Raw genomic sequence first — 72089 nt, forward strand, 5'->3', positions numbered from 1 at the left:
CCCACCACCACCAGCACACCCCTATCCCCACCACCACCAGCACACCCCTATCCCCACCACCACCAGCACACCCCTATCCCCACCACCACCAGCACACCCCTATCCCCACCACCACCAGCACACCCCTATCCCCACCACCACCAGCACACCCCTATCCCCACCACCACCAGCACACCCCTATCCCCACCACCACCAGCACACCCCTATCCCCACCACCACCAGCACACCCCTATCCCCACCACCACCAGCACACCCCTATCCCCACCACCACCAGCACACCCCTATCCCCACCACCACCAGCACACCCCTATCCCCACCACCACCAGCACACCCCTATCCCCACCACCACCAGCACACCCCTATCCCCACCACCACCAGCACACCCCTATCCCCACCACCACCAGCACACCCCTATCCCCACCACCACCAGCACACCCCTATCCCCACCACCACCAGCACACCCCTATCCCCACCACCACCAGCACACCCCTATCCCCACCACCACCAGCACACCCCTATCCCCACCACCACCAGCACACCCCTATCACCCCCACCACCAGCACACCCCTATCCCCACCACCACCAGCACACCCCTATCCCCACCACCACCAGCACACCCCTATCCCCACCACCACCAGCACACCCCTATCCCCACCACCACCAACACACCCCTATCCCCACCACCACCAGCACACCCCTATCCCCACCACCACCAGCACATCCCTATCCCCACCACCACCAGCACACCCCTATCCCCACCACCAACCGCACACCCCTATCCCCACCACCACCAGCACACCCCTATCCCCACCACCACCAGCACACCCCTATCCCCACCACCAACAGCACACTCCTATCCCCACCACCAACAGCACACGCCTATCCCCACCACCATCAGCACACTCCTATCCCCACCACCATCAGCACACTCCTATCCCCACCACCATCAGCACACTCCTATCCCCACCACCAACAGCACACTCCTATCCCCACCACCAACAGCACACTCCTATCCCCACCACCAACAGCACACTCCTATCCCCACCACCAACACACCCTATCCCCACCACCAACACACTCCTATCCCCACCACCACCAGCACACTCCTATCCCCACCACCACCAACACACCCTATCCCCACCACCACCAGCACACCCCTATCCCCACCACCACCAGCACACCCTTATCCCCACCACCACCAGCACACCCTTATCCCCACCACCACCAACATACCTCTATCCTCACCACAAGCACACCCCTATCCCCATCACCACCAACATACCCCTATCCCCATCACCACCAACATATCACTATCCACCACCAGTACAACCCTATCCCCACCACAACCAACACCCCCATCCCCACCACCACCAACATAACACTATCACCACCAGTACAACCCTATCCCCACCACCAGCACACCCCTATTCCAAACACACCTCCATCTCCACCACCACCAGCACACCCCTATCCCCACTACCAACTAACCTTTATCTCCACCCTTATCCTCACCCCAACCCACCCCTATCCCCACTCCATTCTTAATGACACCTCCAACCCCGCCCTATTCCTACCCCACACACCTTCCTATCTTTCCAGCTATCCATCAAACAACCTACCTACGTACCCATCGTCACACCCACCTACCAATATTTTTCTAGCCACCCACCGACCTATCTATTTAACCACCTACCCACTCTCCCACACCCAACCACCACCTACCTACTCAACCACTCATCCAACCAGTGACCTACCTACCTACCTATTCAGTCACCTTTCCAACTGCACACCTACGCACACCCATGCAGCCACCCACTCACACCCTTTTAGCCACCCAACCATGCCCATCCCCACCCACATTCACTTGCCCAGGGACGAGCCAAGTCATCCAACCACCCATCCACACTACTTACACCCTTCGTACAGTATAACCACCCACTCACACCCATCCAACTGTCAAACCACCTAGTCACATCCTTCCTACCATCTAACCACCCACCCAGACCCTTCCAACGATGTAACCACCCACCCAGGCCCTTATACCCCTATCCACTCACCCACAGTTACATACCCACTGATACCCATTCACTTACCCAGCCAGTGATCTACATACAGTGACCCAACCACCTACAGTACACCCACATTAAAACCAACTCCCACTGCCCGCCTATCCCTACCCCACTCAGTCACACTCCAACACTGACCGTATCCAGTCACCATTGTCCCACCAACCTTAATCTCTCGAAACCCACCCACCCACCCACAACCAGCTGTCCACACCCACCCTAAACTAGTTACCAATTCCCATCCATCCACCCTCAAACAACTACTCACACCCATCAACCCACCCACCCTCAGACTACTCACACCCGTCAACCCACCCACCCTCAGACAACTGCCCACACCCATCAACCCACCCACCATCAGACAACTGCCCACACCCATCAACCCACCCACCCTCAACTGCCCACACCCATCAACCCACCCACCCTCACAACTACCCACACCCATCAACCCACCCAACATCAGACAACTGCCCACACCCATCAACCCACCCATCCTCAGACAAATACCCACACCCACCCTCAGACAAGTACCCACACCTATCAACCTATCCACCTCAGAAGTACCTTCACCCATCAACCCACCCACCCTCAGACAAGTACCCACAGCCATCAACCCACCCACCCTCAGACAACTACCCACACCCATCAACCCACCCACCCTCAGACAAATACCCACACCCATCAACCCACCCACCCTCAGACAAGTACCCACACCCATCAACTCACCCACCCTCAAACAACAGCCCACACCCACCCACCCTCAGACAAGTACCCACACCCATCAACCCACCCACCCTCAAACAACAGCCCACCCACCCTCAGACAAGTACCCACACCCATCAACCCACCCACCCTCAGACAAGTACCCACACCCATCAACCCACCCACCCTCAGACAACAGCCCACCCACCCTCAGACAAGTACCCACACCCATCAACCCACCCACCCTCTGACAACTGGCCACACCCATTAACCCACCCACCCTCAGACAACTGCCCACACCCATCAACCCACCCACACCCATCAACCCACCCACCCTCAAACAACAGCCCACCCACCCACCCACCCTCAAACAACAGCCCACCCACCCTCAGACAAGTACCCACACCCATCAACCCACCCACCCTCAAACAACAGCCCACCCACCCTCAGACAAGTACCCACACCTATCAACCTATCCACCTCAGAAGTACCTTCACCCATCAACCCACCCACCCTCAGACAACTGCCCACACCCATCAGGCCACCCACTCTCAAGGAAGTACCTACACCCATCAATCCACCCACCCAGAGACATCTTAGGTAGACACGCACGCGCGCGCGCACACCCTGTCACGTACTGACCATACACCTCTTCATACGTAAGAGCAACCTCAGTGTCACACTTACCATACACCTCTTCATACATATGGGACATTCTTAGTGTCACATACTGACCATACACCTCTTCTTACATTGAAAAATTCTCAGTTACATTGACCATACACGTCTTCATACATAGACATCTTCATATACATGCATGTGTATATAAATATACACCCACCAACAATTCATGTGATGAACCATGTACCAGACTCATTGGAATAAATATTATTGTATGAAGGAAAAAGTGATAAAAGAAAAATTGTTCCAATGCAGTCATAACATGTGAAACATGAGTGAACATGTAGTTTTACTGTACATCCATAGACTTTTATCACATGGTGCCATTGATAGTTTGCAGAACCTATCTTTAAAAATTCATTTAGACTTGTGTTTTGGGTCAACTTGTCATGAGCTGGCAGCGCCTGTGGTGCCTTCTTATGCCTGTGGCGGCGAAGCCACAGGGTAAGAAAACCACTTACATTAAAAAAAAAAGGAAAAAAGACAAAATTGGACGAGAAACCTTTCATTTCAATAAAAACAAAAACACACACACACACACACACACCATAAAAATCCAAACAAAACCAAAGACAAAATTTACTGACGCAATAAAACACCCCTATCAACCATGCATCATTTACAAACCCAATGATTAAAATAAAACAAGTACCACCGGGAGGGACGGTGATGGAAACCCCTCACCAAACCCATTAACAAATCACGTTTGAAACACACGTATATATAATCATACAAACAGTGAACACACAAACTAAAAAAAAAAAAAGGGGGGGGGGCCTCACCAACCCCAACCCCACCTAAACATAACATTTCAAACACATTACAACCACACTTAAAATGAACACGCACAAAAAAAAAAAAAAAAAAATTCTTAAGCATCTCAACATCAATAAACCCGACTTACACCACACACCTTGGCAAAAAAAAAAAAAAAGGAATGCCAAATAAAACAAAACTATTTTTTACACCGAATAAACATTAACCCTTTAACCGCGGGTATTGTTTTGGTCTGACTGTCCTCTCCCGCGGGGGTTTCAGCCAAATGTAAACAAACCTTTAAACCTTAATAACTCTGCACAGAATAAAGCTAGAGAAAAAAATAAGGTACCATTAGAAAGTACTAACCTTCAGCTTTCCATTGATGTAGGTTTCATGACTTTGTTGACTTTCACAGGACGGGCAGTGCCGTTAGAAGTGAGGGGTGTAAAATCACTATTTTTCGCTCACACATCATTACCTTCGCTCATACACCATTACCAAATGCCAACCTCATTCTGATAATAATACTATAAACATATATGAACACTGCACATACGATAAACACCCACTCTGTGTTCACTGAGGCAGGTAAAAGGCACTGTAATTACCTGCACTTCACTGCCACATCAGCGGTGTTGTAATCACTATTTTTCGCTCACACACCATTACCAAATGCCAACCTCATTCTGATAATAATACTATAAACATATATGAACACTGCACATACGATAAACACCCACTCTGTGTTCACTGAGGCAGGTAAAAGGCACTGTAATTGCCTGCACTTCACTGCCACATCAGCGGTGTTGTAATCACTATTTTTCGCTCACACACCATTACCAAATGCCAATCACATTCTGATAATAATACTATAAACCTATATGAACACTGCACATACGATAAACACCCACTCTGTGTTCACTGAGACAGGTAAAAGGCACTGTAATTGCCTGCACTTCACTGCCACATCAACATGTGTTGTCACTCACACAGCTGGACAGATGCTGATGCGCGCTTGGTCAGGGGTGGGGTGGGGGGCCCAGGGGGGGGAAGAGGGAGGTGGGGGTCGGCTGGAGTGAAAGAACTTAATAGCTACTCTCCCTTGAAACAATTGGCGCACGGAAAAAACGCAGGGTATTCAAAATATTCACAAACATTCGAGAATGACACCCGCGGTTTGGTCCAGTTTTTGCAACGTCATTCTGGAATGACACCCGCGGTTAAAGGGTTAAAGAACCAACATTAACAAATAAATTAAACAGCTTCTATACACTGAAAAAAGAACAACGCCTAATAATAATAATACAAAAAAAACCCGGCGTCTACAGATTGCACGGGACACAGAGCCAAACAATATACTATCAAACTAGTTAAACAATGCGTATACATTAAAGATTATTTTACAACGGGGAACAAAGCTTAAAAAAGAGAAACAATACCAAATAATAACCCAAACTAATTTAACAGCGTATGAAAACTAAACGGAAAACACAGCCAAATAACAAATTAAATAATTAAACAGCGTGTAAACAGACAAATGAAACCCAATCCAAATAATAACAAACGAAACATTACTACACTGTGTACAGATCGAACGGTAGACTGTCCTAAAATATATATATATATATATATATATATATATATATATTGCCAAATAATAAACAACGCAACTATTTAAACAGCATTCAGTCACAGAGGAACAATGCCAAATAATAACTAAACAGCATCTAAAGACTGCAGGAGAAACAATGCCAAATACTAAACGACCAAACTCATTAACCACAGCATAAACACGGAAGGGAGAACAATGCCAAATACTAAACAACCAAACTCTTCATCCACCGCATAAACACGGAAGAGGGACCAATGCCAAATAATGAAAAACCACTGATTACGCAAAAAAAAAAAAAAAAATGCCGACTAATAAAAAAATCCACACAATTTCACGTGTCAAAACTGAGGTACGAACAAAGCCAAATATAAAAAAAAAAAAAAAATTATTTTAAACACAGGCTGAACAATGCCAAATAATTACACAGATTATAAAAAATGAAGCCAAATCAGTGCCAAATATTTAAATAAAAAAATAATTGTCAGAACTTAAGGGGGAATAATGCCAAATAATAACAAACCAAAGTAAACAGCACGTAAACACACAATGGACACCAATACCAAAACACTTCTCAACATTCAAGGGGAACAGCGCCAAATAAGAAACAACATATTTCTACTGCCACTCGAACAGGGAACCAAACAAAATAATTCAACTGGCTCTCAAGGTTCAACGGGGAACGAAACCAAATAATACACAAAATAATTCAACTGCCGCTCAAGGTTCCAAGAGAAACGAAACCAATTAATATACAACATATTTCTACTACCGCTCAAACTTCAAGGGGGGACAATAACAAATAATAAAAAAATTCAACTGCCGCTCAAGGTTGAAGGGGGATCTAAACCAATTACACAAAATATTTCAACTGCCCCTCAAGACTGAACGGGGAACAAAGCAAATAATAAACAGACACAATGCAACTACCTCAGGGTTGAAAGGGCAAAAACCCAAATAATAAACAAACAGCGTATAAAGACTGAAGGGGAAAATAAAAATTTAAAGGGGAAAAAACCAAACATTAAACAGTGTCTAAAAACTGAATGGGCAACAAACCAAATAAACAAACCAAACAATCACCATCTAAAGATTCAACGAGAAACGAGGCCAAACAACAACCAAGCCACAACATTAAAACCAATTCCTTAAAAATTACACGTTTTATCATCACTTACAAAAACGATAACAAACCAATGACTACCTTCAAACACACCCACACCAAAAGCAATAAACAACCAACTACTACTACTACACACACATTCCATCATTATACCATACAACCATTCAGTCCTACCAACTAGAAAATTATTATTATTATTTTTTTTTTTTCATATACAGGACGAGACGGGGAGGGGGGAAAAGAACAAGGGAGTAGAGCTGGAAGGTTGTTCGAGTGAGAGATAGTGGGAACCTGTACAAAAAATTAGTGATAAGAGGTGATGGCAGACTATATATAAGTTGGGGTGATGGATTATGCAAGGGTTATGAGACTATCAGGGGGTTGGGATAAGGAATGGTGAAGGGCTATGAAGACGTGAAAGATTGTAGAGGGAGGGGGTGGAGTGCGCAATCTGAAAACAAGTGAAATATAAAGGAGAAATTGCAGTACTTTGGGGGACGGGACGGGGCGGGGAAATAAGCGATCTGAGAACAAGTCAAATGTACTGGGTGAACTGCGATACTTATGCGGGGGGAGGGGGTGGGGACGAACTGAAAACAAGTCAAAAGGGTGAACTGCAGTACTTCGGGGGGGGTGGGGGGGAGCGAACTGATGACGAGTCAAATGTACTGGGGAAACTGCGATAAAACGGGGATGAAAGGCTGTGAAAGAGTAAGATGTTCTGGGGGGATGACTGTAATAGGTTATGAGGGGTTGTGGGGATGGGAGGTTGTGGGAAATTATAAGGGGTTGTGGAGGATGGGAGGTTGGCAGTAAATTACTATAAGGGGTGGTGAGGGGTTGTGGGGGAGGGGAGGTTGTCGGTAAATTACTATAAGGGGTGGTGGGGGGTGGTGGGGGGTGGTGGGGGGTTGTGGGGGATGGGAGGATGTGGGGAATTACTATAAGGGGTGGTGGGGGTTTGTGGGAGATGGGTACAAGATAGTAGGAGGTTGGTGAGGGGTGGAGGGTAAACGGTGACAGAGGGTTAGGGTTGTTGGGTGACTGTGAATGGTGTGGGGGGTTGGGGAGGGGGGGAGGTTGTTGGGTGGCTGTGTGTGAATGGTGCGGGGGGTTGGGGGAAGTGAAGGAGGGAGAACTACCCGCTTATCCAAACACCCATCTTTTTCACACTAGTACCTTCACACACCTTATACAAACACCCATCACTCGCAACAAGCATGGCAAACATTACTGAGAGCCAAACCCAACACCCAAATGACCACACAAAACATCCACCCATCACTATACCGAACCTCCAAACATTCCTACCACCAACCACTACGACCCAACCCTCTCCCTAACAACCACACATTCCTACCACCAACCACAACAACCAAACCCTCTACCGAACAACCACACATTCCTACCACCAACCACAACAACCACACCCTCTACCGAACAACCACACATTCCTACCACCAACCACCCAACTCCCTACCAAACAACCACACCCTCTACCTAACAACCATACATTCCTACCAACATCCACATAATTTCCATACCAATTACCTTCCAAAACTGCAAACAATTACCACCCCCTAACAATCATAAAACTTTACACCTTCATTCAATCACTTTCAATCACACAGCCAAAACACCTCAGGCTTAAAAAAATAAATACAAATACCATTACAACATATAAACTATTGTCCACATAAACCATCAACACCAAGAAACCAATAAGCACATCAATATTACCCACGCAGCTGGTTGAGAAATGGTCTATTACCTCAAAAAAAGAAAGAAAAAAAAAAATAAATGAAAATAAAATATAAAAAAAAAGGAACCAAAGAATTCAAATTTCATTTGGTTTCTTACCAACCAACATGTCAAAAACAGTGAGAGAGAGAGAGAGAGAGAGTACTACTAGACCAGTCCATTTTTTCACCCCCCTACCATGTACTCCATAGGAAGTAAGTGACAAAGTCATGACATGCGAGGGTAAATGTTATGTAGGATGACTGGTGTGTAGTGTATGAAAAAAAAAAAAAAAAAAAGTCCAATCATACAAGCCTCAACCCTATCACCTGACTCGTGACATACCTACACTATTCCACCTTAAGTGACCTAATCCCTGCCTGCCTGTAGTTTGTCCGACCTAGGCCAGAACACATCATCATCATCCGGACCTCCTTTCCCACCCAAGGCCAGAGTGGGAAACCGAACCCTCGTAAAATCCAAACACTAATCCTGCTACTCCTGTTCACACAATGCAGGGGACCTATTGCCTATACCCTTATTGTTACACTTGAAAATACAACCTAATGCACTAAACAAAAGAAACTATAAACAAATTACCAAACATTTCAAAGAGGTTACCCACTAACGAAGTGCCAAAATCATATATAAACTCTCAATACAGTAGAAGTCCTGTAATCCGAATCATAGGAGACTGAGGCTCTTTTGATTTTTTTTTTTTTTTTTTTTTTTTTTCCCCCCCCCCGACTCTGGGCATAGGCTTCACAGCCTGCTATCAAGGCCCAGCAGTCGTCCTACATACCATACACCTATACATGTCACCACTTCGGCGCTAACATCCACCGTCCATATTGAATACATGCTAGGGCTGTCTCATACAGGACTGGTGTATTGGTATTAGCGGGGGTATTTTTACGACATGTCGGCGGGTCTTATGGTAGATCAGTAAAGTGTGATTTAATGAAATTCAAATCCTTAAATTGTTCCCTGCCCCAGCCGGGATTTGAACCTGGGCCCGTTAGGACCGCACGCCACCTCTCTACCGATTGAGCCACCGCCTCCCTATTGGGAAAGCCCTTTAAAAACATGATAAATATGTATCAGATCATTAAATAAAGCTTAAAATGATAGGGGTTATTGTCTTAGCCACCAAAAAAATGCATTGAGCTATAGATGAATAGTTGCAGGCAGGTACACCCATGTCCAAAACAGGTAAACCCTTATAGCTCAGGAAAAAAAAAAAAAAAAAAAAAAAATATAAATATATATATATATATATATATATATATATATATATATATATATAATAATAAAACAATGATAAAAAATAAAACAAAGAAAATATAAGGGAAATTTCACCCTGACAATTTCGGAGTATTTGGATTCTCGGATTATTAGTGGCCAGCTTACGAGGACTTTCACAGTATTTATCCCCGAAACATTTATGAAGCAAGAGTATTACAACTGATTCCCAAGCAAAAGGAGGATTTGAGAGGCCTAAAACATTTTAATATTCAGCCTGTAAAAGCCAAAGAAATAGAAGACCTGATGGAATACATATAGAAGACACACCAGTGAACAACCATTTCAGACAAATAACCAGACAAATGATACACCAGGATCAGAAGGCAAGCTCAAATTATCTCTGAAAACCACATAAATAAAAGAAAAACCAACCAAAACTCCTATACAACTATATAAAATGCAAAAAGTCATGTTAAAGATACAGGGACTGTACTTGCCAACAACAATAGCTATGTTAAGGAAGCAGACAGGTGCAAACTTCTAAATAGTACCTGCCAAACAGTATTCCTAATGATTAACCACATGGATACAAGACTACATGCAAAACCACAGAAACTGGTAAGCATTTAACTTGAAAGAAACTGAAAACATGGATAATTTACCTCAACCACAAGCAAAGGGACAATGAAATATCCAACCGAGTGTAATGACAATGTACAGATGAATTACGAGCCCATATCCTATTATTATCTGTCATTAAACCAAAAAAATATACCAGAAATATGGAACAATTTAACATACTCTCAATAAAAAAGCCAATAGACATGACCATCAACTTACAGACCAGTTCCACTTCCTAGTATTGTAAGCAATATGATAGAATGAGTTAATAATAGATGGATAGAACACTTAGAAAAGGATGAAAGCTATCACAGAAGCAATATGGGTTTAGCAAAGGACAGTCATATGTAACAAACCTCGTAACTTGCTATAAAACCAACGAACACTGTAAGAAAGGGATGGATGTGTAGAAAGTATTATTAAACTTCAAAAAACCTCTGGACAAGTCATGAAAGGTTAACGTGGAAACAACTACATACAACATATGCAAACCTTCTACAATGGACCCAGGATTTCCCAAGAGATGAACAAGAAAACATTTAGAGGAAGGTAATCATGCTGGAGAAAGGTGACAAGTGATGTCCCACAGAGTTCAACCATTGTATATACCCAACTATTATTTGGGTATATACAACATCGACACAGAATTGCATGAAAGTTTGCTTAAAAACACTGACAAGGATGCCAGGTTCAAGTCACCTAAGGGACAGCCCTCCATGTATTCAATATGGACACAGTGCCAAAGTCATGACCAGGGCTGGGATCAATTATGATTTGAATTTAAATTGCATTGGAAGTGATTTTATAGGAATGTGAACTGGAAATGATTTGGGATTAAGAAAAATAAAACAATAAATAATGTGAACTGGAAATGAGTCGGGATTCAGGAGGAAAAAAAAAAAAAAAAAAAAAAAAAAAAAAATGGATTGGTCTGCAGTTGGTATCAATGAACTGATAGGAATTGACTGATTTGATTAAAAAAAATATATATATACTGTAATATGTGATTTCAGTATTGTACTACAATTAACTTACAGTATACTCAAACAGTAAAATATACAATCTGCTATCACAAGTTAATATATCAAGTGAAGTAACATGTTAATTTTCAGTATACAGTAAAATATAGTTTGCTATCAAGTTAAAAATAAAGTGAAGTAATCTTTTACATTTATATTGATTTTCATTTATTTCAGCAACTATTTCCTGCATACTTCATGTGTTTTAAATGTATTACAGATTTACAAGTTCAGCTCCTGATTTGATTTTGATTTGAAAACATCTTAACTGAATGAAATAACCATAATGAACTGAACTGATTTCCTTTTTCTTTTAATGATTTGTAATTAATTCAAATTTTACTCACCTGATTTTAATTGACAAATGAATTGACCCCAGCCCTGGCTGTGACACATAAAAGTCAATGGAACCATGTGAAGCTGATGCAAATTGAAAAAAAAAAAAAAAAAAAGCCAAACCCCCTCCTCCACACACACACACACAAAAAAGAAACACACAAGCACAACCTCACAATATCAACCACACAACCGTCCAAGCATACAAACCTACCACCTAGGTCATTGGAGGGACCTAGCTAATCGTCCCTAAGTGACCTACTGCTCCCTGCCTATGGTTTGGCCGACCTAGGCCGGAACACGTCCAATGGGAATTAGCTCCGGTGACCAAACCTTCGTACTATCCAAAGCACTAATCCTGAAGCTCGTGTTAGGGCAGTGGGAGGAACCTATCGCCTATCCCTAACTGTAGGAGCAGGAAGCTACGCCGCCCACTCCTACACCCTGCCTGACACCCTAGTCCTTACTTCCAGCCCGACCTGTGCCAGTGCTGGGTGGCCCTACCAACGCCAGTCGATTATTGAAGGCTCGACTTTTAAGCTATTTCCTGCGACCCCCTAACTGAGGGTGCTCCCGCACGCTCACGGGATCCCCCAGCGGCTCGGCAGTTGCCCCAGTCCAGAGTCGGGCCTGAATCCACACTCCTGAGTGCGCAACAGGACCTCCGGGAGGTTTCAGATTCCGGCCAGAAACCAATCCAGCCGGATGTCGTCCACCAGGGCAAGTGGGTGAAAGGCTTTAGTAGGAGAGGTAAAGAAGAACCCGAAGCCCTGACCAACAGGCCTAAATCCCGCTTCTCCCAGCAGCTACAGGGCGTCGCTCCAATCTGCATGCCGTGGGGGAGAGGCTCGAATTTAGACACTGCCAGACTTTCGTCAGGTTAAGTGGGTAGAGGGTGTAAGAGAGCGAAAAAGAAATCTTCATGGAAACAAGATAGCGCCAATCCTGGGACATCAGGTCTTCATCACCACTGACTGCAATCGCTCCATCAGCAACCTGGAAAGAAAGAAAAAAATTATTAAGACAAAATTCAACTTATGCTGTACTTGATAACATGTAATTCAAAACATCTCTGCTATATAACAGAGAAGATATGGTAGTAGAGTAGCAGTAGCATGGGGTAGCATCAGTTGTATGGGGTATCAGCAGCAGCAGAGTATATCAGCAGTAGCGTAGTCTTATGGCTGCAAAAAAACAGTGTTAATTTTAAAAAGTTTTCGAAGTACAAGAAATATTAGAAGTGCCAGCATTCCAAACATTTCGGCAGCTTTGGGTAGGAACAGCTGTGACACCGGCTGAAAACAAAGTCCACATATGGTCCTTAAAGCTATAAATCAAACTTATAGCAGCTTAAAAATTACACAAAGTATGTCTCAATATATTAAAGGTAAAGTTTACGTAGTTAAATAAATCCTAACTAACCCAAAATGGGTTGAAATTGGGAGGAATGCAGGACCGGCCAGCCCCGCAGCCGACTCATTCCACCATCTTGCTTGTCATTGCTTGCTGGACTGGCCGCCAGGGGGACGGCAGGCAGTGGAGGGAAATTCAAATCAGATAATTCCATCTTTTTAATATATAAATAATTTCTATTTTCGTTACTAGTATCCAAAGCATTATCTTTTTATTTTACTGCTGATACAAGATAAAAAATAAACTTGCTTTACTTAAATTCAACCCTTCCCCATACGATCCTAGCATGACAAAGTCTTAAGGATGCAATACAAATCTGAATAAACAGGGCTGTCATATTAAAATGTAGTAGAAATAGGCGCCTTAATATTAATAAATGAACAGAAATAGGCGCTTTCATTATATTACCAGCCGGTAATTCATCAAATCGTAGGAACAGCTGTGAAGTGTTGACCCTCTCTTGTCATGGACTTCTAAGCTTATTAAAGGCTTATTAGAACTTGAATCATAAATCAAATACCCTCATACTCTGAAGGTGTTAGTTATATAGTCAAATAAATCTTAAATGACCAGCATTTTTTTCACTGACTACCGTGATGGCCGCCAGGGGGCTCAGCCTACGTGGCGCGAAATTCAAACCATCCTTCAAACCATTTATTCATATTATTATTATTACCGTCATTTCAAGCTGACATTTTTGTATAACTAAAGATGAGCCTATTAATAACTTACCCGATACACTCATTATACAAAAGGAAATTACATAGGGCCATAAAACGTTTGGAATGAATGAATGTTCTGAATCGTGTACAGTTCAACTATTAGAAAACCTGGATGTGAATAAACTTTCTTGTCTCTTGATTGGTTTTTCATCAACATTTGCTGAATTATTAACTCTGTTAATCATTTAACGTCCTTACACTTGAATCATAATAGGTCTGACATCATTAATTATACTCTTTCTTCCAGTATTCACAGTATTCCAAATTTTATGGTAGTTATACCAAAAATACATCCTCTGTCATCCTGGTTACTAAACGAGAACGTGTGGAATAATGACGTCACAGTGTGGTGAAATCTGCATTTTGTTTTTGTTCATTTGAAGAAGGCTTTTATCCTTTGGAAAGTGGTTAAGTGGACAATGAAAAAGCTTGGGATGGAGGAGTGGCTGGTTAGGGTGGTTATGGCTATTATGTGGGTGCTCATTCCCAGGTAAGAGTGAATGGAGAGTTGAGTGATGAGTTTTCCATGAATGTTGGTGAGCACCAGGGGTCAGTTTTGAGTCCCTTGTTTATCATGGTACTTGAAGCCCTCTCATGTGACTTCAGAAATGGACTCATGGGAGATGTTCTATGCTGATGATTTAGTGTTGATTGCAGTTAATGAAGGGAGGTGGAGGAAAGATTTAGGAAATGATAGATGGTATGGGGCACAAGGGCTTGACAGTCTATCTATCTATCTATTGCCAGACGCCATAATCCCGTAAGGGGTGGCCACTGACTTCGAGTTATTTGTTTTACGGGGAGGGGCACTAACCCTCCACCAACCCACTTGTTGACACGTAGGGAGCACATATGGTTTGGTTATATGGTTACCACCCAGCGTTGCAAATGGTTTCTTGGCTTACAGGAAACCATTTGGCTTGTCAATGCAGATAAATCAAAAGTGATGGTATCAAGGGCTGGTGGTGGTAATGTCAAACAAGAGGAAGAGTGGCCATGTGTGCTTTGCCCCAAGGGCGTGGTAAGTAATTCCATCTTGTGCACTAACTGTGATGGCCAGGTGCATAAGAGATGTGATTTTATATGTAAACTGAGATAAAGCTGATTTCATGTGTGCAGTGTTTCGAGGAGAGCAGGTGGAGAGTGTCAGGTGTGAAAGGATTGATCTGGCTGGTAAGTTTCTTTACTGTGTTAGTGTGTGAAAGAGTTTTGTTGTTTGGGGGACATGTTATGTGCTGGAGTTGGGGCTGGGGCTAGCTCTGTGGCTAGAGCAAGAAGTGGTTGGAAGATGTTTAGGGAGCTATTGCCTCTCCCAACACAGAGGGCTTGCCCTCTGTGCTAAGGTATTTTTGTATACAGTATAGCATGTGTCATGAATATAATGCTGTATGGTAGTAAAACCTGGGCAGATAAGGAAGAACATATTCATAGGCTCAAACGTGCAAAAATGACAATGTTTACGTGGATGTGCAGTGCGTCCTTGAATGCAAAGCCTGCGTGAGCTGTTTTTATGATGTATGAGTTAAGAGGATGGATGGGACTTGAATGTATTGCTGCTGTGATGAAGAGTGTTGGATTGAGATGGTTAGGGCATGTGGAGAGGATGGGGGATGATAATCGGGTGCAGAAAGCGAGAGGTGTGAACGTTGGTCAGTTGGTGCGTAGGGCTGTGAGATACAAACTGAAAAACCCATGGGACGAGGCCACCGAGTGTGACATCAGGGATAAGGGACTGAATAAGGAGGCTGCCAAAGATCAAGCAGCATGGAGAGCCGCCATTGGGTGACCAAGAGCAATGCATGCAAGCAAGTAGGAGCCTTTATAAACGATATGGCACATCAGACAACTCTTCTGCTGAACGTTAATGACAGCCAAAAATATTAGTAAGGATTAAACACAAAAATGGAATTCCTTTGGTCTCACTGTATTATTGGGGTATGTAGTGGTGACCATCATCATCCACTCACTTGTTGTAATGCTCCCTAACTTTTCTTTTTTTTTCCTTTAACCCAGGAAATCATTTACAATGCTGGGTGGTAACCATATAACCTAATACCAAGGGAACTGCAGCCTACTATGGTGCTCATGTTAACTGGTTGCATACAAATATCATGTCCATCCAGGAACCTTACCTACAAAAAGCCCATTAGTCTTCCTATGTACCCTATACCTCCATGCCACCATATTTTGGCACTAACAGTCACCATCCATATTGAATAAATGCAAGGCTGTCTCACAGTATTGGTGTACTGGTGTTAGTGGGGGTATTTTTGCATGTCACCAGGTTTTATGGCAGGTCAGTAAAATCTGCTTTATGAAATTCAAATCCTTAATTATTTCCTGCACCAGCTGGGATTCAAAACTGGGCCCATCAGGACTGCAGGCCACCTCGTTACTGATTTTGTCACTGCCTCATCCATGTGCCTGCCTATGGTTCATGGATCTGCTTGGCCACCCAAACTGGGGTATGTCTACTACTAATTTTCATTCATTCATCATCAATAGTATATTAATGCTACTAAATAGTCACATCTTGATAACTCACCACATGCAGTGTTGATCGTACAGCATCTTTGGTGGTGAAGTAAGTGCTTGAGGTTTGGCAGGTGCTTGTGGTTAGGTAGGTGCTTGTGGTTAGGCAGGCAGTTCTCTGGGTAGGCAGGAAACAGCTTTCAAATCCTCCAAAGCCATACAAGGGAGTGTTTGATCTTCTTGGGAGGGTGCTGGATCCTGTAGGGAGTAGAGAGGAATTTAGTAAGATATAATAAAGTATTTTTTGTAGTATTATAATCATTTCATTAACATGTCCCAAATATTTTAGTAGAAAGGAGTTTAGCAAGATATAATATAATAAAAGTTTTTTGTAGTATTGTAGTATAATAATCATTTCATTAATTTGTCCCACATTCTTCATTTTGTTGCTGATTTCTGGTTCATCACTGGAAAAAATATATATATATCTATCTATAGCCAGACGCCATCATCCCGTAAGGGGTGGCCATCTGTCTTTGAGTTAGTTTTTTTACGGGGAGGGGCACTAACCCTCTGCCAACCCACTTCCTGATACGTAGGGAACACACATGGGTTGGTTATATGATTACCACCCAACACTGTATTATCCTGGCTTACAGGAAACCATTAGGCTTGCCACTCAATGTAAAGCTGCCTGAAAAGGAAGGAAGAGTAATAAAAAGTGACAGGAAAGATGGGAGAAATAGGAAGAAAGGAGGGCAGACACAGATTAAGAATGATAAAGGTAAAGGAAGAAAAAGGCAGTGCTACATCAAGTGAGTGGTTGAACAGTAATATAATTCTATATCCCTTCCATAGCATTTCATAACTACACCCTTATTACCTTAACCTGGCTCAGGTTTTTGTCCTTTTGCAGCTTATTTCACACAGCTCAGTAACTGAACTATGTAATGCTGTGGTTCTACATATTTTACAGCACTACTTCATGACCTCCCTTTCCTTGGGGGAAGCAGCCTAGGTATATAGATAGAGATAGACAGACTTCATGACTAGCATTTTCTAACAGTTTATTACTACAACTCAGCATTAAAGATGGAGTGACAGCTATTCTAGGCCAAGTTCAAGTAAAAAGAGTATAGTATCATAGTCTAATGTTATGTTCTTACTAAATATCAGAACCGAGCTAAAACAGCCTTAATTGGCAAAGTTAATGTGAAAAATGAAAATGTGATTCATGAAAAATACATTCAAACTTCAGAACTTAATATTTTACCATATTTGGTTGCAGTGGTGATGGTGATAAGGCAAGCAAGGAATGGTGGTTCTCTATCATTGCACGGAATGACTGTCAGCATCATCAGCATCAGCATCCGAACCTCCTTTCCCACCCTAGGGCGGGGTAAGAGTAGCAGCGTCCAGACAGCCCAAGTTTGCATCATCTATAACCTGTGAAAGGGGCATTGGAGCCTCTTGGTGTGGTGCGGGATCTCCTTCGTGTGCTGTCGGATCCTCTTCTTATGCTGTAGGCTCCTCTTCGTGTGGTGCTGGATCCTCTGTGTGGTGCTGGATCCTCTTCATGTGCTGTAGGATCCTCTTCGTGTGCTGCAGGATTCCCATCATGTGGTGTTGGATCCCCTTCATGTGGTGTTGGATCCCCTTCATGTGGTGTTCGATCCTGTAGGAAAAGGAAGCGTAAGCAAGATATATAAAGCACTTCTGTTGTACTAAATTTCACTTGCCCCAAAGATCCTTCATTTTGATAAGTCTGACTAGTAACCAAGGAGACTCATTATTGCACTGTAACCTAGAATTTTTTAGTTATTTTTTGGGTACTATAATCATTTCACTAACTTGTCCCAGAGGTTCTTCAATTTAAGAAGTACAACTAGTAACCAAGGAGACTCATTCCTCCACTGTAACCGAGCTTCGTGAAACTTCCCACAACCAGATATTTTTTTGGAGTGGACCAGAGCCATTAAATTATATCGGTATTTTTGCTATTCCATCTAACAGCATATGTTTTTCACCTAAAAATTATGGGGAGCTATTTGAGTGAGGTATTTGGTGGAGAGATGCAAATGTAGTGTCCACCCAGCAACCAAACTTTCACACACCTACACATTCTTCTACACTGTCCTCAACAAATGAATACTGGTTTACTGTATGTGATAGCCCTTCAGGGGTGACTGCTTACTTGTGGTTGATGGGTATGCTAGGCCAAACTGACAGGGGTTACTCTACTACCACTACCACTATATTAATGCCAAGTCTATCTACCTATAGCCCAACGCCCTAATCCCACAAAGGGTGGCCACAGACAAAATGCCTCAAAGTCACTTTGTCACCCACCATTTGACTGCCCTTCCCCCAACTCACTCCCCCCTCCCTCATATAGTAAGTAAATAGTAAAGAGTTAATAATTCACTATATGCACCATCTTAATAGTGCAGCATCTATGGTGGTGGAGTAGGTGACCCAGGCTAGGCAAGTAGGTATGCAGGGAACAGCCCTCACATCCTCTACTGCGACTGGGAATGGTGCTGGATCCTCTTCGGTGGGTGTTGCATCCTGCAGAGAATGGACAGAGTTTACCAAGACTTACACAGTATTGCTTTAACATGTCACACACATTCTTCATTTTGAGGCTTTTCATGCTTGTCTGGGCATGTGGAGAGGATGGAGAATGACAATTGGGTGCAGAAAGCGAGTGAGTGAACAGTTGGGGTACAATTGAGAAAGACAGACCAAAAAATACCTGGGATGAGGTCACTGAATGTGACCTCAGGGGATAAGGGACTCAATAGGGATGCTGCCAGAGACTGAGCAGCATGGAAAGTCACCAATAGGTGACGCAAGCAAGCATGTTGGAGCCTTTATGAATTAAATAAAACAAAACATCACTGGCAGACAAGAAAGTACTTTTCCATTGCACTTCTTCAATAGTATTACTCTAATATTCTTAATAAAAACCAGCAGTAACTCAAAAAAGATAGTATAGGCAAAGTAAATGTGAAAAATGAAAATCTGAAACATTACAGATATTTTCAAACATCAGAACTTTATACTTTCTTATATGTACTGGTACGGTGGTAGTGGTGGTGGAGGGAGCAGAGGGTAAATAGGCATTGATAGTTCCCTGGGCAAGCAAGGGGTGTTGGATCCTCTTGTTATGGTGCTGGATCCTGTAGGGAAAGGGAAAGAGTTAGGCAAGATAAAAAGTATTTCTCTTGTACTATATTCACATCATTTTAACTAGTCCCAGATATTTTTTGTTGTTTTTCAGCTTATTGAATGTTTGTCAAGTGGATAATAAAATAATAGGGTTCTATATCCTTCCTACAACACTTCTGAACTAGTATCACATTCTGGTATTAATAAAAATCAGTATGAAACACAAAATAATAATTATAGGCAAAGTTTATGTGAAAAAAGCACAACACTTCAAAACATTACAAACTTCAACATACTTCACCCTATGTAGTCTCACAGGAACATCATTTCACAGAAGCAGGTAAGGTTAACTTGTCAGATATCAGGAACAAGGTCAGAGATGGGGTCAGAACACCATGTATTTACTTGTCCAGGCCCTCAGCAGTCGCCACACCAGAAGGCCGCGGTTCCTCCAACAGCCGTGCCTCAGAGTATCAGAGCAGGTCTTGGGAAAAAATGACAGCCTTACATTGGTTAAAGGTGGCATGAGGAACACATGAAACATCAGCACCAGACACAGAGGTCACACACAGTAAACAGGAGCTCTCTTCTGAGGATGACACCACAACAAGGATGCTTCCATCCCCTGAAAATAGATTTTAGGGTCTCTGGCACAAGTAGAAACAATGGCACAGTGCAGTGGATGTTGGAGTGACCCTAATGAGAGAGGACAGTGTTTGGAAACTTCCTGTATGGTACTGTTGTTTGCAGATGATACTGTGTTGTCAAGTGAAGATGAAGGTGAACTGCAAGGCTTGGTGAATGAGTTTGGGAGTGTCTAAGAAATTAAAGGTGAATGCAGGGAAGAGTAAAGTTATGGTCTTCGAGAGAGATGCAGTAACTCAATGTACAGTGAGGCTGGAGGAGCAGGAAATGGAAAATGTAAGTGCATTTAAGTACTTGGGTAGTGTGATGAGTAAGGATGGAAGTTTGGAGGGTGAAGTGCTTGAAAGGGTCCAACAGGGAAGAAAGGTTGCTGGTTCTTTTAAAGCACTGATAAGTAGGGAGGTGAGCATGGAAGTAAAAAGTCACTGCATGACAGTATTATGATACCAACTCTAATGTGTGGAAGTGAAGCTTGGACCTTGTTGGAAGTTGGAAGGACACAAGTCAAGAGTGAGAGCAGTGGAAATGAGTTATTTAAGAGGAGCATGTGGAGGTACACTGAGGCAGACTGACAAATGAGGAAGTGAAGGAGAATTTTGTTGTGGATGTGAATGTGATAGAAAGCGTTAGGAGAAATACATTGAGGTCATTTGGCCATATGGAGAGCGAGACACTAACAAGGAGAGTGTATGTAAGGGAGATGGAGGGGGAGGGGGAAGGAAGAGGGAGGCCAAGGATGAGACAGAGGCATGGAGTGGAAAGGTATATAAGAGAGGGGGGTATGAGCTGGGGGAAGGGCAGCAAAATGGCAGGGGACAGGGAGACATGGAGGAAATTTGTTTGTGGCCACTCCTTACAGGATTAAGGCATCTGGCAATAGTGAGATAGCAAATAAAAAATTTTAGTATCAAATACTGACCTACAGTACCCATGGAGGGCTTCAGCACGAGATATTTTGCAAATGATGCTAGCATCATTTTGTCTGGGCCTAACCCCAGAGCTGCACCAACTCGACATGAACGCCTCGCTGTCCCAGTTGGATGCTGGGGCAAAGGAGGACAGCTGTCAGGTGTTTGGTATGGCTCCAAAGTAGCAATATGGGAGGAAGAGTCTGAAGATCATCCATGGAAAGATGCAGCATCATCAGCAGTATTTTAAATCAGGCAAGCTATGAATGGCAAAGAAAACTTCACTCCCCCACCCTTCCACCTACAACAGAGCCCAACAAGGGGATGTCATATGCCAGAGATAATACCATCGGTGACCCCAGGGGTTGTGAGGGAGTATACGCAGGTAACCACCAGGGGACCAAGGCAAGGGTGACTCCAGGACAATAGGAGCCACCAGGCCCCATGGTGCCCTCTTGACCCAAGCCAACAAGTGACCAGCCGATTGACCTGGTCGGGTCCAACCAGGCCGCCCGTCTAGCCAGAACAGGGGACCAAGGAGGAGAGTTGCTAGCCGCAGGGCGTACTGTGCAGCATGGATCAACCCCCAGACTCCCATGTCTGGCATTACAGGACACCACGCACGGCAAACACGTGGGGAGACAAAATCCCTGCCCAAGATGGTAGCTGGGCAGGGTCGAGCAACATCACCAGCAGGCCTCCTCCACCAGTGATGCAGGGGGGGTGCTTGGTCCACGTGGCCGACACATGCCGGCCACGCTTCAAGCCCCGCCACCACGACAAGGTGACCTCCCTCGGCAGGGACCTAACAGGGAGGCTGCCAGAGAACGAGCAGCATGGAGAGCTGACATTAGGTGACAAAGGTTGCTGCAAGCAACCATGTTAGAGTCTTTATAAATGAAATGAAATTAGATGAAATGATAAATCACTGACAGATAGGACAGTACTTTCCACAGTGCTTCATAACTAGTATTACTCGGTTATATTCTTAACCCACCCCATCCCGACCACTTTTCCACCACTGACTCCCCCCAATCCCGACCATATTTGGAAAAATTTTTTTTTGGCTCAAACCTCCGCTTTTGATGAGAAACCGGAAATTCATAGAGAAATCGCTGACCCGAGGTTTAAAATACTCGATCCAGGTAGCAGTACCTCCTTACCTTACTGGGTTTTCTAACAGGCTGGGACCAAAGAAAACTAGTTCTTTGGGAGGGTAACTATTTCACACCACTCATAAACGGTATTTATTTATTTACTTGGTACGAATTTATATGTAGTATGAGAGTATATTGGTTTTCAAACAGTAATATAGGCATTATAAGCATTGTTTCACTCACTAACTAATCACCATACCTGACCTTTTTTTGCCACATTACCTGATCATCATTTCTGACTGTTTCTTCCTCTAATGCTATGTAAAGTTTGTCCTCCACATTGTCATCGATTGGGGAATCACTCTGGCCCTGAATTTCGTACCGTGGCATGACAAGGCTTTACTGGCCAGGTCACTGATAACAGTTGAATTGCTGAGACAATAGCATGCAGGGAGGGGGGAGGAGGTCATGCTGGGTAAGGCATTGTCCCTGCCTGGCATCTCGTAGAGGAAGGTGTCCCGTGTATACGTACCAAAAATCACTTGCGAAAATTGAAAATTGTGCAAATTAGGGACCTTACAATTGATTCGCGTTTATGTACGTCGATGGGATTGGCAGTGACAAAATGTGTGGATGTTAATTCACACTGACGGGACGCAGCGGGTTAACAAAAATAAGTATTAAATTCAAAACAGCAATTATGGGAGAGGTTGGTATGACAAAAAAAAATAAATAAAATAAAAAGATACATTAAAACATACTACCATCAGAACTTCATACTCCACCATTTGAGTCTCAGAGATACAGCATTGCTGGTAGTGGTGGTGTAGGGGGCAGAGGGTAGGCCAGCAAGTATTGGCAGTTCTCTGGGTGTGCAGGTAAGAGCTATCCAATCCCCTGTAGCCACTAAATGGGGTGTTGGATCCTCTTGTGGTGGTGTTTGATCCTGCAGGGAAAGAAAATGGGGTTTAGTCATATCATAAATCAATCACAGTCAAATCAATGTCAAACCACCATCAATCATCATCATCATCAATATCCAGACCTCCCTCCCCACACCAAAGCAAGGGTGAGGTAGGGTCCAGAGAGATGGAAAATGTTTGAATGACAGTAAAACACAGACTTGCAGTGGAGCCTGGGGGGATTGAGACAAAAAAAATAAATAAATAAAAATAAAATAGAAAATAATAAAGACCCACTGGATATAAAAAGTTCATCACCATCAAAGGGAACTTGGGAAATACAATACCAACTCATGGGTGTATAAAATTAAAAAACGCCTTCGTTACGAGGAAAAAATGACTCTCCTTGGGTAATATTCGTCTCTACTTATCTCCGAGTCATATCTACTTATTTGCATACAGCCAGCCACCTGAATCCTAATATTTGTGGCTGTAAACTATATCTATCTATCTATCTACAGCCAGATGCCCTAACTCCACAAAGGGTGGCCACAGACAAAACGCCTCCATGTTGCTCTGTCACCCACCATTTGACTGCCCTCCCTCAGCTCACTAAATTGCCTCTTGTAACCTTGTCCTCATGTATAGAAATTACTGTACAGGGGGACCTTGCCGAGGCACTTGCTGGTTGATGTGATAGGTCTGCTTGGCCACACATACCAAGGTAGGGCAATGACAGGAAAAGTGACATGTGAATCAAGTAATTATCACCAAGGGCACAGATACGATAGTTGTGGTTGGGAACTGAATTTAATTGCCATTATTACTGAGACAGCTGCTTGTAGAGTATCAATAATATCAATATAAATTAAAAATGTATCAAGTACTAACATTTACTTAAAAAAAAAAAAAAAATCAACCATTAATAATGACTAAAACAACAAAAACATAGCTACCTTCCCATTCATCATATATATATATATACAGTATATATATTATTAAGAAGGGGCCTTGTCCTCTTTGGCCACCCCTGTCTGTACACCCACTCAAAATACTGGTTATCCTTGTGGTGTGATACAGTATGACACAGGGACTAAGGATGCTGAACAACTACCAGTGCCAAATGAACTCAATTTCACTTTTAAAAATCAATTCAGAATTCATCACACTCAGGAGTAATGAGTATGGAAATGTTGGGTGGGAGAGAGAAGGCTAGAGCTTTAATTCTCTGAACTCTAAGGATGGGTTCCATGTAGTCAGAAATGTTAGAGAAAATACTGTACTGTGTTGGTTTGGGCACGTTGAAAGTATATAGGATGGCAACTGGTTGAGAAATGTGAACATCAGGAGTTGGGTTGCGAGAGGCAGACCTAAAAAGACCTGGGACAAGGTCATACAGTGTGACATCAAGGACAGTAGACTGAATAGGGGAGACTGCTAGAGATTGAGCAGCATGGAAAGCCACCATAAGGTGACCAAGGCAGACACATGCAAGCACATTGGAACCTTTATAAATGATGTGAAATAATACAAAGCTCTAACTTGTCTCTCTCCCACCCAACAATTCCACTTTTAATGGATCATCTACAAGTTAATGAGTATTTTTTTCATGGGTGTACATATGATTACTGTATTAACAAATGGTGAGAGCAGTATACTTCACTATATATGCAATCTGAAGGGGCTGAATCCTCCCTCATCCTGGGAAAAGGTGATTAATCTGAAACCCAGTGGACTGCAGACTCAAGTTCTTCATCTGTAGTCCACTCTATTCCTTTTGGGGGAGAGAAGGCACCAAGGAACATTTGTACAACCAGGCAGCTCCTCCACACAGTCCTGTTAGTGCAACCACACGAAGGCATCTCTCTCTCCATCAACACTACAGCCTGTAGGGAGTGCAGAGAATTAGTAAAAATAAGGACACAGAGAGAAAGACTTTGGAATAAACTTGTAGGACTTTCACAATATCAACTATTTTAAAATATGATATACTTCTTTCATTCTAACATGTCCTAGATTTTTTTCCCCTCCATTACAGATTATCTATTGTGTGTCCATGCTAAAGATAAAGCCATGGTTTTATCCTTACCGACCACTTGTTCATAACTAGCATTATTATTAAAAAATTCAGGATTAAACAAATTTTTTGGCCAAATTTAAATGCAAGAACCTAATGGACCTCCATCCACAAGGGCCTGTGTTGTGAAAAAAAAACATTTTAATTTTTCACACACAGCTCATTGGCCCTAAACACGCCAATGAATGTGGTCTGCAACGATATACAGTAAAAATCCAATTCTTCGGCATCCAATTCCCCGGCAAATCTGACATTTCGGCAGTTTTGAGAAATAGTCCAATTTACGAAAATCTCTGATCATTCGGCAGATTTTCCTATTTTTTTCGTCAGTCTTGAAATTCTACATGAGTCCTTAGAGCCTGTTGCAGGACCTTCTACTGCTGGGGACTTCTTCCAGCAGTAGCAGACTCCAATCAACCCCTTCTATTGTACATATGTAAATATGGAACCTACTATAAGTTTAGGTAAGTGCATGTGAACTTGTAGGCCTACTGTACCATTACATTTATATACAGTACTTTCACTAATTTCTTTATTTTTCATATTCATGTATAGTACTGTATTCATTACAGTATTGTACAGTATCAAACAGTATACAGTACTCTCTCCAAACACATTTGTAATGATATGAGTAGTGATGATAGTGTTCACCGAAACATATAAGGTACTGAGTAGGTAGGGTTTTTGATAATTCGGCAATTTTGATTTTTCGGCACTTGCCTGGTCCCATAGATGCCGAAAAATCGGACTTCTACTGTACATCAATTAATCAAAGCAATATGTCATTAGGTATCATATCACTAGCAATATAATAATAAAAATATAACACATACCTCTTTGCACGGGTGAACCATCACTAACTTACTTGCAGTGTTGCCTACTTCCTTCCTTTACAACTTTCAACTGATGCAGTGCTGCCTATTTCTTCCTTCCTCTTCCTCATTCCTTTGTCTGCTCTCCTCTTGTCATTCTCTGCTACACTTCTTTTCACTTCAGGTGGCTCTACACTGAGTGACAAGCCTAATGGTTTCCTGTAAGCCAGGGAACCACTTACAATGTTGGGTGGTAACAATATAAGCAAACTACCAGTTAAGTGTAGCCTGCTACAAGTGCCCCTGTTAACTGGGTGGACACACAAATGCAACATCCACCCAGCAATGACACCTTCACATTTTCCCTACACTGTGTACTGTCAGCCACAAGGGAAATCCAGCTTTAAAATTTCCAATACAAAATAGTTCCTTCACCTTAACTTAGCCTTGTTTTTTTACCCCCTTTTACAGATTATTTCATGTAACTTATGTCCATGATAAAGATCATGCCATGGTTCTACCCTTAACCCCAGCACTTCTTCACAACAAGCATTATTCACACTTTTTTTAATGTATCGGGAATGAACAACTATTTTTTTCTGGCCAAGTTAAAATGCAAGAACCTAATGGACCTCCATCCACAAGGGCCTATGTCGTGAAAAAATATTTTCCAATTTCTCACACACAGTTCATTGGCCCCAAACACGCCAATGAATGTGGTCTGCAGCCATATATATCAATTATATATCAATATATAAATGTCACCAGGTATCGCATCACTACCAACAGATCAGCAAAAATATAACACATACCTCTTTGTAGGTGGTGGCCACCATCACCCACTTACTTGATGCAGTGTTGCCTACTTTTTTTCTCCTCAACTTCCACTTGATGCTGTGCTGCCTACTTCCTCTATCCTCTTCCTCATTCCTTTGTCTGCTCTTCTCTTCTTCCTTCTCTTCCTGTCACTCTTTCCTACTCTTCTTTCTATTTCAGGTGGCTATACACTCAGTGACAAGCCTACTGGTTTCCTTTAACCCAGGAAACCATTTACAATGCTGGATGGTGACCATGTAACAAAATTATGGGGTAAGTGTAGCCTGCCGTGGTGCCCGTTAACTTGTGTGGGGAGACGCAAATGCAGCGTCGACCCAGCAACCAAACCTTCACACTTTTCCCTGTGCTGTGTGCTGTCAACCAGTAGGGAACAACCATTTAACAATTTCTGATACAATAGTTCTTTCACCTTAACTTGGCCTAGAATTTTTTTCTTCCCTTACAGATTATTTCATGCATGTCCATGCTAAGGAATACGCCATGGTTTTGCCCTTAACCTAGCACTTCTTCATGACTAGCATTATTAAGCATAAATTCAGGATTAGACAATTATTTTTTGGCCACATTAAGACACAAGAACCTAATGGACCTCCAACCACAAGGGCCTGTGTTGTGAAAAAAACATTGCAATTTTTCACACACAGTTCATTGGCCCCAAACACGCCAATGAATGTGGAGTGCAACCATATACATCAATTAATCAAAGCATATCACTAGTAATATATTAGTAAAAATATAGCACATACCTCTTTGCAAGGGTGAATCATCACTAACTTACTTGCAGTGTTGCCTACTTCCTTCCTTTACAACTTTCAATTGATGCAGTGCTGCCTATTTCTCCCTTCCTCTTCCTCATTCCTTTGTCTGCTCTCCTCTTGTCATTCTCTGCTACTACTCTTTTCACTTCAGGTGGCTCTACATTGAGTGACAAGCCTAATGGTTTCACGTAGCTCAGGAAACGATTTAAAACACTGGGTGGTAACCATATACCCAAACCATGGGTAAGTGTAGCCTGCTATGGTGCCCCTGTTAACTGGGTGAAGGGATGCAAAGGCAGCATCCACCCAGCAATCAAACTTTCACACTTTTCCCTGCACCACACTTGTCATGCGCTGTGTGCCGTCAGCCGCATGGAAAATCAACCATTTAAAAATTTCTAATACAATAGTTCTTTCACCTTAACTTGGCCAACATTTGTACTTTGTTGCAAATTTGTCTCAGTAGCAGAACAGGACAACACTATGGCTCTACAGTACACCATTGCCATGGCACTTCTTCATGACTGGCATTATGAGTATATCATTCATGACCACAGAGGACATATTGATGGAGATGAGAATTTTTGGTCAAGCTAAAATGCAAGAACCTAATGGACCTCCATCCACAAAGGCCTGTGTTGTGAAAAAATACAGTACTGTATATGGCGATTTTTCACACACAGTTCATCGGCCCCAACCCTACCAATGAATGTGGTCTGCAACCATATACATCATATATCAATACATCACAACACAGTGCCATTAGGCATCACATTACTCAGTACATCAACACCACAACATACCACATACCTCTTTGTAGGTGGTGAACATTACCCACTTACTTGCAGCGTTCCCTACTTCCTTCATCTTTCACTTTCACTCAGTGCAGTGCTACCTACTTCCTCCATCCTTTTCTGCTCTGCTATTGCTTCTTCCTTCCCTACTTGTCATTCTTTGTTACTCTTCTCTCCAGTTCAGGTGGCTCTACACTGAGTGACAACCTAATGGTTTCCTGTAACCCAGGAAACCATTTACAACGCTGGGTGGTAACATAACCAAATTATGAAGTAAGTGGTGCCCGCTATAGTGCCCATGTTAAATGGGTGGAGCAACACAAGTATGGCATCCACCCAGCAACCAAAACTTCACACTCTGTACAATAGTTCTTTCACCTTAACTTGACCTAGATTTTTTTCCCCTTTTAGATATATTTCATGTAGGCTCAAGCTAAGCATAATGCCATGGTTCTACCCTTATCCCAGCACTTCTTCATGACTAGCATTATTACTCAAAACTTCTGGACTGAACCACCAATTTTTGGCCAAGTTAAAATGCAAGAACCTAATGGACCTCCATCCATAATGGCCTATATTATGAAAAATGTATTGCAATTTTTCACACACAGTTTATTGGCCCCAAACACGCCAATGAATGTGGCCTGCAACCATATACATCACATTTATATCAATAACAATATCATCTTGTATCATATCACTACCAGCATGTGGATAAAAATATATGCTATACCTCGTACCTCTTTGTGGGTGGTGGCGACCATAAACCACTTACTTGATGCAGTGCTGCCTACTTCTTCCTTCCTCAGTCTACCTGTGTGTGTTCTCTCCCCTTCTTCCTTCCCGTCCTGTCATGCTCTGCTGCTCTTCACAACCTGCTATTTACCATAATATACACAACAAATATATACAGTACCACAAACCATAAGAAACAAGTATACCACAAACCATAAGAAACAATTATATTACCAACCAACATACAACAAAAAACATATCACAATCACAAATACTCTATATACCAGTACTGTAATTAATTTTTCAAGAGCTGCATTTTTTTCTTTTCAAGGGCTGCTTTTTTTGGGGGGGGGGTCACTTTCTTTTCCAGGGGTCTCATAACCTGTCTTTTTTTTTTTTTTTTTTTTTTTTTTTTTTTTTTGGGTCGCATTTTTTCCAGAGGGTTGGTTTATTTTTTCTTTCCCCCGATGGTTGCTTTTTTTTCCTTTTCTTTTTTTTGAGGGTCATTTTTTGAGGGCCCCAATTTTTTTTTTTTCTTTCTGAGGGTCACAAATACTTTCCTTTTTGTGGGTCGCATATTTTCTTTCCTCCATTTTTTGAGGGTCAAATTTTTTTCCTTTTTGAGGTTCATCATTTTTCAAAGGTCACCATTTTTGTCCTACCAGCAGGGCACGAGTTTTTCGAGGCTACAGTTCGTATGAAAATTGGGCATGGGTTTGGTACGAAAATCAGGCATAGGTTCGGTACGAAAATCGGGCATAGGTTCAGTACGAAAATCGGGCATAGGTTAGGTACGAAATCGGGCATAGGTTCGGTACGAAATCGGGCATAGGTTCGGTACGAAATCGGGCATAGGTTCGGTACGAAATCGGGCATAGGTTCGGTACGAAAATCGGGCATAAATCGGGCATAGGTTCGGTACGAAAATCGGGCATAGGTTCGGTACGAAAATCGGGCATAGGTTCGGTACGAAAATCAGGCATAGGTTCAGTACAAAATCAGGCATAGGTTCGGTACAAAATCGGGCATAGGTTCGGTATGCTAGGCTAGGGTACGCTAGGGTAGGGTAGGGTAGGGTAGACCTGGAAGGGAAATAATTATATGAAAATATTAAAATCCATATAACAAACCTTCAACCAAGACTGGACAGAACCAGCAACCAGCAAACCAATATCTAAATCTTTATCTAAATCTACATTATCTAAATCTAACCCCTTCTACCCACCCTTCCTCCTAACACCCACCCATCCTAACATTCCTAACACTTCTACCTTCCTAGGCCTAATACCAACACACTATATACCATAGATTGTATTCTTGCTAACATCAGTATTTTAACCAGCTTCTAGGCCTTATAAAACAAGGACTGTTAGATACAGCACTAATCTAGGCTATATCTAACTCATTCTAGGTTATAAAGTCAGTTCAAAGCCGATTGAAAGTTTGAGAAAGCAAGAATTCAAAATATACTTAGCACTTGTGTCTCCAATCTTCATCTGTTGTCTCCACCTGCTAAAGAAAAGACAACTACGCATTATTAGTCAAGTTTTAGGTATCAGTAAAGTTTGGAGAAAACGTGTATGTTTGGAAAGCCACAGTTATTATTATTATTATTATTATTATTATCATACAACAAACTGACACTTGTGATCTGTTGTGTGCTGTAAGCCATAAGGGAAACTACCATTTAAAAACTTCTAATATAATAGTTCTTTCACCTTAACTTGGCCTTGATTCCCCCTTACCCCTTTACAAATTGCTTCATGTATGTCCATGCTGAAAATAATGCCATGGGTCTACTCATAACCCAGCACTTTATGACTTGCACCATTCCAAAAATTATTAGATGCATCACTATACATTAAGGATTTAACACTTTCTTGGCCAAGTTAAATTGCAAGAACCTATTGGACCTCCATCCATAAGGGCCTGTGCTGTGAAAAATATTGCAATTTTTCAAACACAGTTCATTGGCCCCAAACACGCCAATGAATGTGGTCTGCAGCCATATAAATCACAATTATATTAATTTCAATATAGTCAGGTATCATGTAACCATCAATATATCAGTAAAAATATACCATATACTGTACCTTGTGCCTCTCAGCAGGTGGTGGCGACCATCATCCACTCACTTGATGCAGTGCTGCCTATTTGTTCCTGCCTCAGTCTACCTGTGTGTATTATCAACCAGTATACCACAAAAAATATATATATCACCAAATAAAGTATATCACCAAGTAAACACAAAATAAAAAAATTACTCAAGGGTGTCTTTTTTTTTTTTTTTTTAATAGTCACAATTTCTTTTTTCATTTTCAAAGGTTGTAATTTTTTTTCCATTTTCAAGGGTCACATTTTTCATTTTCGAGGGCCGCTTTTTTTTTTTATTTCCGAGGCTCGCAATAATTTTTTTCATTTTTGAGGCTCGCAATTATTTTTTTCATTTTCGAGGCTCGCAATTCTTTCATTTTCGAGGCTCGCAATTATTCATTCATTTTCGAGGCTCGCAATTATTCATTCATTTTCGAGGCTCGCAATTATTCTTTCATTTTCGAAAGCTACGATTTTTTATTCTTTTCGAAGCTTGCATTTTTTATTTTTGAGGATTGCCATTTTCGTTTCTCATTTTCGAGGGCCACAATTTTTTTTTCACTTTTGAGGGTCGCTTTTTTTTCCTCTCATTTTCGAGGTTCAGCATTTTTTTTTTTCCAGCAGTAGGATGGATTTTCGAGGCTATGGTTCATACGAAAATCAGGCATAGGTTCGGTATGAAATCAGGCATAGGTTCGGTATGAAATCAGGCATAGGTTCGGTATGAAATCAGGCATAGGTTCGGTATGCTAGGCTAGGGTACGTTAGGGTAGGGTAGACCTGGAAGGGAAATAATTACATAAAAATATTAAAATCCACAAACCAAACCTTCAACCAAGACTGGACAGAACCAGCAACCAGCAAACCAATATCTAAATCTATATTATCTAAATCTAACTCCCCTTCTACCCACCCTTCCTCCTAACACCCACCCATCCTAACATTCCTAACACTTCTACCTTCCTAGGCCTAATACCATCACAGCCATATACCATAGTTTGTATTCTTGCTACCATCAGTATTTTAACCAGCTTCTAGGCCTTATAAATCTAGGACTGTTAGATATAGCACTAATCTAGGCTATATCTAACTCATTCTAGGTTATAAAGTCAGTTCAAAGCCGACTGAAAGTTTGAGAAAGCAAGAATTCAAAATAAACTTAGCACTTGTGTCTCCAAATTCTCCATCTGTCGTCTCCACCTGCTGAAGAAAAAACAGCTAGGCATGTTTAGTAAAGATTTTGTGAATTATTAGTGATTCATGTTTCAAAGCCACATTATTATTATTACTATTATCATCATTATTATTATTATTATTATTATCATTATTATTATTATTATCATCATCATCATAACTTACATGTTCCCTATGTGTCAACAAGGGGGTTGGTGGAGGGTTAGTGCCCCTCTCCATAATACAATTAACTCAAAGACAAACAAGCACCCTTGATGGATTATGGTGTCTAGCTATAGATAGATAGATAGATTATACCAAAAATTTTATACTGTGGCTTTGCAAAATACAGGAAGGCTTAGTGTTACATCTTCTCCATTTTATTTGCTGGGGGTGATTTAACTTGACAGCTTTGTGGCCTTAGTTATACAAATATTAACCTCCCTATCTCTCAAAAGGAGGATGGTGGTGTGCAGGAAAGGACACTCTATTCACTTGATAAGCCTTAATTAATACCATCCACTCATCAAATTATTCTACTTTCACATTTATGGAAGTTACTGTGATGTTTTAATTAAATTAAGAGGGCTAGTTATTACAAAATTTATAACTGAAATTATTCTTTACTTGTAACAAAGGCTTCCTGTAGTTTGCCTTAACAAATGGTTTAATTGACTCGTTCTTGAAGTATGACCTAATTACTCTATTTCTTAAGTATGATATTATTACTCTTACTAATTCTTCAAGTATTACCTTATTGCCATTATTTCTTCAGGTATGACATTATTTCTCAGACTAATTCTGCAAGTATGACCTTTTTACTCTACTTCTTCAAGTGTAACATTATTTCTCTGACTAATTCTTCCAAGTATGACATTTTACACTTAATACAGTACAACCAGCACTGAACTCCTCACAAATGTATCCATATTGTTCAGTCTTTAAAACTGGTGAAAGGAAAGATGGGACTGGAGCGTATTGGTGTTGTGATGAAGAGGGGTTGATTGAGATGGTTTGGGCATGTGGAGAGGATGGGGGATGAAAAATGGGCACAGAGGGTCATAGGTGTGAATGTTGGGGGTAAGGTTGCACGAGGTAGACCAAAAAAAGCCCTATTGAGACCAGAGAGGACCTAGAATGAGGCAGACCAAAAAAAGACCTAAATTGATTATGTAATGTTAGGGGTAAGGGACTGAAGAGTGAGAGTGCTAGAGATTGAGCAGTGTGCAGAGCCACCATCAGGTGACCAAGGCCGACACATGTAAACATACTGAAGTTTTTATGGATAAATGAAAAAATACAGGAGTGTACATAGGACTGTAAAACTGAGATGGAAAAATTGTGGCCAAACCTCTGGAGTTAAGTAGATTTTTTATTATTATCATCATCATCATCATCATCATCATTATTATTATTATTATTATTATTATTATCATTATTTTTATTTTACTTCTTTGAGGGTGAGGGTAGTCCATGGCTGATGTCTCAAAGTAGAATTTTTAATGGAAGTCCACAGATAGTCTCAAAGCAAAAAAACATTAGGACTGGGATTAGGACAACTGGATGCAGAAGGTGAGAAGTGTGAACATTGGGGATAGGGTTGCAAGGGAAAAAAAAAAAAACTGGGATGAAGTCAGAGTGTGATTTCAGGGGTAGGGAACTGAACAGGGAGGCTGCCAGAGATCAAGTGACGTGGACAGCCACCATTTGGTGACCAAGGCTAACTTGTGGGAGGTAGTGTGTGTGTGTGTGTGTTTAAGTGTATGTAAGTGTGTGTGTGTTTAAGTGTATGTAAGTGTGTGTGTGTTCAGGTGTGTGTGTGTGTGTGTATTTAAGTGTACGTAAGTATATGTGTGTATGTATGTATGTGTGTGTGTGCTTAGGTTTAAGTGCATGTGTGTGTGTGTGTGTGCGTGTGTTCTTACCTAATTGTATCTTTACGGGAATGAGTCAAGTTCGTACTGTCCCGTGTCTTAAACCATATTTATCATACATATCCTTAAATTTGTGAATTGTTTTGGCACACACTATTTCATTTGGCAGTGCATTCCATTGATCAATTGCTCTGTTTGGGAAACTGAATTTCCTTACGTCTTTATCACCTCTCTTCTTATGCAATTTTTTGCAGTGTCCTCTTGCTGATGCTTCCCCATATGTTAAAAGTAATCATTTATGTCTATTTTCTCCTTCCCTGATATGCATTTATATAGCATTATCATGTCACCTCTTTTCCTTCTCTCCTGTAGTGTTGGTAGATTCAGTTTATTTAGTCTTTCTTCGTAGCTTAGGTCCCTTAAGCTTGGTATCCATCTTGTAGCGGCCCTTTGAACTTTTTCAATCTTGTCTATGTGTTTTTTGAGATGAGGACTCCAGACTACTGATGCATACTCCAGGGTTGGTCTAATGAATAATGTTATTATCCTTCTTAGCATGTCTTCATTTATGTATGTGAATGCTCTTCTCATATTTGCAAGCAGTGTATACATGTTGCGTACCTTCTCACTGATGTGGTCAGCCGGAGATAGTCTGTTATTGATAATCACACCTAGGTCCTTCTCTCTTTCTGATGTGTGTAGAGTTTTATTTCCTAACGTATAATCCCAATCAGGTCTTTTTCCACTTTTACCAAACTTGATTACATGACACTTGTCCCCACTGAATTCCATTTGCCATGTATTACTCCATTCATGGAATTTATTTAATTCTTCTTGTAGCTCTTTACAAGAGTCTGTGTTAGTAATTCTCCTTTGTATTTTTGCATCATCTGCAAACATATTCAGATAGCTTTCATTTCCAGTGTTACTGTTTATATCATTTATATACACTAAAAACATAATTGGTGCCAGCACTGAACCCTGTGGTACTCCACTAGTCACTTCTTTCCATGATGAGTAGTTTCTTTTATGAGAAAATCTTGCATCCAACAAAACAGTTTGCCTCGAATTCTTCCTTGATGGTACAGTTTCCATAAAAGTCTTTGGTGTGGTACTGTGTCAAAGGCTTTCTTGAAATCTAATTAGATACTGTCCACCCATCCTTCTCTTTCCTGTATTGTCTTTGTTACTCTGTCATAGTAGCTCAACAGATTAGTAACACATGATTTTCCTTTTCTGAAACCAAACTGTCTTTCTGTTATCATACTGTGTTCTTCTAGATGATTTACCCAAGCTTTTCTTATAAGCTTTTCTAATACCTTGCTTACAACACTGGTCAATGATACTGGTCGGTAGTTGAGTGGATTTTGTCTATTTCCTTTCTTGAATAAAGGGACAATATTTGCTTTCTTTAAAATATCAGGTAGTTTACCTTGACTCAAGGATTTATTGAAAATTAAAAATAATGGTTTACTTAACTCCTTTGCACATTCTCGTAGTACCCAACATGAAATTTCATCAGGACCACTTGCTTTTCCTCTGTCTAATCTACTTAACTCCTCCTGTATTACTTTTTCTGCTATTTGTATATCTGGTAGTATGTGTGGACATGCATGGTCCACATAGTCCCTCTCAAAATTTTTTTCATCTGTAAAAACTAATTGGAAATTCTTATTTAGCGCTTCACAAATATCTTTCTCTTGTGTATAAGTGATTCCCTCGTCCGTAATGGATTGTATTATATCTTTTACTTTGGTTTTGCTTCTGATGTAGCTGTAAAACAGCTTTGGTTGATCACTACTTTTATTTATTATATCCTTCTCAAACTGTTTTTGGGCTTCCCTCCTTATTCTTGTTTAATCGTTTCTTGCCTGTTTGTAATTATTATACGCCCTTTCACTATTGTGTCTTCTGTATCTATTCCACAACAAATCTCTTCTCTCTTTTGATTTTTTACATTCTGTATTGAACCATTTCTGTATTTTCTTATCTGCTTCTTTGTGCTGTGGGATGTACTTCTGGACTCCTATTTCATAAAATTCACAGAATTTTTTATATACAGCACTTAAATCTTGTCCTCTAAGCTCATTTTCCCAATCAACTTCTAAAAAATAGTTCTTTAGGTCTTGATAATTTCCCTTTTTATAGTTTAAGCTCTTTTTGTAACTGTCATTGCTGTTAACTATGTCATATGCTATCCTGAAGTTGTAATTTAGTACTGCATGATTGCTTTTGCCGAGTGGAGGGTGATATATTAAACTGTCAATATCATTTTCTTGCCTAGTAAATATTAGATCTAGCATTGAAGGTACATAGAGTCCTCTTTTTCTGGTGGTTTCCCTCACATGTTGCATTAGGAAAAACTCTTGCACGAGATCCAGGAGCTTTTGGTCCCAACAGTTTTCTTGGCTAATTATATCTAGAGTATTCCAATTAATATTTGTATTGAAATCCCCAGTTAGTATAATTCTTTCTGATTTCTCTTCCATTTTATGTAGTAATGATCTTAAACTCTGAATTGTACTCTCTGCCAGGTCCTCATATTAGCCACTTTCCCATGTGTTAGATCTGGGTGGCATGTACAAATTGGCTACAATTACTTTCCCTTCAGATGTGTTGATCTCTACTGCAATCAGTTCTACTTGTGATGGTATATCTAGTTTTATTTCATTGACTTTTAGATTTTTCTTAGTTAATATTATAATTCCTCCTCCCTTTTTTAAATTTCTGTCTCTTCTCCATATATTGTATTCCTCTAATTTTAGTATGTCATTGGATATCCTTGGTGTTAATTTTGTTTCAGTTAGGCATATTATATGTGGTTTTCTCTGACATTATAATCATTCATCTCTAGTAATTTAGATACCATTCCATCCACATTTGAGTACATCAACTTTATCATCCTGTTTATATACTTCTCATGACATGGTTCTACTACCTTCCTCCTTTTTATTCCCTCCTGTTTGTGTACCACTTTCGTACCTGCAATCCTATTACTTTGTAAAAAAAAATGTATTCTTCTCCTCTTCTGATCTTCCCTCATTTTTTGTTTTTGCTTCCTCCCTCTTTTTCAGTAATTCCAGTTCCTCTTGTGTTAGGCATATTTTTATCCATACATTTTTGAACTCCTCTTTTTCCATAAGATTCTTTGCATTTTTTAGTATCTCCTCCACAGTGTTTACACTATGGAAAGTTACCTTTAGAGGTCTTGTCTTGCTTTTCTCGTATTTCCCTAACCTTTTGTGTTCCTCTATATCTTTACTACAGATTTCCTCTGTTACTTCTTTCAGTAAGCTCATTACATTTGCCATCTCCTTTTTGTCTCTTGTGATCTTGTTTTTTACTTCTTCCTCTTCTATACCAGTGATTACTATAGATTTGTTGATATCTACTGAATCTCTGACTAACTTTGGATTGTTTTGGATTATTCTTTTCACTTCCTTTTTAATGCTTTTTTCCTCTACCCTTGTTTCTAAATCTCTCTTTACTTTCACCATTTCAGCATATGTGGTTTCCACATAATTTTTGTATCTTTACACAGCTTCATTCACCTGTGTTATCTTCTCCTCAATATCACTGCTCTGGTCTATCAGACTGCTTACTTGCCTAATTATCTCTATCATTTTTTAACTCTTCCATAATACTCTCGTGATTGACTACTGTACTTGCCATTTCACTCATTTTCTTCCAAAGTGTACTCAATTCCACTGTTAGTTCACTGATGGTTGTGTCTTTCTTATTGGCCTCCCTTCCTAGTTTTTCTATTTCTTCCTTTTGCAAGTGCATCTGCTTCTTTATTTCATCAATTTCATTTTTGAAAGCCATCTCCAGTTTGTGAACACGTTCAACCAGTCTATTGTGAGTCTCCACTTCAACCAGTTCTTGGTAGAAATCATCATCTTGCTTTCTACCTTTATCCCTTTTCTTTTCCAAATTTGCTTTACTAAAGTATGTGTCCATTTTGCAATATTAAAAGCACAGTGTACTTACTGTACATTCCCTGGGGCAGTTGTAGTCTAAACAAACCTCACTTGACAGCACATTTTTTCGCCACTCGGTTCTCTTTTCTGTTTGAACAAGTCTTGTTTAAACTTCTTATTTTTTTTTTTAATAATAAAAAATCATTTAGTCTAACCTGGTACAGAGCTTGGCTCATATAAAGATACTAATTTAGGTAATGCCACTGGCCGTGCTGGCTCGGTATGGAGCGCTCTAGGCGAACGTCTGCACTCCTTGGTGTCTCGTGTGTGTGTGTGTGTGTGTGTGTGTGTGTGTGTGTGTGTGTGTGTAACCTAACAAAGAAGGCTATGGCTGTGTGAAACTGGAGTAGATATGGATACATTATGGGCCAATAACTCTCTCAAAAACATAAATACAAAAATACACAAAGTCCCAACCTTCACACACAGGCAGGCAGAAGACACTAACAAGGTTGTAGGCTCAGCAGTCCATTCCCTCACAGTTGGAAAAGCCGAGGAAAAAAATAAAAAAAGAAAAAGAGAGAGAGAGAGAGAGAGAGAGAGAGACAAAAGGAGAAGAGAGAGAGAGGAGAGAGCCATCTTCGCGGAAAAATGCTTCTTCGAATTAATAACAGAGATATGGTTATATATAGTTCATTTATATTAGTTACTTTATTTATATTTCAGTTACGGCTGCTCCAATGCTTGAAAACTTAATCTGAGTTTTAACTGAATGAGAGTGTGAGTTGGGGGGAGGGCAGCGACAAGGCGGGGGACAGGGTGACATGGAGGAGACTTATTTGTGGCCACCCCTTATGGGTTTGAGGCGTCTGGCAATAGATAGATAGATAGATTTCTGCCATTAATTATTACTGCATAGTGCACTGTAATAGTTTGTTGATATGACAAAACTATAAACATTCATTCATTCATCACCTAATCCAAATCAAAAAATAAATTCATATTCCCCCAAATTCATAAATCAAAATTTTGAAAGCAGGGAGCAGCTGTATATTTTGTTGTTGTATTTCAATGGATATGTTCCAGTCAATACTACAGTTTTTTTACCATTACCAGAGCAGGGCAGGGCAGGGCAGGGAAGGGAAGGGAAGCAGGGCCGTAATTTCTGGGGTGGCTAGGGGGACTATAGCCCCCCCAATGTTTTATGTACTGTATATTAATTTGTCAAAACTTCAACTATGACTGGAGGCTTCTAAGGTTGAACTTGAAAATAAAATGGATGAAAAACTTTGAGTAGTATTGCTGAACATTCAAACAAATCTATGTGTATTTGATCAAATATTTCTAAATTTGATCCAAGTTGATCATACACTAAACCATAATAGTACTAAGATAATCATTATTTTATCATTTCCATAAAAATAAAGGCAAGGTGGTATATCACAACCTGAATTCTACTGCAGGCATGAAAGAACAATCTTGGTAGCAGTGCAGCATTGTGCAATAAAAATGTAAAATGGCCAAATTATTAAACTAAATCACAGTTTGAGTTTAAAGTTTATATTGGCAGAAAGTGAAGCCTTTTATTTAAACACCCACCTCCATCACTAAACACACGTCTCATTAAACATAAATTTTTAGGTAGAATCAAACTGAAAAATATCGGATGGTCTGAAACTTAAGGACTTCAATTTAATTTTAAGTTTGCAGTACAGAGGTATATACATTTATGGGCCTGAGAAGGGAAGGGAAGGGAAGGGCAGGGCAGGGCACAACACTACACGCCTTTTGTCCAGCATTCAAACCCATCCTCAGCAAGCATTCAAGACTGTAATTAAAGACTAAAAAAAACACCACGATTAGGTAGGTTAGTACATGGATACAAGATTATTTCATTGTACAAGACCTTACATCAATACTCCTTCCACCTTACCTTGGCATAGATTTTCATTCTTTTGCAACTCTTTCCAAAAAATACAAAAATGTCTAAGTTCGTCTTTCTGTAGTGCCTGTTTACTCAATGACCGAACTGTGAGGCACCAGGGGATGCCTTCATATGTTGGTACCGATGTAACTGGGAAGTGGAGCCGCCCTGTTAAATATTCAAATCTCTCCCTATACCAACGACGATTGTGGATTACAGGAAGAGGAGGATTGAGGATAGGAGGAGGATTGAGGATAGGAGGAGGAAAAGGAAGAGGAGTGGGATTACAGGAGGAGGAGGAGGACTGGGATTACAGGAGGAGGAGGACTGGGATTACAGGAGGAGGAGTGTACCCCCTCCACAATATGTCTACCCCCGATGTATATATGTCCCCCCCCAATGCATACATGCCCCCACTAAATTTGCTAGGTCAGCATGCTTTCCCACGCCTGAAGACGGCGTTATTGCATCAGTTCATATCAGACAGCCGAGAAGGGTAGACTGTTTTACTGTGAGCCTGTAATAAACTCCTTATCTAGCTGCTTGTACACAGAGTTTCTATCACCAAAGTATTGCAAGTTACATTTGGTAGCAGCGGTGTTTCGAACCATCACATTCTGACCACCTCCTTGGATTTTTAGTGATACAACAAGATACACGCCGCCTCGCATCTGCCAGCCTCGCCCCTCCTCCGTGCCTCTATACCTTGGCTGTGCTTTTCGAGTGTACCATTTTTCTCACCAGTGCCCACCTTTCAACCAACCGCACCCATACGCCTTGTTCCTGACCGCACGTGTCACCGTCGCCGACCCACGCACCTGTTGCACCTGTTCCGGACTCATCATAGCTCCTGCCCCCACGGTGCCACTTATCACTGTCTGCCCGCTGTCTGCCCACCACCATTCTCTGCATTTGCAATTCACCAGCTCTACACCTGCCTTGCGCCGACATCTGCCTCACCACCCACCACCAGCCTCCGCCGTCGCCCTCATCTGGTCTGCATTACGGAGCCTCCTAAGACCGCCACTCCCTGCCGGTGATTCATCGCGGCGTCTCTTCTCCTCTCCGCCCAGCTGTCTCTCCACCCCTGCCCCGCCCCGTCGCCCCGCCCCGCCCCAGCCCAACTACGCCCAGCCGCCCTGCACGTCATACCTCTCGACACTCCCGTTTCTACTGTGTAACTATAGTAAATCTTTCCTTTCTATAGAGATTATCCTCGATTTTCTCTACAGATAGGTTATTGTAAATATTCCATCTCATTTCCATTACCCCGTTTTCATCTTCACCTACGTTATTTATTATCCATCTCATCCTTCGCATTTTCTTTACGCCATTCATCCCCGCACCTTCATTCATATTTTCACACCTAGTGTATTCCATTCTCTCATTGTTATTTATACATTTCCACCTACGTATCCATCTTCATCCTTTCATCTTCCATTGCCGCATTAAATGTCATACTTTCCACGTCAACCGCTTACCACCAGCCCTCTCGACCCGGAAACATCACCTGCTCATACCTCGTCTGCCGACTCTAACACCATCACTCATTTCCGAAGTGGCAAAGAGTACCACCGCCCTGTCCCCGAGACTCCCGTTTCACTTCCCGCAGAATCACTTACTCCCCGTCCTACCCTCGTAAATCCAGATACCTCCTCCTCTACTCCTGCCTCTACACTCCCTTCTTCTTCCTCTACTCCTTCCCCTGTCGTTCCCTCTCCTGCCTCCCTTCATACCCCGTCTTGCTCGCCCTTAACTGCCACTACCTTCTCTCTCTCCCACACCTCTCCTGCCGCCACTTCTGCACTTCCAGCCATGGCCAACCCTCCACAGTCTATCTATCTCGACGATGCCAATCGTCCCAAATTTACCGGCCAGGACCCAACTTGGTCTGTCTATGATTTCCTCAGAGAAGTCGAAACCGAAATAAATAATGGACAAATTACCGAGGAATCGCTCAAAGTAGCTTACCTCCTCGGTCGCTTGCACCACGGTAAATCAGACATTGGATCCGCGATCCGTGCAGGACATTTCGATAGCATTCGTACCTTTGCTGATTTTCGTACGGAACTCATCAGCCTTTGTTGCCAGCATTCAAATACCGCGTCTCTCATGGGATTCATTAATCTCCTAAACCAACTAGATGAGGACTTGCACGTCCCAGCGCAATATGCCAAGCTCCGCGAAGCCGCCGCCGCCATGAAAGCAACTAGTAGCGAGATGCTCCAATTACTGGTAGGCACGAAATGGTTAGAAGACAAGAATGGCGTTCCAATGCTTTCACTCACCAACTTTGCTGACTTAATTGGTTACCTCAGATTCCTTCACTGGCTTACTCCTAAACAGCGAGAGCTAGCCTTGGAAATCGGTTTCAATCCAGGAGATAAAATTATTCAGGTCACTAAAGCCATTCATGAAAGAACAGGTTCGAACTACACGCGTCAGGGCACCACCCAACCCTTGGCCTCCTCAGTCTGTCACACCTCCACTACCCCAAACCAGTCTCACTCCCGTCCCACCACACGCGGCAGACCTGCCACACATCGCTCTCCTACCGCAGGTCGTGATCAGTCTAGCGCCAGACGGAACAGACAATCTTTGATTCTTTGCTGGTACTGTGGTCATCCTGGACATCGAGCATCCAGTTGCGACCGTACATACAGACGTCCTCACTCCCAAACCAGACAGCGTACGCCTTCCCGCTCACGTCGTCCACACTGCAAATACCACAAATCAAGCACGACTCACACCACTGAGGAATGTCGTTACCTCAACCGCCCACAGTCGGGGGAAGCGCCGCGCCCGTATCGGACCAATATCACGTAGAACCAGAAACCCAACTCCCCATCCGCCATGTAGGTCCCATAACATCCTTGGGTTTAGTCATTCTCGGAAGCAGTCATGACATACCAACGTCATTCTTCTTGGACACAGGATCTATAGTAAATCTCATCTCCGAAAATTCCTTACAAATTATTCATCGCCATCACAGCCACATCAGTTTCCTAGAACCACCAGACATTCGCCTATGTGGTGTTAACGGTTCAGAGTTTAAGGTTAAGGGAAGAGTCACCCTTGAAGTCAAACTCCACAGAGCTTTGCCCCCTATCCCCATTGAATTTCATGTCACTAAGCAGTATCCTGCAGATGCCCTTATTGGTTTCTCCACCATGGCACAACATTCCATTGCATTATTACCTGCTTGTGGTAGTATAGACATTTCTGGATTCCCGGTCTCCACTATGGAATGTCCCCGTCCTGTTCTTACGATCAAATCAGTCCTTCAATTACCTCTGTCCCTATCACTACCAAAAAGTCCAACCCAGCCCGAACCACCACTATCATCATCTGAGAATGCAGAGATCATTCCTTTACTGACTGCGAGCAAGGACATAAATTCCTCAATGTCTCCTGATACATCATCTCAGCCTTCGAACATGGCCCTTACATCCTCTCCCGACAACACTATCGCTGACTCAGACATGTCTCAGTTATCTACCTCACACAGTCTGCATGATCTTCTCCAACACGCAGAGATGAAACGTGCAGTAACGAATACGTGCACAATTTTGTTACCGCATGAGTTCACCAAAGTCTCTGTTTGTGTTGCCGGTGCGAAAGAAGGAGTGGATGTACTAACCCTACCCGAGACGTGTTGTGTGAATGGCTTGACTTATGAGTCAGCGTGGTGTACAGTCTTAGAGGACAGTTTATGCTACCTGTACTTGCTCAATGTCACAAATGCTCCACTAAAACTTAAAAGTGGTGTAAAGATTGGAGACTTCCTGGTATACCCAGCGGCCGTAAAGGTGTGCCAGGATTCCTCAATTCCTACTATTCAGACTGATGATACGCCAATCGGTGTATGTACTATTAACTCTACGGGATCTGCGCCGACGCATTCACCCGATATGCTCTCACATCTCACTTGCACAGATTTCCCAGAACATACGCCTCAACTCCTCGACCTTCTGACCTCGTACAGAAATGTGGTTGCCTTACCCGGTGAACCGATGGGTAGAACAGACCTTGTCAAACATACGATTGAACTACTCCCAGGAACTCAGCCGATTTACATACCAGCGTATCGATTGCCTCACAGCCAGAGAAAGCAAACAGATCAAATGGTACAGAACATGTTAGACCAGGACATTATTGAACCCTCCGTCAGTCCATGGAATAGCCTACTTTTCTTAGTACCAAAGAAGGACGGCAACTTTAGACCAGTAGTCGACTATCATAAGGTCAATTCTGTCACTGTTCCAGACCGTTTCCCGTTACCTGTCCTCACTGATTTGCTAGAATCCCTTGGTGACAATAACGTAGTCTTTTCATCTTTAGACCTCCTCAGCGGGTACTGGCAGGTCGAAATGGAAGAGTCCTTTCGCCCAGTTACAGCCTTTAGCACCCCTTCCGGACATTTTCAGTTTAAGAGACTCCCTTTTGGTCTGAGAAATGCTCCTTCCGTGTTCATGCGACTTATCCATTCAGTCTTCAGCGGTATGATGGGACACTCTCTTTTTGCTTACCTAGATGATATCATTGTTGTGAGTAAATCCATCCCTGATCATTTTACCAAACTCCAGCAAGTCTTTGAACGCCTCCAGCTCGCAGGCCTGAAAATCAATCTCAGTAAATGTGACTTCCTGCGAAAGAAAATCAAATTCCTAGGCCATGTCGTAGATGCACAAGGCATTCATCCTAATGAGGATAAAACTAAGGCGATCATTAACTTTCCAGAACCTACCACTACCGACGCTGTACGAAGTTTCCTGGGCCTCAGTGGCTATTATCGTCGCTTTATCCGGGATTACGCGAAGATCGCCACTCCTCTGACCCACTTACTGAAGCAGAATGTGCCCTTTGTTTGGACTAACGACCAGTCACAGGCTTTCCAAAAGCTAAAGACAGCTCTTGTAAATGCCCCTGTTCTAGCGTTCCCTGATTATACCACACCCTTCCTTCTCTGCACAGACGCCTCAGGCACTGGACTTGGTGCCGTTTTGATGCAACTCAATGAAGCATCAAGGAAGCGCGTAATAGCGTATGCTAGTTGCACCCTTACAACCGCTGAACGTAACTACAGTGTCACAGATCTCGAAGTGCTAGCGGTAATCTGGTCCTTGAAACATTTCAGAGATATAGTCTATGGTTATCCAGTGCATATCCAAACAGACCACCTTCCACTATGTGATTTGTTCAAGAATCGCAACCTAACAGGTAGACTAGCTAGATGGTCTGTCATCATCCAGGACTTTAATCCCACTTTTCAATATGTACCAGGCAAGTTGAATGTAGTCGCAGACGCACTCTCACGTCACGTAGCAGCAGCTATAACATCACTGCAGCCTGAAGTAACTGAAAATACTACACTAACGTCAGAAGTTGTTCGAAACTTTCAACGCCAAGACCCCATGTGGTCCAAAGTCATTTATTTCCTAGAATCTGGCGATGCCTCGACCTTACCTACTCTGCCAGTATCACTCGATGAGTTCATGCTAGATGATGATCTCTTGTACAGGAAAACAATGCTAACAGGCAAAGATATGCCCAATCGCGAAGTACGCCAACTTGTCCCCACTGCCCCGATACCAAAGGTTCTTCATATTGTTCATAATACTCCTCAAGCTTCCCATCCAGGTAAAGACCGATGCTTGCGCCAAGCATGTCTCAAATACTATTGGCCAACCATGCGCCGCGATATCAATGCCCACTGTGACTCTTGCCTCTCCTGCCACCGCCACAAAGGATCAACCGGCTTACCAGCACCTCTCTTACAATACCCAATCCCATCACGACCATGGGAAACTGTCTCAATCGATCTCTTAAAACTACCTCTCACAGAATCTGGCGCCGAGTACTTGTTCGTAGCGGTCGACCACTTCTCCCGCTACTGTGTCCTCGTACCCCTCTCCGACAAGACCGCGAAGAGCGTTGCACGTGCCCTTGTAGATCACGTAATTTGCCCGTTCAGTACCCCTCATACCATTCTTACTGACAACGGTACAGAATTCAACAATAGCCTTCTCGATGAGATCTGTCGCCACTTTCATATCAGTAAGTGCAATGTCATGCCTAACCATCCGGCTTCCAATGGCCTTGTAGAACGCCACAACCGAAAAATCTTAGAGTGCCTCAGACATCTAGACTCCCATAGTTCGTCCTGGGATGACTGGATTCCCCAAGTGGCATCCTCCATCAATAGTTCCATCAATGCATCCATTGCTGAATCTCCCTTCTTCGTCCTCTTTGGCTTTGACAAGGACCTCCCATACTCTCTCTTATCCTCAAAGCCAGAACCCATCTACAACATGGATGATTATGTTAAACTAAAATTGGCCAACTTCCAGACAGTCCACCAGTATGTTCAATCCACTTTGGCTTCCTCTCAGGAGGACATGCTGCAGCGCCAACATAAGTCCGCCTCTCCTATCACTATCAATGTAGGCGATCATGTCTTTGCTCATTCACATACGCGTTCCTCCAAGTTGGATGACAAATTTACAGGGTCCTACAGAGTCCTCACTCAACAAGGCAACAAATTTCACCTCCAGGACCTGTCCACTAAGGACACCAGATGGGTCCATGTCGATGACTTAAAGCGAGCACCCCGTGCCCTCGTGTTGGAAGAGTCACTTACACAACCTCCTGCCCCTTCTTCCCCTCCTCCCATCCCTCTGTCTACCTTGTCTCCACCTATCCCTCAGTCTCCTTCCTCTCCATCTCCACCTGCTCATTCATCAATCAGTCACTATCAGTCCAAACTGCGCTCTGCCCATCAACCTCTTCACGACCTCCCCCATTAACTCTACCCTGATTTTCTAGGTACGATGTTAGCGCTTTCCCTGCTGGCAGTGCTGACCCTCCTGGGGTCTGGGTCAGGTCAGGCCGATGGTGGAGTACGTCCCGGGGCCTTGGTCGGCTCAGGAGGCGAGGACTCCTTGCGCTACGATCTTGCTCCCCTGGCCGACGTAGCCATTGCCCTACCTGCCTACGCGCACCAGCTCCACGGAATCAGGAACCATCTCACGGCCCTCATGGGGACACACAACCCGAATGAGTATCTCTATAACCTTTTCCTATCACTCTCCTGGCAGTTGCAATACATAAGTAACAGATTCACTGAAACCCAACTCACTGACGTCACGTCCACTCTACACCATTTCACCGATATCTTACAACGCCACCTTTCACATCTCAACGTTATCTCTCAGTTCTTCTACTTCAAATTCAACATGGATAATCTCCAGCTAGCCACTGACTCTCTCTTGTCTCAAGTCTCTACCTTGGTTCGTATCCTGGTCGATGCTATCAATGGACGTGTCACTGCCGACTTAGTACCTGTCTCAGCTCTCCGTTCTGTCCGGGAATGGGCTCACTCCACCTTCGGTCTCTCCCCAGTCCTCCCTTACTCCTCCCTTGAATATTATTATCCTGTTCTCGAAGCCACTCTTCTCACCACATACGTCGTCGTCCATATTCCTCTCCGTTCTGCCATAACCTTTAACCTTTTCCACATCATTCCCTTCCCCTTCCGCCTCAACGGCTCCTTGTTACAGGTATCTGTTCCTTCAGAATATTTCCTCCTCTCCCACGATCATCTTTCCGTTGCCTTCCTTTCTTCCACAGACCTCCAGCAATGTTCCTCCCTTACTCCGACCTCTCGTCTCTGTGCTGCCCACCTTTTTGCTATCTTCCCTAGCAGTGCCACACCCTGTGAGTCTGCTTTAGTTCGCAACCATTCCATCTACTCGGCCTGTTCTTTTGTCCCAGCTCCTGCCCTCCCGGTCCACCATGCTCACCTCAACCATGTCCAGTATTTCTTCTTTGCTGTTCCCGTCTCTGTCCCAATCATGTGTCCAAGTTCTTCCGTTCGCTCCGTCCCCGCTAGTGGTCTCTACAAAGCCCCTGACTCTTGTACCGTCAAATCAGAGTCCGTCATCACTTCCGCCACTCGCTATCACCAAGCTGTTCGTAAACACTCCTATGACATCTTTCAACCAATCGACAAGCCTTCAACCCTACCTTCTGCCAACATTACCATCAACTCCCCTCACTTGCGCATGCTCACCTTCCTCAATGACAGTGATTTCATTATGAATCAATTTTCTCTGGCCTTCAGCCGTTCATGGGTTCATCCAACAGTTGCGTTTCCCCCTGTGGTTATCGCTTTCATAGGTTTTCTACTCATCATCTGTGCAGTGCATTGTTGTGTCAGAAAAATGGAACGTCGACTCCAGGCAATCAGAGTCGCTACTGGCATAGTACGCCCTACACACGCCGTAGAAACTCCCCGTACTTAGTGCCCTCGCATTCCGTGACTACCATTGCCATCTAACATTTAACCAGACTGTGAACAGCACTCTACCTACTAGAAAATGTTGGTATTTCTTTCATGCATTACCGAGTGACAGTGTATCCTACAGAGAATACGAAAAAAAAAAAAAAAAAAAAAAAAATGAAGGAAGAACAACAATAGAACTCTCATATCTACTCCTTGTTTGTCATGTATCAAACTATTATTGTGTAATTCCCATTCTGTTTATATATACCTTCGACCCTTACTGAATTTGTACCTATTAATCCTTGTATATCTCATCTGTATATATCGTTCTAATTCCCTCCCCTCAACACGGCCATGTCTCCCCTACTGCCCCTGTATCATACTTATCCCTTGTACAAACCTCCCTCGTCCTGCCTTACTACTATACTCAAACACCTTTTCACTCCCGGTGTCAGGAGACACCGTCTCAGCTACCCGGGGGAGTAGTGTACCCCCTCCACAATATGTCTACCCCCGATGTATATATGTCCCCCCCCAATGCATACATGCCCCCACTAAATTTGCTAGGTCAGCATGCTTTCCCACGCCTGAAGACGGCATTATTGCATCAGTTCATATCAGACAGCCGAGAAGGGTAGACCGTTTTACTGTGAGCCTGTAATAAACTCCTTATCTAGCTGCTTGTACAAGGAGTTTCTATCACCAAAGTATTGCAAGTTACAGGAGGACTGGGATTACAGGAGGAGGAGGACTGGGATTACAGGAGGAGGAGGACTGGGATTACAGGAGGAGAAGAAGTAGATGGAGGAGGAGGAGGAGGAGGGTTGTGGAATACAGGAGAAGGGTAACACCAACCTGTAGTCCACTGGGATCAATTCTAAGCCAAGTTAAAGTAGATGGAGTATATGCTTTTTTTTTTTTAACCACCTTAATACACTGATGTAAGTGATTCATTTTTGCCGAATTCAGAAATATTTATTTTGGGAGAAAAATACATTGAAAGGAAATGAGAGCTGGTTCTAACTTTTTTCACATTATTTAATTTGTTTTTCCTTCCTCTATCTTTGTAAAAAAAATTCTGTATTACTAATGTTAATTGTACTTTGGGATAAATGTGTGGAGTGAAATGGCAGGGGACAGGGCAGCATGGAGGCAATTTGTTTGTGGCCACCCCTTGCGGAATTTAGGCATCTGGCAATAGATAGACAGACAGATAGATTTAAGAACGCCTATGTAATGACAACAGAGGATGAAAGTCCTGTTCGAAATAGTTCATACATTAACAAAATCTAAACTGAGATGGTTTGGGCATGTGAAGAGGATGAGGGATGAGAATCATGTGTGGAAAGTAAAATTTGTGAACGTCAGGGGTATGGTTGTGAGGGGCAGACCAAAAAAAAAAAAAAAAGGACCTGGGATGAGGTCATAATGTGTGACTTCAGGGATAAGGGACTGAATAGAGAGGCTCCCAGAGATCAAGCAACATGGAGAGCTGCCATTAGGTGACCAAGGCCGATGCATGCATGTTGGAACCTTTATAAACAATATGAAAATTAAACTAAGGCCATGTGAAACTTAAGGAAGATCAGGGACTGAATAGGGAGGATGCCAGAGATCAAGTGGCATGGCAAGTCACCATTAAGTGACCGAGAGGCCAACACACACGTTAGAGTCTTTATAAACTATACAAACAATACAAATAAAATCCATATGAGCAACACTAATTAGTTTTTAAATTTTCTGATCTGAAGAAAAACTAGATGGGCAATGAAGGGGCCAAACAGTTCAGACTTTGGGAAGATCAAGGGACTGAAAAGGGAGGCTGCCAGAGATAAAGAAGCATGGAGATGGACTGAATAGGAAGGCTGCCAGAGATCAAGACTAAAATGTAGGTACTGAAGGGTGAAACAACTCAGGTTTAAACAATTCCTAAGTTGAAGATCTTTACAGAAAATTTAAGGTGGCTACTTTAAAGAAGTAAAAACTGTTCAATGTTTTAACTAATTGAAACATCAAAATCATTATAAGGAGATTTAAACCCAGATTGACAATGGAGGATGCCACCTGTTACTTAAAAAAAAATGTACAAGCCAAATAAAATTAGAACTGAATGGAGGACAAAACAAACAAAGCCACCAATTTTCTTATCTGACAAAAAAAGGGACTGACTATGGAAGGCAAAACAAATTACTTTTAAAATCCTCTAATCTACAATCCATATACTGTACACAATGTAGGATCAAACTAACACCACCTCTATAATTCTATATGCCTGCTAAAATCTGGAGAGCAAAGTGTGAAACTACACTCAAACTTCGATTTAAGGGACTAAATGGGTAATCAAGTTGTCCCTCACTTGAAAATGTCCCTCACTTGAAAATGTCCCTCACTTGAAAATGTCCATTGTTTTACCACATATAAAGACAATCTTATTATGAAATGCAACGATTGTTTCAGTTATCTTACTTATATATATGATTACGAATATTATTTTACAGGTACTGTATAAAGAAACATATTAATGTGTATAACCTAGACATTACATATCATTTTTGAATGGTCTTGTCCATTTGTCAGATAGAATAAGGAGTTCCTTAAATCCGAAATCCCATAAATGGAGGTCCCTCAAATCGAAGTTTGAGTGTAACTCCAAATTAGTTTAAAAGCTTAGAAAAAATAAACGTTGATGCTGTAAATAATCTGATCTATATAAAAACTAGACAATGGATGGAGAAACTTGAATTCCAAAATATTCTAGACTATATAAAAATAATTAGCAGGTGTAAAGCTGAGAAAATGTCAATGTATTGAAGGTGGTTAAGATTTGTAGGTTATTCTAATTTTTTTTCATATCCATCCATCCATCCATCCATCATCCAATCCTACATTGCCCCATGAGGAGCGTATGAGCCCGGGGCTAGGCAGTTGGTCCCAACATTTAAAATCATATCTCTTTTCAAAATCAGTTTCAAAGTAAATCAAGTTGCCACCAAATGTGTTTATTCAGCATTGGATTATTATTATTAATTATTATTATTATTATTATTATTACCATCGTCATTGTTATTATTATTACTGTTATGTTTCCTAGGTGTCAACAAGTGGGTTGGCAGAGGGTTAGTGCCCCTCCCTGTAAAACAACTAACTCAAAGACAAACTGTCACCCCTTATAGGATTATGGCATCAAGTTATAGATAGATACAGATGAATAGATAGATTATTATTTTATTTTTTGGCCCAATATCAGAAAAGTAAAATTTGGATACTATATTTTTTCAATATGCTAAATGAAAAAAGTCTGCTCTTTATTTTGTGCTGGCTGGACACATTACATACAAAATACTAAATTTAGGAAGGTTGAAGTGTATAAGGGATTGAATAGAGAGGCTGCCAGAGATCAAGCAGTGTGGAGAGCTGCCATTAGGTGACCAAGGCAGACACATGCACATTGCAGCCTTTATAAATAACAACAAAAATTAATCTAAGACTGTGTGAAATAAGGAATGTCAAGGGACTGAATAGGGAGGCTGCCAAAGATAAAGCATCAATGAGACAGACTGAATAGGGAGGCTGCCAGAGATCAAGCAGTGTGGAGAGCCGCCATTCAATGACCAAGGCTGACATATGCATGTTGGAGCCTTTATAAACAATGATAATATAAGAATTGAGAGAGATGCCTCCACGTGGTGGCACTGATATTACCGAGTAGTATCTTGTGCATAAGAGGTATACACAAAGGGGTATACTGATATCTTGGGCATCAGAAAGTATACACAAAGGGGTATACTAATATTATTGGGTTATATCCTATGTATAATGGGGTATGGAAAAGATAGCAGATGCAAAGGGGTATACTGGGTTATACTGTATGCATAAGTGGGTATATACAAAAGGATATACTGGGTTATATTGTATGCGTAAGAGGATATAAAAAGCGGTATACTGGGCTATACTGTATGCATAAGAGGATATACACAAAGGGATCTACTGGGTTATATTGTATGCATCAGAAGGTATACATAAAGGGGTATACTGGCACATCCCTACCTAACCCCTTTGAGGAGGATGGCAGCCTGCAGTCCACTGGGTTCATGTCCAGATAAGCCTTGGCCAAATTATACAAGGCTAAATCTTAAATAGGTCTAAGTCTATCCATCTATCTATCTATTTATCTATATGTATCTATTTATCTATGTATATGAATACTTAAATTTCCTTCTCAAATATTTAATAGGCTTATGAAGTCAAAATCTAATGAAAAATAAAAATAAATTCGTTGCTGAATAAACTCATCTCGCAGTGGCAAAAATAAATCAATAACTGAAGTGTATCAAGTGTATATTACCTTATATTAAGTGTAATAAAGTGTACCTCGCCTCTTACCAATGACACTTACACCCCCTTGCAATCTATGGCCAGACAGACAGACAGACAGAGACAGACAGCAACATCCTCTCCTCACAGACCACCATCCGATCTTCAAAACACTCCAGCCCTTTCTCAAAACAACCTGAAAACACAAGGCATTAGAGCAAGCAGTTCAAGACACTAAAGAATATTTGCCTATTTCAAAATGTTTAACTATCATTTATTTTCAACTGTAATGGAGGTTTTAAAATACTGTACGGCCTCCCAAATCCGAACACAATTTCCAAAAACCATTTCAAATCCTTTTTTTAGGCAAAGATATCTGAAGAGGTTGTGTAGATCTGATATTTATCCTTAGGTCTTTCGTGGAAGAGTTTCTAGAGAAGGGAAAGAAGTTGTATGCAGCCTTCATCGATTTGGAGAAAGCATATGACAGAGCGGAGAGACAAGGATTATGCATTATATTAAGAACATATGGAGTAAATGGGAAGCTACTGAATGACGTGAAGAGTATGTATGGGGGGGCTAAGGCTGCAGTGCCTGAGGATAGTGAACCGAGTGAATTTTTCTATTTGAAGATTGGATTGAAACAGGAATGTGTCATGCCTCCTTGGTTGTTCAATCTGTACATGGATGGGGTTATAAAAGAGATACAAGGTAGGGCAGTGAATGTTGGAGTGGCCCTAATCAGAGAGGGCACTGTTTGTAAGCCAGGGAACCATTTACAACATAGTGGTAACCATATCACCAACCCATACATGTTCCTCGTGTGTCAACAAGTGGGTTGGTGATGGGTTAGTCCCCCTCCCCGTAAAACAACTAACTCAAAGACAAACTGCCACCCCCTACGGGATTATGGCATCTGGCTATGGACAGATAAGACCAACAGATTGACAGATATTTGAGGACAGTTAGTATTGTATATTACAGTGCCCATGATCAACACTGTTCTGGTTTGTACTGTACTAATAAAAAATTGTTCAATATTGTTTTTTGTACTATAATTTTTTCCAAAATATTTCAGACATTTCAGATTTGAGAGTTCATACTGTATCAGTCATTTCAAACACCTCAGAACAATAAACAGGAAACCAATTAACTCTTGACCAATACTATACTTTAACTTACACCCCCTCCAACAATCTGAAGAGCTGAAGACCCTTTTGTCCTCTACTTATCCTGCAATCCATCCCATGTGCACATCCTGAAAAATTTTCACTTTAGACCAAAGACACAGGTGAAGGCTATAATATCAGCTATGTTTTAGTATAGTTAATGTGTCACATGAGGAGTACAGGGGCAGAGGGGCTTACAAGTGGGATAGCAGGCCTCAGTTAGGTCTGTATAATAATTACACATTTATTAAATATCAACTAATATCAGAAAACTTTATCAGTTGACTAATTATTATATAATTATATATTAAAAATGAAGGAAAGAAAGAAGGCAGCAAGAGAGCAAACAGAAGGAAAGAGAAAGAATGAAGAAAAGAAAGAAGAGGAAGGATGGAAAGAAGGAAGGAGGAGAGGAAACAGAAGGAAAGAGAAAGAATGAAGAAAAGAAAGAAGAGGAAGGATGGAAAGAAGGAAGGAGGAGAGGAAACAGAAGGAAAGAGAAAGAATGAAGAAAAGAAAGAAGAGGAAGGATGGAAAGAAGGAAGGAGGAGAGGAAACAGAAGGAAAGAGAAAGAATGAAGAAAAGAAAGAAGAGGAATGATGGAAAGAAGGAAGGAGGAGAGGAAACAGAAGAAAGAAGAAAGACCTAGGGAAAGAAAGAAGGAAGGAAGAGAGGAAACAGAAAGAAGAAGAAAGAATGAAGGAAAGAAAGACAGAAGAGGAAGGCTGTAAAGAAGGAAGCAAGAGAGGAAAGGACAGGCACCTGAGAGCAACGGTACATTGTAAAATTCAAAAGAAAAAAGAAATGCTATCATCAAAATGCTATCAGCAAGGCATTTATATTGATGTATAATATTAATAGGTTTGTCATAAAACAAGGTCAAAACGTTAACACAACGTTAATCTGAAATGACTCAAAACAACGGTGGTGGTTTGTGAGCTCTTCCGCCCACAAGCACTCAAATAGTTCCAATATGTTCACTTATTTCACATATGTTATACTAAAATGTCCTTCCGTTCAGATTCTTACCTTTTATCCAATGTACTATAGTCACAGCACTCGACTCTGAAGGCATCATTATCGTACCCTGGCATCCTGCCAGTCAACAGTGTGTCCAATTTCGTATCGAATCATAAACGAACCATGTTCTTATACAAGAACTCATTATAAATGGACCACATGCGCATCACAGCATAAAACAAAATCGGATGCACAGTTGACTGGCAAATTGCCAGGCCACAAAAATGACACATTCAGACTCTCGTGCCATGATTATAACTTACACCGCCTACAGCGACCAGTGAAGCTGAAGACCCTTTTGTCCTCTACTTATCCTCCATCCTGGGGGCACATCCTGAAAAATGAAAACTTTAGACAAGAGACATGGGTGAACAAACAGGGCTGGGGCTGATTATGAATTCCATTGGAACTGAACTGGAACTGATTTTAAAAAACTGTGAATTGGAATTGAATTGGAACTGAGTAAAATATTAAAAAATTAATTGAACTGAACTGGAATTGATATCAATGAAATGATATGAAATGATGAATGAATTGATAAAATAATATTTTATACTGTAGAATGGAAATTCATTATTGTACAATAATAAACTTACATTACACTCAAATAAACAGTAAAATACACAGTTTGCTATAAAAAAAAAAAGTTAAAAATAATTTGAAACCTCATTTTTATTTCTTTCTGTTAGATTCATAGTAATGAGGAGATTAAAATTGATTCCGATTTGAAAACATTTTACCTGAATGAAATATTGACCATAATGAATTGAACTGAATTGGAATTGAAGATTTCTTTTTTTATCAATGAAATGAACTGAACTGGAATTGATTAATTCAAACTTTATTCTGAAATGAAATTGAATTGAACTGACAAAAATTAATTGACCCCAGCCCTGATGTTTAAAATTGTTTCAGTAAGTTAAACCAAAATGCCATCCCAATTAAGGTCTCTGCCACAGTACCTTTTTCCTGACATACAGACTTCCAACCCATCCTTGACCAGCCAGGCAGACCATCCCAGAGCAGACAAGGGGTGATCTCAAAGCCTAGGTGCTTGTCAGGGCAGGGGTCATCAGTGGCAGAACTAGTCTGAAAATGACAGTCATTAAGCAAACTAATTAAACATACATAAAACATGCCATTGGGTAAAAAAAAAAAAAAAAAAATGTCATATAGTCATGCAGCCATTTCGTTTATAAAGGCTCCAACATGCATGCGTGCATCTGCCTTGGTCACCTAATGGCAGCTCTACATGCTGCTCAATCTCTGGTAGCTGCCCTATTCAGGCCCTTTTCCTTGAGGCCACACTTTATAACCTCATCCCAGGTCTTTTTTGGTCAACCCCTCACAGCCCTGCCCCTAACGTTCACACTTCTCACTCTCTGCACCTAACTATCATCCTGCATCCTTTCTACATGCCCAAACCATCTCAAGTCTGCTACATCTCAATCACCCTACATCACTGACCCCTTCAGGCAAAGTGTATTCTGTTTATTTTTGCTGCTACAAGACAAATTTGGAAGAGCATGTTAAAAAGACTTATTGCAGCTCTAGCTCCTTAATTTAAAAAGCTCATCTTTCTGCAGTATAAAACATACAAGAAAAGGGGATGAGGTCATAGAGTGTGACTTCAGGAATAAGGGACATAATAGGAAGGTTGCTGGACACTGAGCAGAATGGAAAGCCACCATTAAGTGACCAAGGCAGACAAACGAAAGCATGTTGGGAGCCTTTATAATGATATGATACAATTAATAGGGTATGTTCCAGTTTAACATTACTTAACAGGGTACAACTCTGCACTGAAGATGGAGAGATGGCAATTCTATGTCAGATTAGTGCAAAAGCCTATCCATAGCCAGACTCCTTAATCCCCCAAGGGGTGGCCACAAACAAAATTGCCCCAAAGTCACCCTGTCTCCTGCCATTTCCCTGCCTTCCCCCCAACTTAAACACCCCTCTCTTGTATACCTCTCCACTCCATCCTCCTTCTCATCCTCTGTCTCCTACTTCACCCCTCACCTCGCTCACATACACTCTCCTCATTAGTCCCTCACTTTCCATCTTCTCCACACAGCTAAACTACCTCAATGTATTTCTCTAAATGCTTTCTATCACACCCACATCCACACCACAACACTCCCTCACTTCCTAACAGTTCCATCTTCCTTGCATAAAAAAATATACACTATTGGACAATGAACGTATGATAACAGGCAATTAAAATACAAGGGGTCATAAAGGAACAAGAAGAGAGGTTACATTTTAGCAGTCAATACCTAGTTAGCCAAATGACACTGCACACAAATAAAACAGGCAACAAATAAAACAAATAAAACAGACATGGATAAAAAGTAGCATCATGTAAACTACCTATTGCCAGACTCCTTCATCCTGTACGGGGTGGCCACAAACTAATCGCCCCCATGTCGCCCTGTCCCCTGCCATTTTACTGCCCTCCCCCCAGCTCACTCTTCCCTCTCTCATATACCTCTCCACTCCATGAAAACACTGTGCATATTTTCTAATCAGCATGCACAAGCCCAACAAAAGCTGTGCCTACCAGACAATCTTATTTAACCCTTTCAATATAAAGATATATTTTGTAGTTTATTCTTGCTGCCAATACACATTGTGGTAGATGGTGGTGACAATCATCCACTCACTTGATGTACTGCTTCCTACTTCCTCCTTCACCTATCATCATTCTTTTTCTGTGCCTGTCCTCCTGTCTTCCTATTTCTCACCATCATCCACTCAACGTTGTGCTGCCTACTTCCTCCACCTTTATCATTCCTTTTCTGTGTCTGTCTTCCTCTCTTCCTACTTCTCACCATCATGCAACTTGATGTAGTGCTGCCTACATCTCCTTCACTTTTATTATTCTTTTTCTGTGCCTGCCCTCCTCTCTTCCTATTTCTCCCATCTTTCCTGTCACTTTTTATTGCTCTTCTTTCCTTTTCAGGTGGCTTTACATTGAGTGACAAGCATAGTGGTTTCCTGTAAGCCAGGAAACCATTTACAATGCTGGGTGGTAACCATATAACCAACCCATACATGATCCCTACATGTCAACAGGTGGAGTGGTGGAGGGTGAGTGCCCCTCTCCGTAAAACAACTAACTCAGAGACAAACAGCCACCCCTTACAGGTACATGGAGTCTGGCTATAGATGAATGATAGATAGATAACACTTTACACTAAAATTAGGAAAGATATCAAGCACTAAAGGAAAAGTGGTAAAGGTGTCAGGAAAAGCCATATGTAAACACACCATCTGAAAAGCTCCTGACCTGAACCAAAATTGCCTTAAGGTACTGTACAGGTTGAAAATAAATGCCAATAATATTTTTGCATTTTTTTTTTTCAACCTGTGCAGTACCAAAAATAATATGGGAAATACATGATCAGTCAAGGGGTCAATAATACAGGCAGGTCACATTACAGACGCATCCGCCATACGAGAATACGATTATATGAGTATGGGCAATTTATATCTGAAATTGAGATCCAAAGTTGGTCATGTCGGCACGGTCAGTAAATCTAATCCTATTTTTCCCATGAGTTATGTTCTCTGTTATACAAGTTTTGCGATTCCCCTTTGTCTCAACCCGATATCCAGTACAAGTACAGTACTGTATCCGCTATCCGATCAATCCATTAACATACCCCACAAATAATGGTACCCGCATGTATAGGGAAAATAGTCACTTATGGTCTATAACTATTGCTAGATGCCTTAATCCCATACGGGGTGGCCACAAACATATCGCCTCCATGTCACCCTGTCCCCCAGCATTTCACTGCCCTCCCTCCAGCTCACCCCCACCTCTCTCATATCCCTCTCTACTCCATCTCCCCATCTCATCCTGAGTCTCCCTCTCCCTCTCCCCCTCCTCCACCTTTACCTCCACCTCCACCTCACATACACTCTCCTCTTTAGTCTCTTGCTCTCCATCCTCTCCACAAAGCCAAACCACCTCAGCGAATTTCTCCTAGTGCTTTTTATCACATCCACATCCACACCACAATGCTCCTTCACCTCCTCATTTGTCAATCTCTCTCTCTCTCTCTCTCTCTCCATGTAACCCCGCATGATCTTCTTAATTAAGTAATTTCCACTGCTCTCACTCTTTGACTTGTATCCATCCAACAAGGTCCAAGTCTCACTGTCATGCAGAGACTTTTTCATATCTATGCTCACTTCCCTGTTTCTTATCACTGCTTTCAAAGAACCAGCAACCTTTCTTCCCTGTTGTACCCTTTCAAGCACTTCACCCTCCAAACTTCCATCCTTACTCATCACACTACCCAAGTACTTAAACGCACTCAAATTCCATTTCCTCCTCATCCAACCTAACTGTACGTTCAGTGACTGCACCTCTCTCGAAGACCATAACTTTACTCTTCCTTAAATTCACCTTTAGATTCAATTTCTTACATATCTTCCCAAACTCATCCACCAATCCTTGCAACTCCCTCTCGTCTTCACTTAACAATACAGTATCATCTGCTAACAACAGTACAGGAAGTTTCCAAACCCTGCCCTCCCTCATTAGGGTCACTCCAACATCCACAGCCCTACCTTGTATCTCTTTTATAACCCCATCCATATGCAGACTGAACAACCATCAGGACATGACACATCCCTTATGGTCACTACAGCAAATAAAATCCTATTTTCATATCATATCAACCCTTAACTCAAAAAAATTATATGTATGTATCTACCTACTGCCAGACTCCTTTATCCCAAGTTAAAATAAAAAAAATGCACCAGGGGAAATTCTTGCCAACACTAAACATTCATTTTGCCGAGAGAAATTGCTGGCAACATGAAATATTATATTCAAAATTTCAAACCAACTGTATACTCTACAGTAACTTGGCCCAAATTTTTATCTTTTTGTTAATTATTTCAACGAGTTTAATGACAGAAAAAGACAATGCTGTAGCTCTTTGTACCTTCCACAACACTTCCTCCTGACTAGCATCAGTCAAGTGTTAATCTACAGTTACAGCTCAGTACTACTAGAGAGATGACTGTTTTAGGCCAAATTAGAGCAAAAAGGGTATAGTGAATATAAATATAATCCCTAACTCACCCGTTCATTATCAGTATATGAGAGAGGAGAATGTAAGTTGGAGGAGGACACTGAAACAGCAGGGCAACATAGAGGTATTTGTGACCACTACTTAATCAAGGTAACAGGAGAATTTCAAGAGAAAAATAGTGATCCAAAGGAACAACATCACAGGGGTCGGGATCGGAGGTTAAAAGCTGGGGCAAACCGAAATATTTGGGGGATAATACGAACGTTATATTACCGATTCTTTACATAATGTTGTACAGGAAGTTTTGGTGAACAAGATGTAAAACCATATCATATATACTATAGCACATACCTTTTTTTTTTTTTCACTGAAATCTGGGGGTGATTTCATTTTACTAAAATTTTTGAGTAATACCCTAAAAAAAAGTTCCCAACTCTTGCATTACAAGAAAATGGGTGTTAGTAACGTTGACTCACTAGACAATTTTGATTCATAAAACGGGCTTAGCAACTCAAGGCGGTAGTTATGATGTCACTAATCAAGCAGATCATTACAAACAAATAAAACTTATCAGCAGAAGCAAACAACACTTAATTTCGCCACTACTCACTCGTGTAACAGGAAACGAAAGTAGCAAATCAAGGCACTGAACAATACATCACCAAACAAACAAGCCTTGAATGAAATAAAATAAATTCAAACAAATAAATCTGGCAATACTCACTCATGTGACCGTCGCCAGGGTGGAAATGAGGAACTGGTGATTTGAAAGGACGAGGAAACCTTGAAAACGTTGTTTCAGCGACTCGCATTCCACAAGGCTCGAAGCACTTGTTTCTTGGCGACGCATTCTTGGTTTATATCCTCGTACTACATTCTTCTTTTATGATCCTAATGTTGATATAGTTTGTGTCAGTGATATAAGAGGATAATGACATGTAGTGTTGGTGATATAAGAGGATAATGACATGTAATAAACTGCTAAGATTCACATTCTACACGGTTCAAAGCACTTGTTATTCGGCAGTTTAGTTTGATTTTTACTCTTCCACTTTACATTCTGTACTTTTTAGAGGCGATATAGTTTGTGTTAAAAATATACATGAGGATGGTGACGCAGAAAACGGAAAATAAATCGCTAAGATGTAACAGTTGCGATACATGCACGAAGGTGAGACCCACATTAGGTAATACTTTAAAATGTTCCCCGGCTGTTGCAGTACAAGAATCTAGGGTTTTCGGTGTAATGTTAATTCACTAGACGATTTTAGTTCATAAAAGGTGCATAACAACTCGAGGCGCTAGTTATTACGTCACTAATCAAGCAGGTCGTTAAAGAAATAAATAAAAATTAATAAACAGATGCAAATAACATGAGAGAGGGGGGTGTGAGCTGGGAGCAGGGCAGTGAAACGGAGGGGGACAGAGCGACATGAAGGCGATTTGTTTGTGGCCACCCCTTACAATCTGGGATTAAGTCGTCTGACAATACACAGATAGACAGATAGAAATAACGGACAGAATTCCGCCAATACTCACATGCTGGGGTGGATTATTTTGAGGCATGGAGTATATAGACCTATGTAGTGAAGAAATTAGGGAGCACCTAGACATGGCATTAGAAATTAAAAATGGCGTGTCCTATATGGAAGAGGAAATAATCAGGAAAATGTGAAAATGTGTCTAAGAATAATGAAAACAAAAACAAAGTTGCTGGTCCTGACGGTGTAAAACCAGAATTTTTCAAAGTTTCCCTAGAAAGTAAGGTATTATTAAGCACATCAGTCGATATAATGAAACAAACATTGCAAACAGCTGACATACCGGATGGTCGGAGAGAATCTAATACAGTCATGATACCGAAAACTGGGAAGCCTAATTAAGTTACTTAGTTCAGGCCTACAGCGTTAAGAAATACAGGTTATAAACTAATGATGGCAGTGCTGAGAATGAGCATAGAAGAACACACACAGAGGAATGGATGGGGAAAAGATAATCAAGCAGGTTTTATAGCAGGAGGTAGAATAGAAAACAACATTCTTATCCTGAGGTACTGTACAGAAAAGGCATTTATGAACAGAAAACATTAATAGTAATATCAATTGATTCTGCTAAAGCATTCGATAGTGTATAAAGAGACTTGATGGTAAAGGTGTTAATGGAGTACAAGATATGTGAAAAAGCAACCGACATTATTACAAAACTATCATAAGGCAAGGTTGTACAGGTTCAACCACTTTATTCAAGTTAGTAACATTCAAAATAATTCAGAAGCTTAAAGAACTGGATAGGGGCTTTAAAGACGAGGCTTTTAAAATAACATCTCTGTTCTTTGCTGATGATGGGATGCTGTTGGCAAGCAATGTAGAAGATGCAGAAAGAGTAGTGGAACAGGTGGTGACAACAGATAGGGAATGTAGACTAGAAATAAACAAAAAAGTAATACTTTATTATTCAACATGAAAGAAAAACCACAGGAGATAGCCGGTATAAGGGTTGGTGATAGGCTGAAGTATTTAGGGATAACAAATAATGATAGTAGATACCTCTACAAAACACGGAAAGAGTTAATGATAAAGAAGGCAGTAAGAATGGCAAACACGACCTATTCAGTAGTTGCAAGGAGCTGTTCAAGATGGTTAATAGGAAAAACATACTGGAAGAGTGTAGTTCTCCCAGCAATACTGTATGGATCCAATGTAATTGACTTCACAAAGCAGGAGATAGATAGGCTACAGAGAATAGAGAACAGTGTGTGTTGTAAGATACTGGGAGCTCCAAACTATGCAAAACCAGCAGGTTTAAGGGGAGAAATAGGAATATCAAGTATGAGAGCAAGAATTGTGGAAGGTCAGCCAATTTTTTTTTTTCTTATGCGAGGAAGAAGGAACCAAAGGCTGAGCCAGCAAAACATTTCCTTCCAAGAAAAAAAACAAAAAAACAAAAGAGAGTCAAATTCAAGATCCGTTCACTTCGAGAAGTCTGGAGACAATGCGTTTGAAAGACTGGAGATCATAGGAAGTAGGAAATACAGAGGGAGACAGTTCCAGAGTTGACCTGTTGCATAAGTGAAGGACTGGGAGTAACGGTTAACTCTTGCATTAAGGAGTTGGACAGAAAAGAGATGAGAGTTTGTTGCTAGACTGGTGCTACAATATATTTTGAGAGGGGAGGGGAATGAACTGGTCGAAAGAGTTGTGGGAGAGATAAGTGTGCAGGCCAAAAAGAATGAATGGATAAAAGGTCAAACAGAGGGAAGAAAAATGATGGATATAAGAGAAAGCACTGTGACATATGATGCGATCAAGGTGAAAGTTCAAGCATGGGATACAAGAGTTTGGAAGCAAGAGATGCAAGAATAAGTAAGTTTGAGAATGTATAGAGAGTGGAGAGATGTGTGGCCAAGAGAAAGTATATGACAACAGAGGAGCATCAGTCATTCTCTTCAAGTGCAAAATAACAGCACTGAGATATACAATTTATAAACATTACTCGGTTTCTCATATATGCAGGTTTATTGTTCATGGGAAAAAAAAAATCAGGTTGAAAGAGCGTCGAAATAAACTGTTGTGTGTGTCGTGTTGAGATTAACCTCATTTTTAAATTTTGGATGTCTATTTTTTTTTCAGTTTCTCTTAGCAGTGATTTCAAGGATAAAAAGGAGTGGCTGAGAGACAGAAGCTTCCAGAATGAGTCAACAGAATGTATTAAGTGCGGCTAAGTGTGGGCAAGAGAAAGAATATGACAACAGGGGAACATAAGTCATTCTCTTCAAGTGTAGAAGTAATAACATGTGCCTGAGAGACAGAAGTAGGTACCAGAATGAGTCAACAGAATGTATTATGTGCGGATATAACACCGAGGACCTGAATCACTCCTACATTGCCGTGCCTACAACGAGGAAAGAAAAAATCCTGCATACCAGCGCCCGTACCAGCAGGATGGAGATTTTATAGGAAAACTAATATACGATAGCGACAATATAAAAGAAAAAACGTTATACAAATTCTGTCAAATAAGGGAAAAGAAAATAAGACTCGATGCCATAAGAAAAAGACCACTATATGACCACCGATTCAAACCAATACTTACGCCATCCAACCGAACTGAACTGAGGTTCGTTCGAATCACCCCATCCTCAGCAACTTATTTTGCATTCCACACCTTCACATTCATTCGAATATAATATTTATAAGGTTTTTAAATATCTACAAGGTTTTTAAATATATGGTTTTTAAATATTTACAAGGTTTTTAAATATCTACAGGGTTTTTAAATATATGGTTTTCAAATATTTACAAGGTTTTGATGATGATGATGGTTTTTAAATATTTACAAGGTTTTCAAATATCTACAAGGTTTAATACTGACATACTTGGTATTATTAACAGACATGAGCATATTGGGGTGTAATGTATAGAAGAATAATTCGGAAAGGAAGAGGTGTTACGTACGGTGCCTCCCCTACCTATTATGACCCCTGGTTTTATTCTTGATGCCCCCAGATGATGATGATGATGATGATGATGATGATGATGATGATGATTATCATCATCATCATCAAAATTATCATCATCATTAGTATTATCATTATTATCAGTCATATTATTATTATTATCATCACCATTATTATTATTATTATTATTATCATCATCATTAATTATTATTATTGTTATTATTATTATTACTGACAACTATATATCGCTCAGTTTAATCTGGCCCAGATTTTCGTCCTTTTCGTATTATTTCACGTAGCTAATACTCTTAAAAATACTACGATTTTATTCCTTCCATACTACTTCTTCGTGACTAGTACTATATTTTAGAGTTAAAGCTAAGTATACACAATGGATTGATGGCAATTTTAGGCAATGTCAGAATATAGTATGGTAGTGAAGGGGTAAATGAAGATTATAGCTCCCTTGCACCTCTCCATTAGCGATTTTTTTTTTTTCAAACTACCCATTAATATCCCCTGGTACTAATGAAACGGTGGGGGACAGGGTGACATGGAGGCGATTTATTTGTGGCCGCCCCTTACGGGATTAAGGCGTCTGGCAATAGTTAGATAGACAGGGTAGTGAAGGCATGATATAACCCTACTGTTACCTGGACACACCAAAAAATAAATTGATAAAAATGAAAAGCAGGTCATTAGCTTGAAGAATATATCAAGGCTAGTGTATATGTAACTCCTAATAATGATAATAATAATAACAATGATAATAATAATAATAATAATAATAATAATGATAATACATAATAATAATTATAAATAATAATAATAATAATAATAATAATAATAATAATAATAATAGTAGTAGTAGTAATAATAATAATAAAAATAATAATACATAATAATAACAACAACAACAACATTAACAATAATAATAATAATAATAATAATAATAATGAAAATTATAATAATAATAATAATGACAATGTCTATAGCTAAGTAGAAAAAAAAGTTGATAGACAATATATATATATATATATATATATATATATATATATATATATATATATATATATATATAATAAAATTGGTGGTAGGTCAGTAGAATAGATAAAGAAATAGAAAGATAGATAGATTGATAGAGAGAGAGAGAGAGAGAGAATAGGTCTGTAGAATAATAATGAGAGAGAGAGAGAGAGAGAGAGAGAATAGGTCTGTAGAATGAGAGAGAATAGGTCTGTAAAATAAAATGAGAGAGAGAGAGAGATGGTGGGGGGGGGGAACTACCGAAAGCAGGGGGGAAGACTACCGAACCACCTAGTACATCCAAACCAGCGAAAGGAACCAACAGGATTAAAATTTTCCTGCCAACGAGGTGAGGTGACTACAGCACTACGGTCGATGTGAAGGCAGCCGCTGAAGGGAAACATGGCTGCTAAAGTTGTGGGCCAGGTGCGGTGGTTCCACGTACGGAAGGGGTTTGGCTTCTTGACTCGCCTGGACACGGGGGACGACATTTTTATACATCGCTCGTCCATAGTGGCCCCCAACCCTTCCCACCCTGTGCCTTCGGTTGAGGCAGGTAAGGTTGTGGAGTTCGTCGTGGTGGCGGGAGATAAGGGTCCTGCGGCTGCCTCCGTCACCGGCCCTGCTGGCCAGGCGGTGCGGGGCTCACACCACGCCCTCCCCCGTCGTCGGCGCCGTCGTCAGCCTCTGTCTCCCTCTTCTGCTTCTGCCTCTTCTGCTTCCACCCTAGTCACCATGTGCGTGGAGGTTGCTAAGGCTTTCTCGGGGGGTGATATGGCAGTTCTCGCCCAGCGCCTGCCCGCCATCTTCCAGGCAAATGGGCTTCCTGCCATACTCATCCCAGAGTCTTTCTCCTCCCCGCCTGTGGTGCGGAAGAGGCCTTGGAGGAGGGCCCCTCGTCGTCCTTCGGGGCATCCTGTGACCTCCACCAGCTTGGTCCCGAGGGTGCTGCAGCTGCAGCCCTCAACCCCACCTACAAGGCTCCAGCTGGCAGGACGTTCAGTCTCTCGCCGGTCTGCCCCGCCGCCACTACCCGTGGTACCTATGGAGGTTGGGGATGCGGCGCCGCCTTCCCCACCTAAGGCTGCTGTTCCTGATGCCCTTGTCTCCCCTGCTCCTACCGTGGTGCCCGACGAGGTGGAGTCTGCTCCACCTACGGGGCTGGCTCCGGCGGATCGGTAGCCTTCTGCTCCAGTTCATCACCTCACCTGGGCAGACTTTGCCGCCCTTGATGAGTCGGAAATGGACTCCGTGTCTCGCCATCTTCATGAGTACGAGGACGCTGCCCCTGTGACTCCAGATGAGAAAGACTTTTCCAAGGGGGATTTCCGGCGGGCCATGCTCTCCTTCACCGAGCTGCGCCGGGGGTCCCTCCAGACCATCAAGGACCCTGACGAGGTGAAAATCCTCAACCATATGCTTTAGGGGGTGCAGTCTATCTCTACGTTCGACTCCGCCTCGGCCACCAGCTCGGTTTAACCTACGTCCTGTGCCCTTCTTCCTACCTCACTCGCCTTTGTGTCCTAGAGTGACTATTTCAATGATTTTGGACTTTGTTTTAAAATTTTCTTGTGTATATTATATTGTTTGGCCTAATACCCAAAATAGTGGGTGATGGCAAAAAAAAAAAAAAAAAAAAAAAAAAAAAAAGGTGAGGTGTGGAAGAAGGAGCAATGGCAGGTCAGTTTCAATGGAGCAGCTGAATTAAGCTGATACTGGATGGTAAGCTGAAGTATATTGATATATTTACTGTCTTATTAGATTTTTTTTTTAAGTTTGTTATCTTAAGGGGCAGTAAGCTGTAATTTGGGCCAAGCATAATAATTACTGACCAGTTTTCATGAAAATTTATAACTCAAAAAGAAAACCATAAACTTTACTTGTATATGAACAAACTTAGTATTGGTAGCTTAAATATGATCATACTGTTGAGTACGTCTTAACGTTGGCTATTTTATAAGAAAATTAAAGCCATTTTATCACTAATAAATTATCATGAAAACTGATCAGTAATTTTTATACTTACCCAAAGCATAGGCCAACGCCCCCCCAAGTTTGACGCAAAAATTTTCCTCTATTTTTGTCATTTATTGCTGTCATGGTCTTATAATATTGCCTGTCTCTGCAATATACTGTACTTGTCTAGAAATTTGGTATTAGTAACATTAAACAATAAATCTATACTAAACAGTACAAAAAAATTTTATTCTCTATGTAAGTAATGTCTGAGTTGGAGCACTCCGTTCTGACCAAAGGGTCCGAGGTTCGAGTCCACCCAAGGGTCACTGGTAAACAGCGGGAAGGGCATCAGGCCACATAATGCTACATGCTCCAAAACTAGAAGTCCTCTACCGAGGGGCAACGCCTTAGCCCTTATCGAAAAGGGACACGGCGAAAAATTCACACAAATTAAGACAAAACCAATTATTTCTAGCTCGTACAATGCCTGCTAGTATGTATTATCAAATAACTGGTTACCTTAGTCCCTTGTCACGTGATAGAAGACAAATACTCTCTTAACAAACCTAATTTTGTTACAGGTGTAGGATGGTCTTTGCTACTGAACCCGTTGGCCTAAAACCTGACCCCCTTCCCAATTCTTGCATCGCACCATCAATCCACGAACAGGATGGAGTGAGTAGACTACCGGGTAGAAGCGCTGAAGGTTTGGTTGGTGACACCGCGTGAAGGAGTCTAAGCAGCAAATGTGAAGAGCGAACGTACAATCACCCGGGCATCAAAACATATCTTCTTTCCACGGCATAACTTAAACCTCCCTGACCCACTAAACTACCAGGCGTCTCTACACTAAGCCAGCTACCACATGGGACCCTACTACATACTGGAATATTTGAACTACAAATCCTCATCAGTTGAACAGCCTTGGCCTACTGAACCACCAGGGTCTACACTAAACCTGCCACAACAAGGAAGTCTCTCTGAAATGGCATCTTAAAGGAAACTGTATATATTTAAACTGTATAAAAAATCACTTGTTTGTCGTAAATTAACTACTGTTATTTATCGTGGGCTATAAGTATTCCTGTTAACTTGATATCTGAATTTTTACGCTTATGCTTTTTGTGTATGAGACATGAAGTTTAAATAACTGTACTTAAATGTTTCGACTAATTCTCGTTTGTTTAACAAGCAACACAATGGACTTCTTGATGTCTTGTAGGGTGTAATAATTATCTCCAGACTGAGTGAACGAAATCGGTGCCAGATACCTTCCAGTCTTGTGCCATATTTATGTTAAGGAGTAGGGAGAAGACGGTTATGAATGACAAATATGTAGTCCTCAAACGGTCCTGAAACCAAATGTCTAACCTTGATACCGGAAAGAACAGAAGAAAAACACAAACCGGAAAAAAACACTGAAATAATAAGGCAAGTTTTTCTTTTTTTTAGCTGCCTCTCAAGACAAGCATGAATACAGAATGTGTTTATGTTAAGGAAAAAAAATAAGAGTTAAAAACCACTACGTTCATCACAAAAAATAGACCAAAATGACATAATTATTTTGGCCGGTATAATCAATTATTATTGTCTAATTAATCCCAATGCTACATTGGCCTGAACCTGGCCTAAAACTGCCATCTCTGGCAAAAAGAACTAAGTAAACAGAAGCACAGTAGTTGGTAATTACACAAGCTATGAGAGTTCCTAAAACTGTCTAGCTTATTCTCCTTAGCTACGTGACTAGCTGCAAAAGACTTCATGCTAAAGGTACCGTGAATAACTTAATACTATGTTTATTATTGATACTGGTTTCACTGATTAAACTCTTGTCTTTTCGTTTCACTGATAAAGGATCCAACCTGCTTGCATGCGTCGGCCTTGGTCACCTAACGGCAGTTCTCCACGTTGTTCGATGTACAGTCCCTCGTCTCTGAGGTCACACTCATATGACCTCAACCCAGGTCTTTTTCAGCGTGCCTCTAAACCCTACTCCGTGTTTACACTTCCCATTTTCCGCATCCAACTGTCACCCCCCATCCACTCCACATGCTCAAACCATCTCGATCTATCCGTGTATAAAATTCTGTGTAGTGGTCTATGTGTAACACTAGACTAAACTGCAAGCTGTACTTCGTTGCGGGAACTGCTCAGTCTCCTGGTGTGGGTGTGAGTACGATATATATAATGCTGGAAAGACAGACAACTGAGCCGTACCCCCAACGTGCGAGAAATCACCCAGCCCAGTGGAGGTCGGTCGGTCGGTCGGTCTCTCTCTCTCTCTTTCAAAAACAGAAAAATCATTACTGTAGCTCCACATCTCTCTCTCTCTCTCTCTCTCTCTCTCTCTCTCTCTCTCTCTCTCTCTCTCTTTCAAAACAGAAAAATCATTACTGTAGCTCTCTCTCTCTCTCTCTCTCTCTTTCAAAACAGAAAAATCATTACTGTAGCTCCATATCTCTTCCACAGTACTTCTTCGTGACTAGCATCATATTCGTTGGACGAAAGATATAGTAATAATCTATCTATTTATCTATATACCTAGGCTGCTTCCCCCAAGGAAAGGGAGGTAGCCGAGACAGGACGACACACTCCCCATTACTCATCCATTCAAACACATTCATTCGCATCTTAGCCCCAAAAGGGAGAAGGAACAGATCCTCACCGCATCATCATCATCATCATCACCATAATAATAATAATAATAATAACGTCAATCAACTCTTCACTAATTCTCTGCCACTCAGAACCATTAAACAACAGAATCACTTCCTAACAAGCATCACGTCAACAGATCACCTAAGCCACGATGATGATAAATGGCAAAAATACATCCCAATTAATAAAGCTGTTTCCTTCTTAATTAGGGAGAAAGAACAGAAATGGCCCATCTTAAAACCTCTTCAGGTTGAATAAGCCTTTGGTTCTTTCTTCCTTGGAAAAAAAAAATACATACACCATCACAGTCAAATATCATTTAAAATCTCAATACAATTATATATATACACACATTTGAACAAAAAATCCATACTCCCTCCATTTTTAGCTCACTGAAGGACCGATTTGACTAGTAACCAAGGAGAATCATCTTTGAGGCTTAAAAAGATTAATGGCCAAGTGTAGTTAGACTGAAGGAATTGTATGACTAGTAACCAAGGAGACTCATTTGAGACTGCAAAAAATATCAATGGTCGTGTGAAGGAATTATTTGGCTAGTAACCAAGGAGACTCATTTGAAGATGTGAAAAAAGTATCAATGGTCAAGTGTGAAGGAAATGTTTGACTAGTAACCAAGGAGATTCATGAGATAAAAAAAATCAAATACCATTAAACTCTACTGAAATGACTGAAGAAATTATATGACTAGTAACCAAGGAGACTCATTTAGGGCTTTACACAAATATGTACCACTAAACACTATTGAAATTGTGGGAGTGACTCATTTCAATCAGGTGATAAAATTTTGAAATAGTAACTAAGGAGATTCATTCCTACTTACATGGTTGGTGTTTAAGCAGGTATAATTGCTCTTCAGGGGTTAATGACAGATCCCCCTTCCCTTCAGTGTCTGGACTGAGTAGCATAGTCCTGGGATAATAAAGACTTGGTTGAATAGATGGACAATATCTATCAATCGGTATACCTACTGGTCTATTTATCTATCTATATCTACTAGTCTACTTATCTATCTACTACTCTCCTAGTCTATTTATCTATCTACTAGTCTTTATCTGTCTACTATATCTACTAGTCTTCACTGCCCTATACCCCTACTAACTGTAGAAGCAAAGAATTGGATGAATGGATGGACAATATCTATCAGTATCTATATCTACATATCTATCTACTAGTCAATCTACTTACCTATTAGTCTATATCTATCTACTACTCCATCTATCTACTAGTCTTTGCTAACCTATACTAACTGATGAACAGAAAATATACCAAAGCCTAACAAATATTGACAATGGTTCAGGGGATTCTCTCTCTCTCTCTCAGCACAACACTACAACAACATATATTGACTAAACTCACTCGCTCATTCACCCTCTCTCACTCACTCAGGGCAAACACTACAGCAGCATATAGTGACCAAACCTCACTCAGTCTCTCTCTCTCTCTCTCTCTCAGCACAACACTACAGCAAAATATATTGACTAAACTCACACGCTCATTCGGACTTCACTCTCCAACCTCAGCCTGAACACACGGACTTTCAATCAAGCTCCTGACCTGAGAAGACACTGGGTGGTGGAGGAGCCGACCCTGAAGGGAGTTGGCCGACGAGTGCAGATTCTCACTCCAGCAGCAGTGAGTCGTCTCAAGAACAGTCATGGCTATTAAGGTTGTTGGCCAGTTACGGTGGTACCATGTCCGGTAGGGTTTTGGTTTCCTGACGCGCCAGGACACAGGGATGATGTGTTGATCCGCCGTTCGTCTATCGTCTCTCCTAACCTTGCCCGTCCTGTGCCTTCGGTTGCAGCAGGCGAGTTGGTAGAGTTCGTCCTGGTGGAGGGTGACAAGGGTCCTGCAGCTGTCTCTGTCACCGGCCCTGCAGGCCAGGCAGTGCGGGGCTC

This window comes from Coenobita brevimanus, chromosome 25 (assembly GCF_032717465.1).
Source record: "Coenobita brevimanus isolate Jiangsu-jjx chromosome 25, ASM3271746v2, whole genome shotgun sequence".
In the NCBI taxonomy this organism is placed as follows: Eukaryota; Metazoa; Arthropoda; class Malacostraca; order Decapoda; family Coenobitidae; genus Coenobita; species Coenobita brevimanus.